General features: G+C 41.0%; 3 pseudogenes; 2 read left to right on the forward strand and 1 right to left on the reverse strand.

The window, feature by feature from the left end:
• The first annotated feature begins 17,000 nt into the window (after positions 1-17,000).
• Positions 17,001-31,651, forward strand: LOC148006718 (60S ribosome subunit biogenesis protein NIP7 homolog; annotated as a pseudogene).
• Positions 31,652-37,022: 5,371 nt separating this feature from the next.
• Positions 37,023-38,525, reverse strand: Nip7-ps4 (nucleolar pre-rRNA processing protein NIP7, pseudogene 4; annotated as a pseudogene).
• A 20,910-nt stretch (positions 38,526-59,435) lies between these two features.
• On the forward strand, positions 59,436-60,530 carry Tdpoz2l2 (TD and POZ domain containing 2 like 2; annotated as a pseudogene).
• Positions 60,531-72,089: the final 11,559 nt, after the last annotated feature.

Consider the following 72,089-nt stretch of genomic DNA (forward strand, 5'->3'; position numbering starts at 1 on the left):
TCTGATTTTTCACTTTCCTTTCACACTGTTGCTTCTTTCTACAAATTTATTTTATTTTCAGTGTGTGGAATTTATTGTGGATACTAAGGGTTTGTCTGTATTCCAGAGGGATTAAACTTATCTCCCAAGGCTAAGCCACTTCACAACTAAAAATTTTATTTATTTATTTATTTATTTATTTATTTTTTAATTTTTATTTTTTTTTTATTAACTTGAGTATTTCTTATATACATTTCGAGTGTTATTCCCTTTCCCGGTTTCCGGGCAAACATCCCCCTCCCCCCTCCCCTTCCTTATGGGTGTTCCCCTCCCAACCCTCCCACCATTGCCGCCCTCCCCCCATAGACTAGTTCACTGGGGGTTCAGTCTTAGCAGGACCCAGGGCTTCCCCTTCCACTGGTGCTCTTACTAGGATATTCATTGCTACCTATGGGGTCAGAGTCCAGGGTCAGTCCAGGTATAGTCTTTAGGTAGTGGCTTAGTCCCTGGAAGCTCTGGTTGCTTGGCATTGTTGTACTTTTGGGGTCTCGAGCCCCTTCAAGCTCTTCCAGTTCTTTCTCTGATTCCTTCAATAGGGGACCTATTCTCAGTTCAGTGGTTTGTTGCTGGCATTCGCCTCTGTATTTGCTGTATTCTGGCTGTGTCTCTCAGGAGCGATCTACATCTGGCTCCTGTCAGTCTGCACTTCTTTGCTTCATCCATCTAGTCCAATTGGGTGGCTGTATATGTATGGGCCAAATGTGGGGCAGGCTCTGAATGGGTGTTCCTTCAGTCTCTGTTTTAATCTTTGCCTCTCCCTTCCCTGCCAAGGGTATTCTTTTTCCTCATTTAAAGAAGGAGTGAAGCATTCACATTTTGATCATCAGTCTTGAGTTTCGTTTGTTCTAGGGATCTAGGGTAATTCAAGCATTTGGGCTAATAGCCACTTATCAATGAGTGCATACCATGTATGTCTTTCTGTGATTGGGTTAGTTCACTCAGGATGATATTTTCCAGTTCCAACCATTTGCCTACGAATTTCATAAACTTGTTGTTTTTGATAGCTGAGTAGTATTCCATTGTGTAGATGTATCACATTTTCTGTATCCATTCCTCTGTTGAAGGGCATCTGGGTTCTTTCCATTTTCTGGCTATTATAAATAAGGCTGCGATGAACATAGTGGAGCACGTGTCTCTTTTATATGTTGAGGCATCTTTTGGGTATATGCCCAAGAGAGGTATAGCTGGATCCTCAGGCAGTTCAATGTCCAATTTTCTGAGGAACCTCCAGACTGATTTCCAGAATGGTTTTACCAGTCTGCAATCCCACCAACAATGGAGGAGTGTTCCTCTTTCTCCACAACCTCGCCAGCATCTGCTGTCACCTGAGTTTTTGATCTTAGCCAATCGCACTGGTGTGAGGTGAAATCTCAGGGTTGTTTTGATTTGCATTTCCCTTATGACTAAAGATGTTGAACATTTCTTTAGGTGTTTCTCAGCCATTCGGTATTCCTCAGCTGTGAATTCTTTGTTTAGCTCTGAACCCCATTTTTTAATAGGGTTATTTGTTTCCCTGCGGTCTAACTTCTTGAGTTCTTTGTATATTTTGGATATAAGGCCTCTATCTGTTGTAGGGTTGGTAAAGATCTTTTCCCAATCTGTTGGTTGCCGTTTTGTCCTAACCACAGTGTCCTTTGCCTTACAGAAGCTTTGCAGTTTTATGAGATCCCATTTGTCAATTCTTGATCTTAGAGCATAAGCCATTGGTGTTTTTTTCAGGAAATTTTTTCCAGTGCCCATGTGTTCCAGATGCTTCCCTAGTTTTTCTTCTTCTAGTTTGAGTGTATCTGGTTTGATGTGGAGGTCCTTGGTCCACTTGGACTTAAGCTTTGTACAGGGTGATAAGCATGGATCGATATGCATTCTTCTACATGTTGACCTCCAGTTGAACCAGCACCATTTGCTGAAAATGCTATCTTTTTTCCATTGGATGGTTTTGGCTCCTTTGTCAAAAATGAAGTGCCCGTAGGTGTGTTTGTTCATTTCTGGGTCTTCAATTCTGTTCCATTGGTCTATCTGTCTGTCTCTGTACCAATACCATGCAGTTTGTGTCACTATTGCTCTGTAATACTGCTTGAGTTCAGGGATAGTGATTCCCCCTGAAGTCCTTTTATCGTTGAGGGTAGTTTTAGCTATCCTGGGTTTTTTGTTATTCCAGATGAATTTGCAAATTGTTCTGTCTAACTCATTGAAGAATTGGATTGGTATTTTGATGGGGATTGCATTGAATCTGTAGATTGCTTTTGGTAAAATGGCCATTTTTACTATATTAATCCTGCCAATCCATGAGCATGGGAGATCTTTCCATCTTCTGAGGTCTTCTTCAATTTCTTTCTTCAGTGTCTTGAAGTTCTTATTGTACAGATCTTTTACTTGCTTGGTTAAAGTCACACCGAGGTACTTTATATTATTTGGGTCTATTATGAAGGGTGTCGTTTCCCTAATTTCTTTCTCGGCTTGTTTCTCTTTTGTATAGAGGAAGGCAACTGATTTATTTGAGTTAATTTTATACCCAGCCACTTTGCTGAAGTTGTTTATCAGCTTTAGTAGTTCTCTGGTGGAACTTTTGGGATCACTTAAATATACTATCATATCATCTGCAAATAGTGATATTTTGACCTCTTCTTTTCCGATCTGTATCCCTTTGATCTCCTTTTGTTGTCTGATTGCTCTGGCTAGAACTTCAAGAACTATATTGAATAAGTAGGGAGAGAGTGGGCAGCCTTGTCTAGTCCCTGATTTTAGTGGGATTGCTTCAAGTTTCTCTCCATTTATTTTAATGTTAGCAACTGGTTTGCTGTATATGGCTTTTACTATGTTTAGGTATGGGCCTTGAATTCCTATTCTTTCCAGGACTTTTATCATGAAGGGGTGTTGAATTTTGTCAAATGCTTTCTCAGCATCTAATGAAATGATCATGTGGTTCTGTTCTTTCAGTTTGTTTATATAATGGATCACGTTGATGGTTTTCCGTATATTAAACCATCCCTGCATGCCTGGGATGAAGCCTACTTGATCATGGTGGATGATTGTTTTGATGTGCTCTTGAATTCGGTTTGCCAGAATTTTATTGAGTATTTTTGCGTCGATATTCATAAGGGAAATTGGTCTGAAGTTCTCTTTCTTTGTTGTGTCTTTGTGTGGTTTAGGTATAAGAGTAATTGTAGATTCGTAGAAGGAATTCGGTAGGGCTCCATCTGTTTCAATTTTGTGGAATAGTTTGGATAATATTGGTATGAGGTCTTCTATGAAGGTTTGATAGAATTCTGCACTAAACCCATCTGGACCTGGGCTCTTTTTGGTTGGGAGACCTTTAATGACTGCTTCTATTTCCGTAGGAGTTATGGGGTTGTTTAACTGGTTTATCTGTTCCTGATTTAACTTTGATACCTGGTATCTGTCTAGGAAATTGTCCATTTCCTGAAGATTTTCAAATTTTGTTGAATATAGGTTTTTATAGTAAGATATGATGATTTTTTTAATTTCCTCTGAATCTGTAGTTATGTCTCCCTTTTCATTTCTGATTTTGTTAATTTGGACGCACTCTCTGTGTCCTCTCGTTAGTCTGGCTAAGGGTTTATCTATCTTGTTGATTTTCTCAAAGAACCAACTTTTGGTCCTGTTGATTCTTTCTATGGTCCTTTTTGTTTCTACTTGGTTGATTTCAGCTCTGAGTTTGATTATTTCCTGCCTTCTACTCCTCCTGGGTGTATTTGCTTCTTTTTGTTCTAGAGCTTTTAGGTGTGCTGTCAAGCTGCTGACATATGCTCTTTCCTGTTTCTTTCTGCAGGCACTCAGCGCTATGAGTTTTCCTCTTAGCACAGCTTTCATTGTGTCCCATAAGTTTGAGTATGTTGTATCTTCATTTTCATTAAATTCTAAAAAGTTTTTAATTTCTTTCTTTATTTCTTCCTTGACCAGGTTATCATTGAGTAGAGCATTGTTCAATTTCCACGTATATGTGGGCATTCTTCCCTTATTGTTATTGAAGACCAGTTTTAGGCCGTGGTGGTCCGATAGCACGCATGGGATTATTTCTATCTTTCTGTACCTGTTGAGGCCCGTTTTTTGACCGATTATATGGTCAATTTTGGAGAAAGTACCATGAGGAGCTGAGAAGAAGGTACATCCTTTTGCTTTAGGATAGAATGTTCTATAAATATCCGTTAAGTCCATTTGGCTCATGACTTCTCTTAGTCTGTCGACATCACTGTTTAATTTCTGTTTCCATGATCTGTCCATTGATGAGAGTGGGGTGTTGAAATCTCCCACTATTATTGTGTGAGGTGCAATGTGTGTTTTGAGCTTTAGTAAGGTTTCTTTTACGTATGTAGGTGCCCTTGTATTTGGGGCATAGATATTTAGGATTGAGAGTTCATCTTGGTGGATTTTTCCTTTGATGAATATGAAGTGTCCTTCCTTATCTTTTTTGATGACTTTTAGTTGGAAATTGATTTTATTTGATATTAGAATGGCTACTCCAGCTTGCTTCTTCTGACCATTTGCTTGGAAAGTTGTTTTCCAGTCTTTCACTCTGAGGTAGTGTCTGTCTTTGTCTCTGAGGTGTGTTTCCTGTAGGCAGCAGAATGCAGGGTCCTCGTTGCGTATCCAGTTTGTTAATCTATGTCTTTTTATTGGGGAGTTGAGGCCATTGATATTGAGAGATATTAAGGAATAGTGATTATTGTTTCCCTTTATATTCATATTTGGATGTGAGGTTATGTTTGTGTGCTTTCATTCTCTTTGTTTTGTTGCCAAGACGATTAGTTTCTTGCTTCTTCTAGGGTATAGCTTGCCTCCTTATGTTGGGCTTTACCATTTATTATCCTTTGTAGTGCTGGATTTGTAGAAAGATATTGTGTAAATTTGGTTTTGTCATGGAATATCTTGGTTTCTCCATCAATGTTAATTGAGAGTTTTGCTGGATACAGTAACCTGGGCTGGCATTTGTGTTCTCTTAGGGTCTGTATGACATCAGTCCAGGATCTTCTGGCCTTCATAGTTTCTGGCGAGAAGTCTGGTGTGATTCTGATAGGTCTCCCTTTATATGTTACTTGACCTTTTTCCCTTACTGCTTTTAATATTCTTTCTTTATTTTGTGCGTTTGGTGTTTTGACAATTATGTGACGGGAGGTGTTTCTTTTCTGGTCCAATCTATTTGGAGTTCTGTAGGCTTCTTGTATGCCTATGGGTATCTCTTTTTTTAGGTTAGGGAAGTTTTCTTCTATGATTTTGTTGAAGATATTTACTGGTCCTTTGAGCTGGGAGTCTTCACTCTCTTCTATACCTATTATCCTTAGGTTTGATCTTCTCATTGAGTCCTGGATTTCCTGTATGTTTTGGACCAGTAGCTTTTTCCGCTTTACATTATCTTTGACAGTTGAGTCAATGATTTCTATGGAATCTTCTGCTCCTGAGATTCTCTCTTCCATCTCTTGTATTCTGTTGGTGAAGCTTGTATCTACAGCTCCTTGTCTCTTCTTTTGGTTTTCTATATCCAGGGTTGTTTCCATGTGTTCTTTCTTGATTGCTTCTATTTCCATTTTTAATTCCTTCATCTGTTTGATTGTGTTTTCCTGGAATTCTTTCAGGGATTTTTGCCATTCCTCTCTGTAGGCTTCTACTTGTTTATTAATGATTTCCTGTGTTTCCCTTAGTGTGTTCATGTCTTTCTTGAAGTCCCCCAGCATCATGATCAAATATGATTTTGAAACTAGATCTTGCTTTTCTGGTGTGTTTGGATATTCCATGTTTGTTTTGGTGGGAGAATTGGGCTCCGAGGATGGCATGCAGTCTTGGTTTCTGTTGCTTGGGTTCCTGCGCTTGCCTCTCACCATCAGATTATCTCTAGTGTTACTTTGTTCTGCTATTTCTGACAGTGGCTAGACTGACCTATAAGCCTGTGTGTCAGGAGTGCTGTAGACCTGTTTTCCTCTCTTTCAGTCAGTTATGGGGACAGTGTGTTCTGCTTTCGGGCGTGTAGTTTTTCCTCTCTACAGGTCTTCAGCTGTTCCTGTGGGCCTGTGTCTTGAGTTCACCGGGCAGCTTTCTTGCAGCAGAAAATTTGGTCTTACCTGTGGTCCCGAGGCTCAGGTTCGCTCGTGGGGTGCTGCCCAGGGGCTCTCTGCAGCGGCAGCAACCAGGAAGACCTGTGCCGCCCCTTCCGGGAGCTTCAGTGCACCAGGGTTCCAGATGGTCTTTGGCTTTTTCCTCTGGCGTCCGAGATGTGTGTGCAGGGAGCAGTCTCTTCTGGTTTCCCAGGCTTGTCTGCCTCTCTGAAGGTTTAGCTCTTCCTCCCACGGGATTTGGGTGCAGAGAACTGTTTATCCGGTCTGTTTCTTTCAGGTTCCGGCGGTGTCTCAGGCGCAGAAGTCCTGCCGCTCCTGGGCCTAAAAATTTTATTTATATCAATTGAGTTTTGAGTTCTTTGTGTAGGCATTTTGGGGTTGAGGATTTACTGTTATAAATCTGGCTATTACAAACTGATGAGGATTTGATTTTATGTGGTTACAGGTACTTGTTCAGACTTGTAGCCAGCTTTCTGGAGACTAGACAAGCTTTTGTTTGTTTGCTTGTTTTTTTTTTTCAGGAGGTAACACAATTATTATCAAGTATGGTGAAACAGTTTCCTTTTTTTGTTGAAGTGTCAAGCTCCTTGTAAGTGTTTTAGGAAAAAATAATCAAACAAAATCGTCCCAATCTGGAACTCAGGTTGAGCACACTCTGGAGTCCCTTGACCACTGCCCTCTCTTCCTTGCTCTGAAGGGGTTAGACCCTAGCATCTCAAAGTATAGTTTCTAGAATTACTGGGGAGCCTCCAGCATTCTTGTTTTGCAGTCTCCTGAGAAGTCTTGAACATGAATTCATGTTCCATGGCATTTTCATATTTATTGATTTTTCTCTTACATATTACACCTTAGGAAGAGTTTCTCCTCCCTCATTTCCTCCATGTAGGCCCAGCAACCCCAATACATCCTCTTACACATCAACTACTTTGGTTCCTTCCAAAGGAGAGCAGGCCTCCCAAAGATGTCAACCAAGCAGGACAGGTTACATTAAGTCTGGCACAGGCCATCATACTGAGGTGGGACACTGCAAACCAGTAGGATGAAAGAGGTCCCAAAAGCAGGCAAAACAGTGAGAGACAGGTACCTGGTGATTTTAAAAAGCAGTCCATGCTATATCCTGCTGCCAACAACAGTTGTCTTTTCTGTCCCCTTGGTTCCCATGGATAGCAGGGTTCAGAAATACCCAGATCTTCCCAGGCCACCCTGGAGAACGAGGAATGCTGCTGGAATAAATCCTCATCTCCTCATAGAACCAAATGTACAGTCTCGTAATTTATCAGCTAGATTTATATCAGTAAATCATCAACTCTGAAAAAGCCCAAACAAAGAACTGAAAACTCAATTGATATAAATACAAGCTGTACCCAGATGGGGCAAATGTACCCTATATTAATCTACTGCCCTTTGATAGCAACTTGGGTCTCAATCAGGCCATTTGGTTCTGTTTAAACATTTCTCTCAATGTCCTGTCTCATCTCCCCTTCTATCGAACTCTGTCTCTCCCCTCTCTAAACCTACAGCTCTGCCCCTTCCTCCCACTCCCCTATCACACCCTGTAGACTTATCTGACTAATTAAGATTTTGCTGACAGCATGTGAATAGAGGCACTCTTGAAAAGCAGAACACAGCAATCCGCAACAGGGACAGGCTGTCTTCGAATTGTTACGAATCCCACCAGAACACCAAGCTACTCAACTATAAAATATACACACAGGGCATGTCTGAACCCATTGAGGCTCCCTGATTTTAAGAGAAGTCTCTGTGAGCTCCATGGGACTAGGTTAGGTCAGTTGATATTTTGAGTCCTGAGCTTGTGGTGTCCTTGACACCTCTGCCTTCTACAATCCTTCTTCCCCTCTTTTGCAGGATTCTCTGACTTCTGCATAATGTTTGGTTTTAGGTTTCTTCCTCTACTCCAATCTATTGCTGGATGAAAACTCTCTCATGACAGTTATGATAGACTCCTTTCTACAAGTATAGCAGAGGATCATTAGGAACAACTCCATTGACTTTTTTCCCCAGTTGTATTTGATTCTACATAACATCTCTGGACTATTCATCCTCTGAGTCTTGGCCCTCCAGACACTGCCAGGTAGGTGTGGGCTCCTGCTTGAGGCATGGGCTCAGGTTGTACCAGTCACTGAGTATCCACACTCACAATTTCTGTGTGATTATTACCATAGGACACTTTCCATATGGAATAAATTATAGGTTGAAGTTTGAGTGGCTACGTTGGTGTTCCAATTCCTTCCACTGGATGCCAGACCTTACAGAAGCTGGCCAGTTCAGGCTTCAAATCCCAACTAAGAGTCTTTGCTAGGATTGTTCTTGTAGATTCCAGGGAGTTTCTATTGCACTGGATTTCTTTCCTCACCCCTGAAATCATTCTAAATTCTACCGATGTCTCCCAGTACTCTCTGCTTCCATAATGTTCCCTCATCTTTGCTTTATCCATCCCCACATGACCACTGTCACCAGGGAATCTATTCTGTTGTCCCTCCCTGGAGAGGTCCCTGCATTCCACACTTGAGCTCTCTTGGTACTGATCTCATGGGTCTGTTGTATGATTATTCTTTGCATTACAGCTAATAACCAATTTTAAGTGAATTCATTACTGTGTGAATTTCTGAGACTGGATTACCTCACTAAGGCTTTTGCCTGCAAAATTCATGATGTTATTTTTTAATATCAACCTTGTAATGCTCTATTGAGTAAATGTGCAATTTTCCCTATCCATCCTTCTTTTGAGTGTCATCTAGGTTTCCAGTTTCTGGGTATGATGATTAAAACTGCTCTGAACATATTTAGGAAATGAACTTGTGGTAGGATGGAATGTCCTGGAGATTGAGTCCCAGTTATCTGAGAAACAGTCATAGTGATTGTCATAGCATCTGTACATGTTACCATTTCTACCAGCACTTACTTCATAGCCTTAACTGCATGGGCTCTCACTTGTGTTTTTTAACTTAGCCATTCTGAGAAGTATCATATGGATATTTACAGTCATTTCGATTTGCATTTTTCTGAGAACCAAGGATGTTAAACATTTCCTTAAATGCTTCTTAGATATTTCAGATTCCTCTGTTCAGAATTTCCTCTTCAGATGTCTAGCCCATTTTTAGTTAGTTTACTTGGTTTGATAGTGTCTAGATACTTGAGATGTTTATATATTTTGTAAATTAGTCTCCTGTCAGACGTTGGCTTGGTGAAATTTTTGCATTTCAACAAACTGCCATCTTGTCCTATTAATACTGTCAAAATCTCTCATCGAAGCATTTCAGTTCCTTGACGTCCCACTTATTAATTCTTAACCTTGGTGCCTTGGTTCTTGTTTTTTGTCAAACAAGCTATCTAAGCAAGTTCCAATGTTCTCATGGTTATTCCTGTAAACATTTCAATAGAGGAAATGATAACATACTTCTCTTGACACCCAAACAGTTCAATATTCCTAATAGTTACAGAACTGCATTGATACAACTGAATGTGGGTAAACAGAGAAAAGATGGGGCAGGAGAAGAGACTTCTGTATCAGTAACACCAAGCGTTTAGATATGCACCTAAAAGAGGAAATTGTGCTCCCTCTTTGGGGTGCTTCACAACTCTGAATTCATTTGTCATGTTTCCATACCACATGAGCTTCTGTGGAGAGTAACAGAAGATGTGGAATCCAAGCTGAGCCCATATGTTGCTGTAGTTAGGAATATTTGATGCTATTCAGGAGAACACAGGTTTTCTTCCTAGTAAAATGTAAAAAAAAAAAAAAAAAGCTCTGAATTCCATCTGGATGCCAGCTCATGGAATCTATCACTCCCTTCTTATTTCTATACGTAGCACACATGCAAGTATTGCGCACATACATATGCAGAACAAACACCCTAAATATGAAATGAACTAATTTTCCAAAACAGTGACTGAGACAATGAATATTGAAAGGAGGGAGATGAGGTTTTCATCACAGTTGGAAGAAACAGCCAAGAAAATCAGGAGCCAGCTTCTGTACTTTAATTTTTCTCAGGTATTTTAAAATGTTTCCTTATACATAGTTACTGCTAATATTAATGAATATAAGTGTCCCTTGTCACATTACACTAAAACTAAACCATAAGGTGCTACTTAGAAACATTTTTGTCTCATTATGAAAGTTCTCAAAACCTCATTGACCCATACCCCTTTTTTCATTTTAATTAGACATATATTATCTATATAATAAGAATACAGTTCCACTTTCTTTTTTCTACTTCCTTCCTAATTTCCCTCTCGTATGGATCCTCCCTTTCTGTCTCTCAGAAGAGGAAAGGCTACTATGAAATAACAAGAAACAACTTTGCCATGATGTTTCTATTACTATAGCTCTGTACCTCAAAATATGTAAGGTGAGAGCTCCTGTAGTTCTTTTTTTGTTCACATTTGTTTTATCTTCCCCGGGTTTTCTCATGTCTTCTTATGAAGGTGATAACTGTGCTTTCAACTTATTTAAACTATTACATTGGCTTAAGCAGGAAATGGCATGGAATCTGTAGATTGTTGTGGTAAGGTGGCCAGTTTTAGTGTGTTAATCCTACTGATTCATGAATATTGGAGATCTTTTCATCTGAGATGTTCTTCAATTTGTCTCTTCAAAGACTTGAAGCTTTTATCATGTAAGACCTTCATTTGTTTTGTCACAGTTAGTTAAAGATATTCTATTTTGTCGGAGGTTATTTCTTTCTCAGTCTGTTTGTCCTTTCTATAAAAGGGGACTGCTGAGTTTCTTTATTTGTAGTTAATGTTGTTTCCAGTTTCTTTGCTGAAAGTGTTTTTCAGCTGTAGGAATTCTCCAGTAGTTTTAGGGTCAGCGTTGTTTTGCATATTGTCTGCAAATACCATTTTAATTTCTTCCTTTCTGAATTGTGTCCCCTTAATCTCCTTCACTTTTCTTAGTGCTCTACATAAGACATCAAGTATTATATTAAGTAAGTATGGAGAAAGTCGAAAATCTTGCCTTCATTTTGATTTTGCTGGAATTATTTTGTACTTCTCATCATTTAAACTGATGCTGTTTATTGTTATGGTGTAAACTGTGCTCTTATTTGTAGCTATGTCCCTTGTATCCCTAATCTCTCCAGGACTTGTGCTAGTTATCACGGGGTGCTGATTTTTGTCAAAGGCTTTTCTACATGTAACGAGATCTTCATGTGGCTATTTCTTTCGATCTTTTATATGGTAGATTGCATGTATTGAATTTTGTATGCAGAACCATCCCTGCATCTCTGAGGTGGAATTTTCTTTATCCTAGTAAATGATTCTCTCGATGTGGTCTTGGATTTGGTTTGCAAATACTCTACTGCTTGTTTTTGCATCTGTGTTCATAGAGGAAATAGGTTAGTAACCTTGCTTTTCTGGGTCATTGTGTGATTTGAGTATCTAGGTAACTGTGGCCCTCTAGAATGCATTGTCAACTGTTTCCTCTACTTCCATTTTGTGAACTCATTTGAGGAGTACTGATGTTAGCTCCTCTTTGACATTCTGGTAGAATTCTGTCCTAATGTCACCTTAACTTGAGATTATTTTTTTCCTGTGGAGAAGTGATTTATAATGACAGGTTATATTTCACTAGGGGATATAAGTCTCTTTTTTCCTTTCTTAAAATCTTTTATTAGTTACATTTCTTTACTTTCATTTCAAATGTTATTCCCCTTATGGTTTCCTGTCCATAAGCCCCCATCCCTTCCCCTCCATCTCCCCCATGATCCTGATTTTACTGTGGTAAGTGGGAGCTATTTAGGAATTTAACCCTATCTTTTAGAGATTTCATTTTAGTGGAGTAGAGGCTTCTAAATATGTCCATAGGATGCTCTGGATTTCTCCAATATTTAGTTAATTTGAATAAGGGTTTGCTGATCTTACTGATTTCCTCAAAGAACCAACTCTCTTTTTATTTTACTTTTTTTATATGTCTGTGATGTGTTTTGACAATATTTAGCCTCTGTACCCATCTCTTATTTCCCTCCATTCTCCCTGGAATGCTTCCCTTCCTAATGTCTCCCTGATTGTTCAATACGTATGTGTGTGTGTGGGGTGTGTGTATGTGTGCAGAGTGCATAATGTGTAATGACCAAATTATGGTAACTTGGACTCCTATATTTTTAATTGCTAAGATTTGTAATCTGAGCCTCTCTACTTGTTTTTTTTTAAATTACAATTATTTTTTATTGAATATTTTATTTACATTTCAAATGTTATTACCTTTCCCAGTTTCCCAGCCATAGGCCACCCTCTCCAATCCCTCTTCTCTTTCTTCTATGAGGATATTCCCACAGCACAACCATCTCCCTCTCCGACCCCCTCCTTACATTCCCCTGTCCTGTTGGGGTCCAGCCTTGTCAGAACCAAGGACTTCTTCTCCCACTGGTGACCAACAAGACCATCCTCTGCTACACATGTAGCTGAAGCAATGCATCTGTCCATTGTAATCTTTGGGTAGTGGATTTCTTCCTGAGACACATTTGTTTAATTGATACTTTGTATTGTTTCAACTTTATTGACTTCAACGTTGAGTTTGACTATTTCTTTCTGCCTACTTCTTTGGGTGTGTTTTGGTTTTTGTTTTGTTTGTTTGTTTGTTTGTTTTTTCACATTTCTATCTAGAGCTCTAAAGAGTGCTCTCATGTTTCAAATAGGATATTTCCCCACGTTTTTTTTTTTTTTCTGTTTTAAATTATCTTTGACAGTGGGGTTGATGATTTCTATGGAATCGTCTGCTGCTCAGATTCTCTCTTCTTTCTCTTGTATTCTGTTGGTGATGCTTGTATCTACGGCTCCTTGTCTCTTCCTTTGGTTTTCTATATCCAGCGTTGTCTCCCTTTGTGCTTTCTTTATTGCTTCTATTTCCATTTTTTAATTCCTTCACCTGTTTGATTGTGTTTTCCTGGAATTAATTCAGGGACTTTTGTGATTCCTATCTGTAGGTTTCTACATGTTTATTTATATTTTCCTGCGATTCCCTAAGGGATTTCTTAATGTCTTTCTTAAAGTCCTCCATCATCATGATCAAATGTGATTTTAAATCAACATCTTGCTCTTCTTGTGTTTGGACATTCAGTGTTTGCTTTGGTGGAAGAATTGGGCTCCGATGATGCTATGTAGACTTGGTTTCTGTTGCTTGGATTCCTGCGCTTGCCTCTTGCCATCAGGATGTCTCTGGTTTTACCTTGTTCTGCTATTTCTGACAGTGGCTAGACTGTCCTATAGGCCTGTGTATCAGGAGTGTTGTGGACCCGTTTTCTTGTTTTCTTTCAGCCAGTTATGGGAACCGAGTGTTCTGCTTTCAGAAGTGTTGTCTTTCTTGTCTACTGTTCTTCAGTTGTTCCTGTGGGCCTGTGTCCTGAGTCCACCAGGCAGGTCACTTGGATCAGAAAAGTTTGTCTTACATGTGGTCCTGGGGGGTTGCTTTTGAGCTCTTCTTGATGGCTGCAACCAGGAGGGCCTGCGCCAACTTTTCCCAGGTCCCTGTGCACCAGGGTCCTAGATGGTATTAGATGGTTTCCTCTGGAGTCAGAAATGTGGGCAGAGTGTACTCTTTTCTGGCTTCACAGGCATGTCTGCCCCTCTGAAGTTTCCCTACCCCTTCCATGGGATTTGGGTGCAGGGAGCTCTTAATCGGGTTCCTTCAGGTCCTAGCATTGTCTGGACCTAAGGTTACCTACAGCTTGAGTGCCCCTATCTTCTGCTTCCCAGAGGCTCTATACAGTTTCCTCTTGGGCCTGGGATGTGGGCAGTATTGGTGGCTTCTCTTGCTCTGCAATCTCAGGAGTTCCCACCTGCCTAGGTGGGGAGGTCTCTCTCTCACAGGGTTTGGGAGCAGGGAGCTGTGGGCCAGGGTAAGCGAGGTTCCAGCTCCAGCTAAAAACCAGAAGTGTCCGATCACAGAGGACTTTTACCCCTGCGTGTCCTGAGTCCACTAGGCAGATCGCTGGTAGCAGAATAGTTGGTCTTAACCCTGGTCCTGTGGCTGAAGTTGCTCCTGGGAGGCTGCTTTTGAGCTCTCCAAGTGTGCAGCAACCAGGAGGGCCTGAACTGACTTTTCCCGGGGCCCCCGTGCACCAGGGTCCCAGATGGCGTTAGGTGTTTTCCTCTGGAGTCAGAAATGTGGGAAGAGTGTTGTCTCTTCTGGCTTCCCAGGCATGTCTGTCCCTCTGAAGGTTTAGCTCTCCCTCCCACAGGTTTTGGGTGCAGGGAGCTGTAGATCGGGTTACTTCAGGTCCAGGCGGTATCCCTGGTGCTCCAGGCTTGAGTGTCCCTGTCTTTTAGTTCCAGAAGCCCTATACAGTTTCCCCTAGGCCAGGGATGTGAGCAGGGGTGGGCAGTATTGACGGTCTCTCCAGCTCTGCAGTCTCAGGAGTGCCCACCTGTCTGGGTGGTGAGCTCTCTCTCCCACGGTATTTCGGAGCAGGAAGCTGTTCTCTCCACTTTTTAATTAGTCACTTATTGCTATGAACTTTCCACATATATCTACATTCACTGTGTCACATAAATTTGGGAATGATGTATATCCATTTACACTTAATTCTAGAAAGTCTTTGATTATTCTTTAAGGGCCTCTATCATTTTCATAAGGCTTGTCTAAGGTCCCATTCTTTAGCTATGTTGGAATATTCCATGTCAGCTATGGTAGGGTTGCTGGGTTCAAATAGGTACATGCTGTCCCGGATGTTATTGATTGTGCTCTTGACGTTGACATCGATGCACCTGACGCTGTGAAGACTTTTATAGGTCTGGGTGATGAGATCTGTTTTTGTCTCTCCAGGATAAGTATTTTGTTATTTCTCTCTGCTTCCTGGAGTTTAGGAGGGTGTGGTGGCTTTCTGGTGCACTGTAGAAAACTTGGTAAGCACCTGTTCTCATGGCCTGTTCTGCTTGCATGTTTCCAGCCTATGCCCGCTGGGATTGGAGGCTGTGATCATGGGGTCAGTAGGAGGAGGTAGGCTTGGAGATCTTTGTGATCCTTTTAATCTCCTGCAATATAGCAGGGAAATGGAGACTGCAGCATGTTTTATGCTACAAAGCTGGGGATGGGACTCAGGGTTTGTGTTTGGAGATGTTGGATTTCTGTGGATCCAACATCACCCTACATGTGGCCTTGGCAGTAATGATCTTTGAAATTAGCAGGAATGGGAGCTGTGGTTGTGTGGTGGGACAAAGCAACAAATGGGGAGAGGGAGAACACAAAGGGAAGCTCTTTAGGATCCACTGATTAGAGGAAAGGATGGCGCAGGTAGAAAGCTATAGGAGTTAGATGCGTACTAGGAGGTGAGCCTGTGTTATAGCATCTATGGGAACTGAGGGAGAAATGAAGATTGGGAGGCAGACTGCCAGGTTTGAAAACGCTCAAGTTAAACTATGTTTAACAAAATAGAATTAAAATTTTATCTAGCTAACATTGATATAATTTTTAAAATAATAAATATCGGACCACTTTCGAATGTTGTAGCTTTTCACCTAGAAGATTTAATTGTAGGCTATAATGTATGAATAGGTAAACAAAATGAGGAATTAAGTGTCTTCCTAAGGGCAGAGGTCTATGACTTTATGAAACATTCCTGACCTGTCAACAGTTTGCATTTGAAAGAAAATAAGCTTGTGTTCTATAGGATTCTGTGGTCTTCCTCCTGGACACACACAACTGTAGTAAACACTTTTTCATTGCCATCACTTTAAATGTTTTTTCTGGTGTTTGAATTATGTATAAATGAATGTTGCGATTCTTCTCTACACTGGGGTGTGAGATTCACACAGGCTGAGTTGTCAGGAGGGCCTTTTTCCATCCTTGAAGTAAGGAACCTATTCATTAAGTTGGCAGCAAATCGAGGTTTCTCACAGATACCTGGCTTGATTCTACTTCAGTGTTGTGGTAACTTTGAGGGAGACACAGGGGAGGGTCCCCCTTGCCTTTTTATTAACTCATTTATGTTGAAGATATCCTAGGAGTGGAAACATTAGGGCCAGAACATCCTGAAAATTTTCAGGTTGGAGGGACTGCCAAAAAAGTAATTTTGTCAACTCAGACTTTTTCCAGACCAGACAATGGAAAACTTCATTTCTCCACAGGGTCACCAGTGCCTGGTTCTGAGAGATTTTAAGGATAATTGTGATAGATGATTAACTTGTGATTTTCATTTCACTGTTGTTTTGTGTCATTGTAAGCATTAGTATTGCTGTGAGAAACACTATGACCTGAAAGACTTTAATCAGCCTACACGTTCACATTGCTGTTAATCCCTGAAGGAAATTAGGACTAGAATTCACACAGGAAGCAGGAGCTGATGCAGAAGACATGGAGAAATGTTACTTATTGCCTTGCTGGTCCTCACATGTTCAGCTTTCTCTCTTATGGAACCCAAGACTACCAGAACAGCAAACACACCATGCAAAATGATCTGGCCCTCCCCCATCAGTCATTATACAAAATGCCTTGCAGCTGGATTTCCTGTAGGCATTTTCTCAATTAAGTTTCCCTTCAATCAGATACCTCTAGTTTGTGTTATTAGTTAATATAAGACAGGCCAACATGTGTAGTAAAGCTGGAGATCTCTTGACTTTACTATGAATCATGTGCACATTCTCCTTGATGATGATGTGCCTACTCAACTGCTGTAATAATTGCTCAACCTGTTTTTGTTGTTTCTTTTATTTAATATTTGGTTGGCTGTTTTTGTTTGGTTTTTTAGATATTAATTTGTTTAAGAAGAATGACATCAATTCAAATAAACTAATTTCCCATGGCAGCCTTACTCACTGTGTTTTCCATGACACCACTTCAGTTTAGGTCTTTCTGCTTCTACCTCTTGACTATAATTTTCAGAAGGACACCTCTGACTTTAGTTTCAGAGTTGATTTTTTGGGGAGTTATACATAATGGTGTGGATATTCATGTGGAATTTGTGAGTTTGTTTTCATTTTGGAGAGAGAGAACCAACATATATGTGAAAGACACACCTATCAAACACCCAGGAGTCTGACTTTATGAATTTTCCAATGCAGACCATTTAAAATATACACCTTTTCTGCATATAGAGAAAACAGAGATTTTCATCTCTCCAGGGAGAATTTTGAATCATTGTTCAAAATGTTCTTCTTGTATATAATTTCCTCTGACAATCACAACAAACTTGTGAACTAAAACATTAATCACTCCATACATAACCACAGACCAATTTCAGATCTATTTGTGCTTGCTCTCTCTCTCTCTCTCTCTCTCTCTCTCTCTCTCTCTCTCTCTTTCTCTCTTTCTCTCTCTCTCTCTCTCTCTCTCTCTCTCATTTGCAACAGAGTATCTTTATATAACCTTGGCTGTTTTGAACTTACTCTATAGAACAAGCTGGTCTAAAAATAAGACAGACATGTTCCTACCTCTCCCACTTATGACTAGAATGTAAATGCTTAACTTCTTAATTTGTAAGGCACAATACTAAAAGTGGGAAAGGTTATTAAAAATGAAAAATATATAATGTAAAAGTATTTTGGAATGTATGGATGTTCATTGTTGACGTGCTGTCAGTGGGCCCTATTAATGCAGAGACAGAGGTAGAAGAATAGGTGTCCTTTAGTCTGGTCTGTACATGGAGCTCCACCACAGCAGAAAGAGATGGAAGAAAATATTAGTTGATATCTTTGTTTAATATGATCATTTCGCCTGGCAAATGCAGAAGGAGATCTTTCTCATGCTCTCCTCTTCTCCTTATATGTATACATTCTCAGTTTGTTACTCTTGTAACATCTCTCTGCCTGCCAGGCTAGCCTTCATCCTCCTATCCAATCTGGGTCTCCCAGGCAAGATCAGTCATGAGTACCACACACCGTGACTCAGTGACCCTATTAAGGAATGCCCCAGAGATCAATCAATGCAAATATTCAGTGTGCATCTGGCCTCCTCTGATTGATCTCCAGGCAATTTTCTTTTTTCTGGAATCAATCCACATATACTGGTAGTCAACTGAGGAAAGTTGCATCTGTGTGTTTAGCAGAAGATAGAATTGGGGACCTCAACATGCTAGGCAAGTTCCCTACCACTGAACTAAATTTTCACACTGCATTTCTTTATTACTCCTATGAGTTCTTTTAAAAACAGTGTACAGCAAAATAGTAGTCAACATTAAATAAAATGGAGAGAAATTTAAAGCAATCCCACTAAAATCAGGGACTATGGAAGGTTACCCACTTTCTCCCTATCTATTCAATATAACACTCAAACTCCTATCCAGAACAATTAGACAACAAAAAGGGGTCAAATCAATACAAATTCAAAAGGAAGTATTCAAAATACTACTATTTGCAGATGATTTTGTAAACTTATGGAATATAAAATATTCCACCAGAGAAGTCCTAAACATGATAAACAACTTCAGCAAAGTGTATGTATACAAAATTAACTTAAACAAATCAGTAGCCTTTTTCTACTCAAAGGATAAACATGCTGTGAAAGAAAGTAGGCAAATGACACCATTCACAATAGTCACAAATAATAAAAAGAAATACCTTGGTGTAACTCTAATCAAGAAAGTGAAAGATCTGTATGACAAGAACATCAATTGTCTAAAAAAAGAATTGAAGAAGATCTCATAATTTGTAAAGAACTCACATGCTCATGAATTGGCAGGATTAATATAGTAAAAATGGATATTTTGCTGAAAGCATCATGCTGATTCAAGGCAATCCCCATTAAAAATTTCAACTCAAATCTTCATAAAGTTAGAAAGGGCAGTTTGCGAATTCATTTCAAATAACAAAATGCACTGGATAGCAAAAACTATTCTTAACAATGAAAGAACTTCTGGGGCAATTACCATCCCTGACTTCAAACTGTTTTACAGAGCAATAGTGGTAAAAACTGCATGGCATTCGTACAGAGACAGGCAGGTAGATCAGTGGAATAAAATTGAAGACCCAGAAATGAACCCATATACCTATGGTCGCTTGATCTTTGACAAAATAGCTAAAAGAATCCAGGGGAAAAATGACAGTATTTTCAATAAATGGTAATGGTTCAACTGTCGGTCAGCATGTAAAAGAATGCAAATTGATCCATTTTTATTGCCAGGTACAAAACTCTAGTCCTAGAGGATCAATAACTTCCAAACAAAACCAAATATACTGAAACTAACAGAAGAGATAGTGGAGAAGAACAGCAAATACATGGGCGGGCACAAGGGAAAATTTCCTCAACAGAACACCAATGGCATATCCTCTAAGGTCAAAAGTAGACAAATGAGACCTCTCAAAATTGCTAAGCTTCTGTAAGGTAAAGGATACTGTCAATAGGAAAATATAGCAACCAACAGATTGGAAAAGATCATTACAGATCTCACATGCAATAGAGGGCTAATATAAAATATACACAAAGAACTCAAGAAGTCAGACTCCAGAGAATCAAATAACCCTATTAAAAATGGGGTACAGAGCTGAACAAAGAATTCTCAACTTTGGAATATTTAATGGCCCGGAAGCTCTTAAAAGAAATATTCAACATCCTTAGTCATCAGGAAAATACAAGTGAAAACAACCTTGAGTTTACAGCTCACAACAGTCAGAATGGCTAAGATTGAAAACTCAGGTGACTATATGCTGGCAAGGATGTGAAGAAAGAGGAATACTTCTCCATTATTGGGGGATTACTAAATGATATAATCACTGTGGATATCAATCTGGCAGTTCATCTAAATTGGACATAGTACGTTTCCCCAATATAACAAAGATACATGCACCACTATATTCCCAGCAGCCTTACTTATAAAAGCCAGAAGCTAGAAAGCACCCAAATGTTCTTCAACAGATGAATGGATTCAGAAACTGTGGTACATTTCCATAACCAAGTACTATTGCAGAGGCCAAGAAGTGCTTGCTGACAGGAGCCTGATATTGATGTCTCCTGAAGATGCTATTCCAGAGATTTAAAGATACAAGGGGAAGGCTTGCAGCTAATCACGAGGCCCCAGTAGAGTTAGAGAAAGGACTGAAGGATCTGAAGGGGTTTGGAAAACCACAAGTAGAAAAACAATATCATCTAACCAGAGAACTCAGAGCTCCTAGGGATGAAACCACCAACCAAAGAGTACACGAAGGGACCCATGGCTCCAGCAGCATATGTAGCAGAGGATGGCCTTATCTGCCAACAGTGGGAGGAGAAGCCCTTGGTCCTGTGCATGCTGGATTCCCTAGTGTAGAGGAATGCCAGGGCATGAAGGCAATAGAGAAATGTTGGTGTTAGGGGGCACATCCTTATATAAGCAGGAGGATGGGGATGGGAGTGGGTGTAACCAAAAAGGAGATAAAATTCGAAAAGTAAATACATAAAAATATCCAATAATAAAATCAAAACTCTTAAACAGTTTTTCTAAAGAAAACTTGGTTCAAGAAGTACACAGAGCAGATAATACTGTGTTTCTGAGACTGGTGTTACTAATAATGTGTTGTATCAGTGCATGGGGAGCTCAGGTCTCTATTTCCAGCACTGCAGATTATAAGGCAGAACAATCTTTATTACTTAGATGTTAAAATCATCTACATCAAGAATTATAATATAACAAAAAATATAGGTTTCTATAAATCCAATAGAGGGTATTCAAAAAGTTCATTTACTGGGTTTTCTACTCTCCCATGGTCATTGGTTTCTCCTAAGACCAGTCCAGGCTCTGCTGCAAGGTGAGCATAGTACAAGGGTCCTTTAGCATTTCTGGACAAACCAGTAAGTTTTTATTCAACATTCCAAGAAATGTGAAGCCCCACCTGGCTTGTTATGTCTTCACAAAGATGGGTAAAAAAAAAAAACCCTTTTATTTGGAAGGATAGGAGAATTCAGCCAGGATCAGCTGATTCAGTGTCCAGAACATGTATGAGATGCTACCAGATTTTTAGTGTAAGTCATTCTGTCTGCAACCTCCACGCACACAATGCACTACCTGTCAAATCAAAAACCAAGGAGTATTTGATCATACTCCATAGTGTTGGACTGTAGTGCCAGGGAACTCTTCGTAATCTCTTAAAACACAGACAGAAGCTCATCTGAAACAAGTTAATCATGGTCTTTATTCTATTCTAGCTATCTCAGGACCCTCCAATACACCACGTTTACAAGCACAGAATGATTAAATCAAATTTGATATCAGGGCCTACAGGAGGACTCCTTTTCTGAGGTTAAAGTGTAACCTTGCCTATCCCTGGTTGATCTGCATTCATCAGGCCAGTGTCAGACTTTGACAAACTTTTTGCATTTTCCAGAAGGCTGAAGTTTTCTCTTTTTATTATTTCTAGGTTAAAAAAACTGTTTCTAGTCATGTCTTGCCTATAATTCGTTTTCAAATGTCCTTCCTCACCACAATTAGAACATCTCCCATTAGGCATGAAGATCCCAGGAGCCAAGCTAGGGAAAAAAAGAGGCCTTTGACTGAAAAAGAGGCCCGGGTTCTGTTTGAGAAGATTGCAAAATACATTGGAGAGAATCTAAAACTCCTCCTGGACAGACTGGACGGCACCTACTGTTTCCAGCTCCAGAAAGACCAAGTGTGAGTGAGATGAACCCTAAACTGGATGCCAACATATCCAGAATAAGCTAGTGTCCCTGGGGACATGTTTTGGAAAGTTTACTAATACCCACACATTCTGGTTGCACATTACAACATTGGATTACCTTGCACCCTATGCTAAGTATGGATAAAGCCTGGAGCAAAGCACTCCTTCTTGAATGGAAACCCTGTGTGAAATCCTGTCTGAGTCAAATCACTGAATACACATCTTGGTACCAGGGAGTAGTGATTTATTCTATGGCAGACATGACTTTGGGTTTTAGGATAGCAGTGAAGTCTACCCAAGAGTGCAGAAAACTAGACCCCATTGTAGTGGTCATGTTCCATCAAGCAGATATTGGAGAGTACGTATGCCAAGAATAGACATTGATTTACAATACCAGGGAATAGTGTTTATATTGAATAAGTAGGGAGAGTGTGGGCAACATTGTCTAGTCTCTGATTTTAGTGGGATTTCTTCAAGATTGTCTCCAGTTAGGCTAATGTTAGCTATTGTTTTACTGTATATGGTTTTACCAAGTTTAGGTATGGACCCTGAATTCCTTTTTATTTTAATGGGACTCTTATCATGAAGGGGTGTTGAATTTTGTCATATTCTTTCACTGCATCTAATGAAATGATTGTGTGGTTTTTTTCTTGGGGTTTGTTTTTATAGGGGATTACATTGATGCTTTTCTGGATATTGAACCATCCCTGCATACCTGGAATGAAGCCTAATTGACCATGATGAAGGATCGTTTTGATTTGTTCTTGGATTCTGTTTGCAATAATTTTATTGAGTATTTTTGTGTACATATTCCTAAGGGAAATCAGTCTGAAGTCCTGTTTCTTTGTTGGGTCTTTCTGTGGTTCGGTATAAGAGTTATTGTGGCTTCATAGAAGGAATTTGGTAGTGCTCCATCCATTTCATCCCTATGGAGTAGATGGACAGTATTGGACTGAGGTCTTCTATGAAGTTCTGATAGAATTCTGCCCTAAATCCATCTGATCCAGGGCATTTTTTTATTGGGAGACTTTAAATGACTGCTACAATTTCCTTAGGAGCTATGGGGTTGTTTAAATGGTTTGTCTGTTCCTGATTTAACTTTGGTACCTGGTATTTGTCTACAAAATTGACCATTTCCTTCAGATTTTCAAGTTTTGTTGAATACAGGCATTTGTAGTAGGATCTGATGGTTTTTTTTGATTTTCCTCTGATTCTTTTGTTATGTCTCCCTTTTCATTTCTGATTTTGTTAATTTGGACATCCTCTCTGTTTCCTCTGGTTAGTCTGGCTAAGGGTTTATCTATCTTGTTGATTTTCTCCATGAACCAGCTTTTGGTTCTGTTGATTCTTTTTATAGTTCTTATATTTCTACTTGGTTGATCTCAGCACTGAGTTTGTTTATTTCCTGCCTTCTGCTCCTCCTGTGTGTATTTCCTTCTTTTTGTTCTAGAGCTTTTAGGTGTGCCATCAAGCTGCTGATGTATGCCCTCTCCTATTTCTTTCTGCAGGCACTCAGAGCTATGAGTTTTCCTCTTAGCACAGCTTTCATTGTGTCGTATCAGTTTCAGTATGTTGTACCTCATTTTCATTAAATTCTAAGAAGTCTTTCATTTCTTTCTTTATTTCTTCCTTGACCAAGTTATCAGTGAGTAGAACATTGTTCAACCCCCATGTATAAGTGAGCCTTCTTTCCTTATTTTTGTTATTGAAGAACTTTCTTAGTCCCTGGTTGTCTGATAGTATGCATGTGACTATTTCCGTCTTTCTGTATCTGTTCCATCCTGTTTTGTGAATGATTTTATGGTCAGTTTTGGAGAAGGCACCATGAGGTGGTGAGAAGAAGGTATATCCTTTTGTTTTAGGATGGAATGTCCTATAAACATCAGTTAAGAGCATTTGGTTCATAACTTCTGTTAGTCTATGTCTCTTCTAAAACTCTGAAAGATATTTTAGGAGCTTGACAGCTATGACCTACACCTTGATGCTAATAGCTACAACCAGTATTTTTAACAATGACTTCTGTTTAGATTATGGTTTTGCTGGAACATTTACAGTTAATCTGGGGCAAGGCAGCATTGTGAATATGCATTTCATACAGCTGTAATATTTCAAAATGGTGTGTAGGGAAAGGGCAGCATTAGGGTCTTGGACACTCTACCTGACATCTATCCTCTGGATGTTTTATTCTTGTCTGATGTCTTGGAACTAGGATTCAACTGGCCTGAAGCAGAGCCTAACTGACTTTCTTTGGAGAAACCTGTTTGCATTGCACTGAGCAGAATAGTTGACCTAACTTATATGCATTAACTGACATGTCAAGTTCTCCACCTAATTCATGTGTATTATCTATCTGCAAATAAACATTCTTTCAACTTTACTGAATTTACCCTCTTAATTGCCAGTAGCCTTATTGTTCTAATTAAGACTTCAATTCTTTTATTGAGTTTATTTAAGAGAATGAGAAACCTTGACTTACCTTTGCATTTGTATACTGGCTTTGAGTTTCTCCCCATTTAAGTTGATGTTAATATGGGCTTCTTCTATATTACCATTATTATATTTTGCCATATCACCTGTGTGTCAATCTCTGGAGAACTTTTATCATTAAGGGGTTGCTTCCCAAAGACCATGTCCTGATCCAGTTTAATGATTATGTTTTTTGCTTTTTGTTTGCTCCCCTTTGTTTTGCTTTATTTCAGTTAGTTTATGTGGTCAATTAAATTTTATTGATTTTTTCTATATTGAACTACCCTTATTCACCTTGAGACAAAGCCTACTTTGTTTTTGAAAATGATATTTTTAATGTGTTTTTGCAGTTATTTAATGATTATGTTTGCATGAGTCCATAAGGGAAATTGATGTGTGTTTTAGATATCAGTGTAACTGTAATCTGTCATAAAATAGAGTGTGAAATATTCCTTCTCTTTTTATTTTGTGACATGATTTGAGTGTATATGCCATAACGCCTCTTAGAATAGCAGGTGAAAATCATGGGCATTTTTGATGGGGAGACTTTTAATGGCTGCTGCTATACTTTGATGCCTTTTATTTGGTGTACACATAATGAGAAATGAACTGGCAGCTTAGGCGTTTTTACTTTGATGAGTATTAGTGCTCTTACCTAATATGAGTTCAACACACATTCATGCCATTCTGCCCAGGGGATTGACTCTACTATGACCATACTCCTCTAGACTTCTGAACACCCAGATGTACAGGGAAGACAGTTTGTGTCCTAAGTACCATTGACCAGTAATGACCTTTATAATTGGAAGTCGTAGACCCCCTCCCTCCATTTTCAAAAAGACCCTCATATCCCCTAGATCTTTTGGATTCAATCATGTTGACTCAGAAACCCACCTGGGATGACTGTCAACAGCAGTTCCAGGTTCTTTTCACAACTGAAGAAAGTGGGAGAATTGTTGGAGAAGCTTGAAAATTGGTTCCAGAGGCAAATAATATGCCCACACAAGTCCAGGCAAATATTGATGCAGCCTTTACTTTGACCATACCCAACTGGGATTTAAAGGCTGTTGAAGGTAGGGAGAGTATATGTGTCTAACACCAGATTCCATTTGCTGAGCCTCAGAGAAGTTTTAATCAAGTTGGCCTATAAATTTACCTACAGTAACCAGGTGAAATAATGAGAGCTCTACAGAATATTTAAAAAGAATTGTTTGAAGCCCATAAGATTTACATTCTCTCAGACACAGAAATGAGAGAAAATTATCAGTGGGGAGCTTGGCTTTTTTTTTTTCAACAAACAGACGCTGATATCTGTCAGGAACTTCAGTGCCTGGATTGTTTGGAGGCAAGCAATGTCCTATAACTTTATGTAGGAAGAACTATATGACTGACAGCCTTGTGGTTGAGCTCCATTCCATGCCCTGGGTAAACTTAAAGGAGTAGGGGAAAGCCTAATAGTTTTCTTTGGGCACAGGGCACAAAATTATGTCTTGAAACAAGCACTGGCACCAATTTCAAATGAAAAAATGGGTACAGGGGCAACAGCCACCAAGACTTATCCGTGTCTAGCCAAAGAAAGATTGATTTTGTAATAAGTCAGATTCATTCATGGTTATTTCTGAATGCCAGTACTCCTAGATGGAAAACATTTCTTCACTAAATAGGAGCACAGATACACTTTGACCCAGAGGGAATGAACATGCTGGATATAATATTTCCCTTTTTGATGGTTTGCATATGCTTGGCCCAGGGAGTGTCACTATTAGAAGGCATGGCCTTGTTGGAGTAAGTGTGTCATTGTGGGTTTGGGCTTGGAGGACCTCCTGCCAGGTGCCTGAGGTTGCTGAGTTTGTTCCAGGCTTCGTTTGGTAAAGATGTCCTCCTACACTATGCCTGCACGGATATTGTGACACTGCCATGCTCCCTCATTGATGATAATGGCCTGAACCTTGGAAACTGTAAGCCAGCTCCAAATAATTGTTGTCCTTTATAAAGCTTACATTGGTCATGGTGTCTGTTTACAGCAATATGACCCTAACTAGGACAGAAGTTGGTACCAGGAGCCGGGTATTTTTGTGATAGGCCTGAAACATGCTTTTGTTTGGGGGAATGTAGATTTGGAGACTTTGGATTAGGAAAGCCTTATAATGTTTTAAAATGGGACTTAATGGACCATCTTTGTAGAAATGGGGAAGACTTTGTTACTGAGAGTAATTTGAATTGTTCAGGCCTGGTCCAAGAGGTTTCAGAGGAGAAGAATTTCTGTACCTGCTATGAAGGCTGCTTTTCTGGTATTTTGGTGAAGAATGTGGCCACTTTTTGCTTTTGTCTAAAGTGTTAAGGTGAAGAGATTTAGACTCATTTTCTGGAAAAAGAAAGACTCAAAACAGCCTAGTGCAAGGTCTCTTGTATAGTTGCTAAAATTCACTGCTACGAAGAGCATTTTAATAAAAAAAGGAAGTAGAAAAAGGAGAAAACAAAATATGTGATTTGAGTATTAAAGGGACAACAGGAAGCGAATTGGAGCTGAATTCTGTGTTCAAGGATAGTAAATTAAATAAGGAAGTAATGACCTTAGGGCAAGATCCCACCCAGGTAAGTCCACACTACAGGCAACTTACTACAAACCTTTAATCCTAGGAGGCAAAGACAAGCAGAGCTCTGATTTCAAGGCCAGACTAGAGCAGAACAAATTCTAGGTGAGGCAATGCTTAAATACAAGTGTAGTGGTACTCACCTTTAATCCCAGGAGACCAGCATACAGATGTCTAAATTCATGGTCAATCTACAGAGCAATATCCAGGACACCCAAGTTTAGACAGTGAAGGGTTTAGAAAAGAGGAAGCTAGTGAGAGTATAATAGAACAAGGGGGCCATGTTCCAGTTCCTGCAAGCAGGAGAACTCAGTAGCTTTAGACATGTGTCTCTGGCTTTATATTTATGAGGAGAAGAGGACAATTGATGCTGAAGTAATAGTTTCATAGTTTCATAGATATGAGAAAAAAAGCTGTAAAAACAAGGTTTTGAGAAATATATCTGATGGTCCGGATGCCTATGACAAACTTGTGACCTTTCTGAGAGATACTTCTGACATCAGGATGCCAAGTGATATGATATAGTTTTGGTGATCAAGATAATGGGTCAAGAATGACCAGGCCTCACTGACGAGGACCAAACTAATTAGGACAAAATGAAAACACCTGTTCTTCGAAAGACTCCCTACCCCTCCCTATGGTAAATTCAGAGAGCAACCACAAGATGTCATCCTGACCCTGCCTGACTACGCAGCTCACCCCCCCCCCCCCCCCCCCCCCGCCAAGGGAAGTGCCAACCTAGCCCTTTCCCAGTGATTCACCAAGGCCAGATGTAGTACTGGATGATGAAAATATCTAACTGAGGCAAGAACTGCCCTTTGAGCAGGCCAGCCAATACCTGACAAGATCCTTTGTCCTGTGTACCAGCAATGAGAATAAGCAAGCTAACCCTGTTGGTGAAGTGTGTCCTGCGTAATGAATAAAAGTTGTGTACTTTTTGGGTCCAGGGTTGCCTTGCAAGAATAAAGAATTAAACTATCCCCCACTGACCCTGCTATGAGGACAAGTGCACCTCACAGCAAAGAATAACATAACATATTTTGGGAATGTAGCCTGGATATAGCCACCACAAACCATCTGATAAGGCCTGACTCAACAGTTCTGAGAAAAACAAGAACTAGGATCAGCTTGTCTCAGAAGCAGGGTGGCCTAGAGTTGAACTGAGCCCAAGTTAGATCATGTGTGCCAATGTAAACAAACCAGTGAAATTGCTTTGTGTGACTGTTGCCAACTGCCTCTGTAATTTTCCCTATAAATACCTTCCCCTAATTGGGCTCGGGGTTGACTCCTCTGTCTCCTGTGTAAGATACGTGTCATCCCCAGAGCTCTGGCTCCTCAAATACACCTCTTCTTTATTACATCAAGATTGGTTTCTTGTGAGTTCTTGGGGGGTTGTGTTATCTCGAGATTTGAGTGGGGGTCTTCACCACCCAGGTGGACTTTAATTTGGGGGCTCATCCAGGATCTCTCAACCACCCACGACTCTAAAGACCTTCTTGGAGGTAAGGGGGCTCTCCAATTGTGTCTGAGTGTGTGGCCACTGTCTGTGTCTTTCTCTGTTCTGGTTCTGGTTATTATCTGAAAAGTGGTTTGGTTTTGCAGATGCTTTCTGGAGTTGTAAAGCTCAGAAGCTATGGCCGGCCGACAGATGTGTCCAGAGGACCACAAGCTACAGCCCTGGGGACGCTTCAGCGCATTAGGAGAGTGAGGGATTCCTGGTGGTCTCCTATCCGGTAGAAGAGGATAGTGTGTTCCTCTTGGAAGAGAAACTTCAAAGACCTTTTCTATCTGAAACTGTCTTTGCTGGTGCCTGCAGACTAGGCATGGCAATTGTAGTCCGGATATTGTGGATATTGTGGTCTCTTTGTGTTGTCTGCTGTTTATCTGTTTAGTGTTTTTTGTGATGATGGGACAGATGGTAATGACCCCCTTAAGCCTGACATTAGATCAGTGGAGTGAAGTTAAGGACAGAACACATAATATGTCAGTTGAAGTTAAGAATGGAAAGTGGCAGACTTTTGGTGTTGGCTGGACCCCCAAGGGCTCCTTTGACCTGACTATGATTCTTGATGATAAAGCTATTGTTTTTTTCAGGAAAATCCAGGAGCTCACCGGGACCAGCAACCTTATATCTTGGTTTGGCAAAACCTGGTTCAAAATCCTCAGTACCCTCTGCTCCTCCTAAGACCTATCCTGAGATTGAGAAGACTCCTGAATGGCCAGCTCCTCCCTCATATCCCCCATTTTCTCCCCAGTGGCCTCTATTCTCTGCTCCACAGGTAAAAGAAGCATGGAGTAGATGTTCGGTTACAGGTACCTGAAGCCGAAGGGCTTGGAGACCCACAGAGCCTGACTCCACAATAACCATGCCTTTGCACACTTATGGTATACCCAACCTTTTGAATCCTCTGCCCCTCTGGAGGCAGACACTTCTGGTCCAGCCCAGGGGACATGAAGTCGGCTATCACTCACCCCTGACTCCTCTACTGGCCAGATTCTTGTTTTTCCCTTGCAGGATTATAGACCTCCCCCAGGTCCAGGGAAGGGGATGCAGCCCCTTCAGTATTGGCCTTTCTCCTCCTCTGATCTTTATAACTGGAAACGTAATCACAGAACTGTTTCTTTTGTTCATCAAAGAGTTTTACTTGGTCCTCTTGGTGCTTAACTTAGAAGTTAAAAATAATTTGCTTGAGAAAAATTGTTTTCTGCCAGGGATTTTTATCTTTCTCTCTTGAGCCTCCTCCCCATGGAGAGATGCCCCTCCCTTTGCTCCCCTTGACCAGTCAAGCTGCTGTTGACAGTTGTGTATGAAGGACTCCAGGTTAGCGAGTGACCCTGTCTGAAGCAGGTATTAACAAGAACCTGAAAGCTTTAACTTGGAACCTGAAGAGAAATTCTACCTGTTGCTTAAACATTCACAGCTTCTAAGGAAGGCACAGCACAGAGTAGGGAAGTGTGGGGCTGAGGGTGGCAAGTGCACAGGGAAGCAACCTGCAGGCTGTGCATGGGCAGCAGCCTGAGCCACTGGGAAAGAGTTTCAAGGTGAAGGGGCTGCCATCCAGGGCTGATGCTTTGACAGCAAAAAGAGAGTGCCTTAAGAGAACTTTCTTTGAGAAACCCTGCCTTCCTCCCCTTATCTGCTGGCCCTATTGCAAGAGAAGATTCTGTCTCCAACATTAAGTCACCTTCCATGTTAAGTCATCATTGACATGGAGAGTGCTGAGGGGATCCTATCCCCTCAGCAGCCAGTTCCTGCCCATGTGGTCAAAATGCCCCAGGTTGGGGGGCAAGGAGGCCCATAAAATAGTTTCAAAAAGAATCTACTAAAGCTGTGAAGAACTTTGTTTTGCCAGTCAAAATTTAGATTTCAGGCTTTGGTTATGGCCAAGGTCAGGATTAATGTTTTCTTTTCCAAGGGCCTTTAATCCAGTGAGACAGTTTGGTAAAGGTCTGCTACTGAGGTCCTGAATGGTTACAATTCTTATGTCAGTCACTTGGTATCTAACACCCAGGTCCTAATCATCTCTTCATCATTTTGTTATTAGTTCTTACTAGAAGCCTAGTGTCATTTGGAGGCTGGTTATCTTGAGAGGCAAAGCCACCAAGCTGACACTGAAGAGAGATACTCCTTGAGGGAAAATCTAATTCCTGAGAGACAGTCGGTAACAGATCAACTGCCTCTCTGCCTGCCTTTCTGTTTCACTGGCAAAAAGCTTCTGCTTATTTTTACAATGGCCTTTTTGTCCCAAAATGGCCTCCTGGTTTAGCTGTGTGACTAAATGCTATTTGTCCTCTTCAGTGGACCACTATTCTCTAGATTCTCTTCTTGTTTTGTCACCATCCCACTTGAGATGCCTGTTAGTAACTGTTCCGGGTCTTCTTTACCACCAAGGAAAGACAGAATCCTACTAGAGGCCAGAAAAAAATATTCCAGACATGGATGGAAAAACCTTCACTCCTGACTGTTGACTTCCTGAAGGTAGGGAGTGTTCCTGGTCTACTACCAGGCTCCAAGGATGGGTCTCTGAGGGGCTGGAAAATGTCCTACCAATCTGGCTAAGGTAAGAAAAAGATATAAAGAATAAGTTACAGAAACTTGAGGGGTTAAGATAAGTTGCTGAGAGAGTTAGTGTAAGTTGCAGAGAAAGTAAGGTTGAAGTATGGTTCAGGGTCTGTGCACCTAAGTGGACAGCATCTAGTAGCTGTAGAGGAAGATGCAGAAGATATCATAACAGAGAGACTGAGGAAGAGAAAGAGGAAAGAAGGTAAAAAGAGCAGGAAGCTAGGGAAGAAAAGAGACAAAGAGAAGAGGAAGTTAGAGAGCTAAAGAGAGATAAAAGACAGGAGAGGAACATATACTGGCAACAGTAGTTATGGATCCTAGGAAGACATTACCTGGCAACAGAAGAGAATTCCTGGCTAAAGATCAGTGTGCCTAATACAAAGAAAAAGGACACTGGGTCAAGGACTGCCCCAGGAAGAACAAGGGGCCTCTCCAGTGGCCAGAAGGCCTAGAGTGCTGTCTATGAGCAAAGATAGAAGGGAAGCCCATCCAATTGTTTTGTGAATATGGGGGCCCAACACTCTGTGCTCCTATGATGAAATAGGCTAGTATCCAGCAAAAGACCTTGAGTACAGGGTACTAGTGGCAACAAAAAATACTCATGGACTACCCGAAGAATGGTGGACCTTGGCATGGGCCAGATATCCCACTTGTTCCTTGTGATTCCAGACTGCCCCTATGAGTCTGAACCTGGCAACCCTGCTCCTGCACCCTGAACTAGACCCCCCTTTCATGACTATTAGCAGGTGCTCGCTAAAGCACAGGGGCGTTATCAAGATCTGACTGAAGAGCCACGAGAGCGGGTAGATGATATCTGGTCCATAGATGGGAGCATCTTCTTAGAGAAGGAAAAAGATGGGCTGAGGCAGCAGTGGTAGATAGAAACAGAGTCATATGGGCTCAGGCCCTACCAGCAGGCACCTCTACTCTGAGGGTAGAGCTCGCTCCGCTCACCAAAGCTCTTGAGCTGAGAAAGAGACTTAACATCTATGTGGACAGCAGATATGCCTTTGCTATAGCCCATCAGCAGAGGGGCCTACTGATATCTGTGGGCAAGAAAAAAAGAGCTTCTGGCTATGTTAAGGGTCCTCCATGACACAGGCAGGGTGAGGAAGAGACTCTATTATAACTCAATGGGAAAAAAGATCCTGCTACAAAAGCAGGCAGAGGCCATGATAAAACAAATGCATCAATGGACTCACTTAGGGGTAAGCAAACTCATCCAGATGTTTTCAAAAACTAAATATTATGTCACAGCTGTCAAGTATCTTGTGGAACAGATAGTGCACTGATGTATACCATGGCAAAAGGTAACTGTTTTCAGGAAAGTTGACTCTGGAAGGAGGCTCCATGGGGAACAACCTGGATCCTACTGAGAAGTGGACTTCACAGAGATAAAACCAGGAAAATATGGTTACAAATATCTCCTAGTGTTTATAGATACCTTTTCAGGAATAGGTAGAAGCTTTCCCCACCAAGCAAGAGATGGCCTCGGTAGTCATCAAGAAGATACTGGAAGAAATCTTCCCCCTGTTTGGAGTGCCCAAGGTAATTGGGTCAGACAGTGGCCCTGCCTTCATTCCCAAGGTAAGCCAGGGTTTGGCCAGGCGTTTAGAGGTCGATTAAAAAATTATATTACATCTTCAGACCTCAAAGTCCAGGACAGGTCGGGAGAATAAATAAAATTCTAAAAGAGGCCCCGACCAAATTGACCATGGAGACTGGCGCAGACTGGGTGACACTTCTTCCCTCTTGCTCTATTCAGAGCAAGAAATGCCCCTTCCAGATTCAGCCTTACCCATGCCCCCAAAGAGACTACAGAGCTCTGAGCAGGTAAAAAAGATAAATAGAACTCTAAAAGACACCTTGACAAAATTGGACTTAGAGACGGGTTGGGGGAAGACTGGACTGTCCTCCTTCCTATTGTTCTGTCCCATGTACTGAACACTTCTCACCCTTTTGGCCTAATATCTTATGAGATTATGTATGAGAACCCTCCCTCATTAAGTTGGGCAGGGTTCCTTACCCTGAGGTTTTACCTAAAATGTGTTTGCTCATTTAAAGTCTTTAGAAACAGTCCAAAGTGGAATTTGGAGCCAAGGGAAGGACACCTACAAGATGGGAAGTCCAGGGCACCTCACCAATTCCCAGCAGGAGACACAGTCCTGGTCCAGCAACACCAGATAACTTCACTGGAAAGGACCCTATCTAGTACTGTTAACCACTCCGACTGTTTTTAGGTAGATGGGAATGCTGCATGGGTCCACGCCTCCCATTTGAAGACAGCACCAGATATTCTCAGAAATGAATGGAAGTTAGAAAAGACTGCTAATCCTCTTAAGCTTTATCTCTGTTGTAAGAGCTTATAATCCCCATATCCCTCAGAAACTGATTTGGCAAATTTCCTCCCAGGCCTGGGAGGTAATATGGTCCATCTCCAAGGTGGCCCCACCATACACATGGTTGCCCACTCTCACCCCTGACTTTTGTAAGTTGGTAGCTGGGCTGGACACCTGGAAAACTCCTGACACAGATCCGCAGAGTATGCCCTTAAAAGTCCCAAAGAGATTTTCACCTGGGAGCAAGTTCAGATGCAGAAGTCCGGAAGCAAGTTGCCAATTGGGGAGACTGGGGTTTTAGGTTTGCCCCCGAGATGGCTGAGACTAGGCTACCATCCGACGTTGTGGGTGCTCAGAAAGTTTATACTGTTCTGCTTGGGGATGTCAGACTAATTTCCACACTCCCAGAACCCTTAGTTATTCTCTTGTTACTTTTGACATTTGGACCCTCTATTTTTAATAAGTTAATAGCCTTTATTAGAGAAAGAGTTAGTGCAGTGTAGATTTTAATGCTTTGCCAACAATATCATGCCTCAGAAGACCTTAGGGGAAAAATTGAAGAAGGTCCTGAGTTCTAAGATTAGAACTAGTCACAAGCAGAAGTGAGGAATGAAAGAATAAAAATTTTAAACTATCCCCCACTGACCATGCTGTGAGGACACGTGTACCTCACTGCAAAGAATAACATAACATGTTTTGGGGATGTAGCCTGGCTATAGCCACCACAAACCATCGATGAGGCCTGACTTGAGTCCTGAGAAAAACAAGAACTAGGGGCAGCTTGTCTCAGAAGCAAGAGTTGAACTGAGCCCAAGTTAGATCACGTGTGCCAACGTAAACCAACCAATGAAATTGCTTTGTGTGACTGTTGCCAACTGCCTCTGTAATTTTCCCTATAAATACCTTCCCTTACTTGGGCTCGGGGTCGACTCCTTTGTCTAATGTGTGAGATATGTCGTCCCCAGAGCTCTGGTTCCTTAATTACACCTCTTGTATATTACATCAACACAGGTTTCTCCTTAGTTTTGATGGGTTTGTGTCGTCTCGAGATTTGAGTGGGGTTCTTCCCCACCCTAGTGGTCATTTAACCTCTCCCTGTGTGGAAGAGCAACCCCACCAATGTGATTTAAAAACTTTATACCTTCAGGCTATTGCATCAGTCACTTTTTCAATCAGTGCTCTGTGGGTGGCGCTCCTGAGGTAAGGCCACTATGGGTTCTTACAACATTATGGTATGTTGACCAGGAATCATGCTCCCCCAGACCACAATTGGGGAAGAGACCAGAGGTAAGCTCAAGCAAATCTGTACTCTGTGGGTTGCACTCCTGTGTTAAGGCCACTTTGGTGTCTTACAAAAGAACAAGAGTACAAATTGTTCCCTTTCCAGTCATTTTTCTAAGCCTTTCTTTATCTTCAGATGATCCTTGAAAAATTCCTTGAGGTTTGGACAAAAAAAAAAGAACCCAATAGGACTTGCCCATCATAAGACCTCAGTTCTAGTCCAGTTGAAGGCTGAGGCTACCCCAGTCTGGATAAGGAAATACCCAATGTCCAGAGAAGATAGAACAGGAATTCACATGTCAATGCTGAACTGGAGATATGACCTGCTACTGGAGCTAAGCCAGCTGGGTAAACAAGCATCTGCTAAAAAAGCCTAGTCCTGTCAGCTTGAGGTCACTTTTTCCCCCCATGTTTATTAATTTGAGTATTTCTTATTTACATTTCGATTGTTATTCCCCTTTCTGGTTTCCAGGCCAACATCCCCCTAACTCCTACCCCTCCCCTTCTATGTGAGTGTTCCCCTCCCAATCCTCCCCCCATTACTGCCCTCCACCCAACAATAACATTCACTGGGGGTTCAGTCTTGGCAGGACCAAGGGCTTCCCCTTCCACAGGTGCTCTTACTAGGCTATTCATGGCTACCTATGAGGTTGGAGCCCAGGGTCAGTCCATGTACAGTCTTTGGGTAGTGGCTTAGTCCCTGGAAGCTGTGGTTGGTTGGCATTGCTTTTAATATGGAGTCTCAAGCTCCTTCAAGCTCTTCCAGTCCTTTCTCTGATTCCTTCAACGGGGGTCCCATTCTCAGTTCAGTGATTTAATGATGGCATTCGCCTATGTATTTGCTGTATTCTGGCTGTGTCTCTCAGGAGAGATCTACATCCAGTTCCTATCAGCCTGCACTTCTTTGCTTCATTCATTTTATCTAGTTTGGTGACTGGATATTTTATGTATTTACATTTCCAATGTTATCCCCTTTCCCCTCTGTACTATAATGCCTCCCCCTTCCCCCTTCTACAAGGATGTGCCCATTCCCACACACCTACACAAAATTCAACACCCTGGGGAATCAAGCCTTCACAGGACAAAGGGATTTTCCTCTCATTGAAGCTGGACAATGCCATACTCTTCCACTTATGTGGCTGGAGTCATGGGTTCCTCTATATGTATTCTTTGTTTGGTGATTTAGTCACTGGGACATCTGGTGACATTTGTTGGATTGATATTGTTGTTCTTCCTATGGTATTGCAAACCCCTTCAGCTCCTGCAGTCTTTTCTCTAACTTCTCCATTGATGTTCCTATGATGTGCAATGATTAGCTGCAAGCACCCTCATCTGTATCAGTAGGGCTCTGGTAGAGCCTCTCAGGAGACACCCATATGTGGCTCCTGTCAGAAAGCAGTTCTTGGCATCAGCAATAGTGACTAGGTTTGGCAGAAGCATATGGGATGAGTCATCAGGTGGTGCAGTCTCTGGATGACCTTTCCTTAAGTCTTTGTCTCTGTACTTCCTCCTATGAGTATTTTGTTCTCTTTTTTAGAAGAAATGAAGCATTCAAATTTTGGTTTTCCTTCTTCTTGGGCTTCATTCCTCTACATACAGCCATCCAGGAAATTTTGATAGACATTGCATTGAATCTCTTTATCACTTGTGGTAGGATATCTGTTATTTTATTATGTTAATTCAACTGATTCATAAACATAACAGAACTTTTTGTCATCTGACTCACTCAATTTGTTCAAAGACTTGAATTTTTTTATCATAGAATGCTGAATTACAAATCCAGCTTGAATTTCATGACCATAGTTTAATGCAATTTTGTCTAGCAGCTTTAAATGCTTGAGATAAAATTGAAGAGTCCAGAGAGAGGTCTGTGTCACATACTATAATTATACAGAGTCCAAAGGAAGTCTTCCCTGAATTTTTGCAAAGATTGACTTCAGCAACAATAGAATAATATCAGATTCAAAAGTCAGAAAAAGACTAATTAAATTTTTGAAAATTGAAATTCAGATTAAAGAGGGTGATTAGACATTTAAAGGCAAGATCAGCCCCAATAGATGAATAAATTAGAGATACAGCTACTATTGAATCTCACGTTTATAGTGATAATATGATAGAAGTAATTCCTAAAGGTATTAAGAAAAATCAAAATGGCAGATATTTTTAAACCATTAAAATTTATTAAACTTCATATATAAAACCACAGGCATGGCACACTATTCTTAAAGTCCACTGTGCTATTATCATCCTGGAAAAGTGGTATCACAGTTAACAGTAAGATTACCCCTGTTCTCACTGAAGTGTCTGGGAAGCTGTCACTCAGAACAAGTCTCCTGATTCAAACAAACATGATGCAGATACAAAATAGAAACACTCTATTTGTTCACACAAACAGTCACAGGTTCTGGTTTGCATGTTTTAGATTTTTGAGAAAAATCTCACTAGGTAGCCCAAGATAGCCTTGAACTTGCCAAATAGCCTGAGCTGGCCTTACCTTTGTTATCCACCTGGATTTGATTCTAGAGTTCCAGAAACCCTATTTTTGAGCCATTTCTGTTGATAAGAATCCAAGCTGCATATCTCAATGTTATCCTGATTTAACATGAAGGCTAGCACATAGGAAACAAAGCTAAGTCCTCTCACACAGCAAAATGTTCTTGGGATGACCATTGTAAATCAGTGTCTCTTCTTGGCATACGTACTTTCCAATATCTGCTTGATGGAACATGACCACTACAATGGGGTCCACTTTTCTGCACTCTCTGGTAGACTTGCTGCTATCCTAAAACCCAAAGGAATGTCTGCCATGGAATAAACCACTACTCCCTGGTACTGAGCCGTGTATTCAGTGATTCAACTCAGACAGGATTTCACACCAGGTTTCCATACAAGAAGGAGTGCTCTGCTCCAGTTTTGTCCATACTTGGCATAGGGTACAAGGTGTTTTAATGTGCAACCAGAAAGTGTGGGTCTTAGTAAACTTTCCAAAACATGTCCCAGGGACACTAGCTTATTCCAGATGTGTTGGCATCCAGTTTAGGGCTCATCTCACTCAGATAATACACTTGGTCTTTGTGGAGCTGGAAAAAGTAGGTGCCGTCCAGTCTGTCCAGTAGGAGTTGTAGATTCTCTCCAATGTATTTTGAAATCTTCTCAAACAGAACCCGGGCCTCTTTTTCAATCAAAGGCTTCTTTTTCCCCTAGCTTGTCTCCCGGGATCTTCATCCCTAATGGGAGATATTCTAATTGTGGTAAGGAAGGGAATTTGAAAACGGATTATAGGCAAGACATGACTAGAAACAATTTTTTAACCTAGAAACAATACAAAGAGAAAACTTCAGCCTTCTGGAAAATGCAAAAAGTGTGTCAAAGTCTGCCACTGGACTGATGAATGCAGATCAACAAGGGATAGGCAAGGTTACCTTTAACATCAGAAAAGGAGTCCTCCTGTAGGCCCTGATATCAAATTTGATATAATCATTCTGTGCCAGTAAATGTGATGTGTTAGAGGGGCCTGCGTTAGCTAGAATAGAATAAAGACCCTGATTTAACTTGTTTCAGATTAGCTTCTGTCCGTGTTTTAGGAGATTATTAACATTTCCCTGGCACTACACTCCAAGACTATGGATTATGATCAAATACTCCTTGGTTTCTGATTTGACAGGTAGTGCATTGTGTGTGCGGAGGGTGCAGACTGACTTACACTAAAAATCTGGTAGCATCTCATAAATGTTCTGGACACTGAATCAGCTGGTCCTGGCTGAATTCTCCTATTTTTCCAAATAGAAGGTTTTTTTACCCATCATTGTGAAGACATAACAAGCCAGGTGGGGCTTCACATTTCTTGGAATGTTGATTTAAAACTTACTGGTTTGTCCAGAAATGATAAAGGACCCTTGTACTATGCTCACCTTGCAGCAGAGCCTGCGCTGGTCTTAGGGAGAAACCAATGACCATGGGAGAATAGAAAACCCAATAAATGAATTTTTGAATCCCCTCTATTGGATTTACAGAAACCTACTTTTTTTGTTATATTACAATTCTTGATGTAGATGATTTTGACCTCTAAGTAATAAAGATTGCTCTGTCTTATACTCTGCAGTGCTGGGATGAGAGACCTCAGCTGCCCCATGTACTGATATAACAAATTATAAGTGACATCAGTCTCAGAAACACAGTAATATATGCTCTGTGTCCTTCTTGACCTAAGATTTCTTTAGAAAAACTGGTTAAGAATTTTTATTTTATTTCACGTATTTACTTTTCAAACTTTATCTCCTTTTTGGTTACACCCACTCCCATCCCCATCCTCCTGCTTATATAAGGATGTGCCCCCTAACACCAACATTTCTCTACTGGCTTCATGCCCTGGCATTCTTCTACACTAGGGAATCCAGTCTTCACAGGACCAAAGGCTTCTCCTCCCATTGTTGGCAGATAAGGCCATCCTCTGCTACATATGCTGCTGGAGTCCTGGGTCCCTCCTGTGTACTCTTTGGTTGGTGGTTTCGTCCCTAGGAGCTCTGAGTTCTCTGGTTAGATGATATTGTTTTTCTACCTATGGTTTTCCAAACCCCTTCAGCTCCTTCAGTCCTTTCTCTAACTCTACCATTGGGGCCCCATGCTTAGCTGCATGCATTCCCATTGTATCTGTAAAGTTCTGGAATAAAATCTTCAGGAGACATCAATATCAGGCTCCTGTCAGCAAGCACTTCTTGGCCTCTGCAATGTACTTGGTTATGGAAATGTACCACAGTTTCAGAATCCATTCCTCTGTTGAAGAATAATTGAGTGCTTTCTAGCTTCTGGCTATTAAAAGTAAGGCTGCTGGGAATATAATGGTGCATATATCCTTGTTATATTGGGGGAAAGTACTATGTCCAATTCAGATGAACTGCCAGATTGATATCTGCATGATTATATCAGTTTGTAATCCCCCAATAATGGAGAAGTAGTCCTCTTTCTTCACATCCTTGCCAGCATCTACTGTCACCTGAGTTTTAATCTCAGCCATTCTGACTTTTGTGACTCAAGGTTGTTTTAATTTGCATTTTCCTGATGACTAAGGATGTTGAATATCTCTTTTAAGAGCTTCCGGGCCATTAAATATTCCAAAGTTGAGAATTCTTTGTTCAGCTCTGTACCCCATTTTTAATAGGGTTATTTGATTCTCTGGAGTCTAACTTCTTGAGTTCTTTGTGTATATTGTATATTAGCCCTCTATTGCATGTCAGATCTGTAATGATCTTTTCCAATCTGTTGGTTGCCATATTTTCCTATTGACAGTATCCTTTACCTTACAGAAGCTTAGCAATTTTGAGAGGTCTCATTTGTCTACTTTTGACCTTAGAGCATATGCCATTGGTGTTCTGTTCAGGAAATTTTCCCCTGTGCCATGTGTTTGATGCTCTTCTCCACTATCTCTTCTGTTAGTTTCAGTATATCTGGTTTTATTTGGAAGTTATTGATCCTCTACGACTAGAGCTTTGTACCAGGCAATAAGAATGGATCAATTTGCATTCTTTTACATGCTGACTGACAGTTGAACCAGTACCATTTATTGAAAATACTGTCATTTTCCCCCTGGATTCTTTTAGCTATTTTGTCAAAGATCAAGCAACCATAGGTATATGGGTTCATTTCTGGGTCTTCAATTTTATTCCACTGATCTACCTGCCTGACTCTGTACAAATACCATACAGTTTTATCACTATTGCTCTGTAATATAGCTTGATACAGTCAGGGATGGTGATTGCACCAGAAGTTCTTTTATTGTTAAGAATAGTTTTTGCTATCCTGTGTATTTGTTATTCCAAATCAATTTGCAAATTGCCATTTCTAAGTTCATGAAGATATGAGTTGCAATTTTAATGGGGATTGCCGTGAATCAGCATGTTGCTTTCAGCAAGTTATCCATTTTTACTATATTAATCCTGCCAATCCATGAGCATGGGAGTTCTTTCCAAAATCTGAGATCTTCCTCAATTTTTTTAAGACAATTGATGTTTTTGTCATACAGATCTTTCACTTTCTTGGTGAGAGTTTCACCAAAGTATTATTTTTTTATTATTTGTGACTATTGTGAAGAGTGTCATTGGCCTAGTTTCTTTCACAGCATGTTTATCCTTTGAGTAGAAAAAGGCTACTGATTTGTTTAAGTTAATTTTATATACAGACACCTAGCTGAAGTTGTTTTTCAGGTTTAGGACTTTTCTGGTGGAATTTTTGGTATTCCTTAAGTTTACAATATCATCTGCAAATAGTAGTATTTTGAATACTTCTTTTATAATTTGTACTGTTTGACCCTTTTTTGTTCTCTAATTGTTTTGCATAGGACTTCAAGTGTTATATTTAATAGCTAGGGAGAAAGTAAGCAACCTGGTCTTGTCCCTGATTTTAGTGATATTGATTCTAATTCCTCTCCATTTTATTTAATGTTGGCTACTGATTTGCTGTACACTTCTTTTAAAAGAACTCATAGGAGTAATAAAGTTATGAAGTGTAAAAACTTAATTCAATGGTAGGGAACTTGCCTAGCATGTTGAGGTCCCCAATTCTCTCTTCTGCTAAACACACAGATGCAACTTTCCTACCTCTATTTGTAGATTGATTCCAGAAAAAATAAAATTGCCTGTAGACAAAGCAGAGGATGCCAGAGGCACACTGAACATTTACATTGATTGTTCTCTGGGGCATTCATTAATGGAGTAAGTGAGTCAGGGTGTGTGGTACTCATGACTAATCTTAACAGGGAGACAGAGATAGGATAGGAGGATGAAGGCTAGCCTGGAGTGCAGAAAGATGTTACAACAGTAACAAACTGAGAATGTATACATATAAGGAGAAGAAGAGAGCATGAGAAAGATCTCCTTTTGCATTTGCCAGAGGGAATAATCATATCAAGCAAATTTGGGGTGGAAAGATATACATTGATATTTCCATTCATCTCTTTCTACTGTGGTGAGCTCCGTGTGCAGCCCAAACTACCAGACACCTATTCCTCTTCCTCTGTCTCTGCACTGATAGGTCCCAATTCCTGCACGACAACCATGTACATTCCATGTATATAAAAATACATTTACATTATATATTTTTCATTTTCATATCCTTTCCCATTCTTAATATTGTGCCTTATGAATTAAGAAGTTAAGCATTTAAATTCCAGACTTCAGTGGGAGATGTAGGAACACCTCTGTGTTATTTTGAGACCAGCTTGCTCTATAGAGTGAATTTAAAACAGCCAAGGCTATATAAAGATATTCTATTTCAAATGAGAGAGAGAGAGAGAGAGAGAGAGAGAGAGAGAGAGAGAGAGAGAGAGAGTACGAATCAACCTGAAATTGGTCTGTGGTTATGTTTGGAGTAATTAATGTTTTAGTTCACAATTTTCTTGTGATTATCAGAGGAAATTGCTTATATACAAGAAGGTCATTGTGAAAAATGACTCAAAATTCTGCCTAGAAGAGATGAAAATTTCTGTTTTCTCTATATGCAGAAAAACTGTATATTCTAAGGGGCCTGTGTTGGAAAAAGTCGGTCTCCTGGATGTTTGATAGGTGTGTCTGTCACATATATGTTGATTCTCTCTCTCCAAAACGAAAACAAACTCACAGATTCCACATGAATATCCACACCATTATTTATAACTCCCCAAAAGATCAACTCTGAAAAGTCAGAGGTGTCCTTCTGAAAATTATATTCAAGAAGTAGAAGCAGAAGGACCTAAACTGAAGTGGTGGCATGGAATGCACAGTGAGTAAGGCTGCCATGGGAAATAAGTTTATTTGAATTGATGTCATACTTCTTCAACAAATTAATATCAAAAAACAAAACAAAAACAGCCAACCAAATATTAAATAAAAGAAACAACAAAAACAAGTTGTGCAATTATGACAACAGTTGAGCAGGCATATCATCATCAAGGAGAATGTGCACATGATTCATAATAAAGTCAAGGGATCTCCAGCTTTACTACAAATGCTGGCCTGTCTTATATTAACTAACAAGACAAAGTAGAGGGATCTGATGGAAGGGAATCTTAACTGAGAAAATGCCTCCAGGAAATCCAGCTACAAGGCATTTTCTATTTTGACTGATGGGAGAGGGCCAGACCATTGTTCATGGTGTGTTCCCTGTTCTGGTAGTCTTTGGGTTCCATAAGAGAGCAAGCTGACATTGCCAGGAGAAGCAAGGCAATAAGTCACATTTCTCCATGCCTTCTGCATCAGCTCCTGCTTCCTGTGTGAATTCTAGTCCTGATTTCCTTCAGGGATTAATAGCAATGTGAGCGTGTAGGTGTAGGCTGATTAAAGTATTTCAGGTCATAGTGTTTCTTACAGCAATACTAATCCTTTCAATGATACAAAACAACAGGGAAATGAAAATCACAAGTTAATCATCTATCACAATTATCCTTAAAATGTGTCAGAACCAGTCAGTAGTGAACCTGTGGAAAAGTGAAGTTTTCCACTGTCTAGTCTGGAAAACATCTGAGTTGACAAAATTACCTATTTGGCAGTCCCTCCAACCTGAAAAATTTCAGGATGCTCTGGCCCTAATATTTCCACTCCTAGGATATCTGCAACATAAATGAGTTAATAAAAAGGCAAGGAGGATCCTCCCCTGTGTCCCTCACAGTTACCACAACACTGAAGTAGAAACAAGCAAGGTGTCTGTGAGCAGAAGCCTCGATTTGCTGCAAACTTAAGGAATGGGTTCCTTATTTCAAGGATGGCAAAAGGCCCTCCCCCAACTCAGCCTGTGTGAATCTCACACCCCAGTGTAGAGAAGAATCCCAACATACAGGATTCCATTGATGTCTCATTTATACATAATTCAAACACCAGACAAAAACATTTAAAGTGATGTCAATGAAAACAGTGTTTGCTACAGTTGTGGGTGTCCACCAGGAAGACCCCAGAATCCTACAGGATACAAGCTTATTTTCCTTCAAATACAAACTGTTGATAGGTCAGGAATTTTTTTTTGTTCATCTTTATTAATTTGGGTATTTCTTTTTTACATTTTGATTGTTATTCTTTTTCCTGGTCTCTGGACCAACATAACCCTAACGCATGCTCTTCCCCTTCTCTATGGGTGTTCCCCTCCCCATACTCCCCCCATTGCCACCCTCTCCCCAACAATCACACTCACTGGGGGTTCAGTCTTGGCAGGACTAAGGACTTCCCCTTCCACTCATGCTCATACTAGGCTATTCATTACTACCTATGAGGTTGGAGCCCAGAGTCAGTCCATGTATAGTCTTTGGGTAGTGACTTACTCCTGGGAAGCTGTGATTAGTTGGCATTGTTGTTCATATGGGGTCTCAAGCCCCTTCAAGCACTTTCAGTCCTTTCTAAGATTTATTTTTTATAAAGTCATAGTACTGTGCCCTTAGGAAGACACTTAGTTCCTCATATTGTTTACCTATTCATAAATTACAGCCTATAATTACACCTTCTATGTGTGAAGCTAGAAGATTAGAATGTGGGCCTATGTTAACTATTTTAAAAAGTATATCAATGTTGGCTAGATCAAATGTTAATTCTATTTTGTTAAACTTAGTTTAACTTGAGAGTTTTTAAACCTGGCAGGCTGCCTATCAAACTTCATTTCTCCCTCAGTTCCCATAGATGCTCTACCACAGTTTCACCTCCTAGAATGCATCAAACCCCTGTGGCTTTCTACCTGCCCCATCCTTTCCTCTCATCAGTGGATCCTAAAGAGCTTCCCTTTCCGTTCTCCCTCTCCTCACTTGTTGCTTTGTCTGAACACACAACCACTGTTCCCATTCCTGCAAATTTCAAAGGTCACTACTGCCAGGGCTACATGTAGGATGATGTTGGATCCATAGAAATCCTTCTGCTTCTCCAAACACAGACTCTGAGTTCCATTCCCAGCCCTGTAGAATAAATCCTGCTGCAGTCTCCATTTCCCTGCTATATTAGTGGGGATCACAGGGATCACAAAGATCTCCAACCCTAACTCCTCCTAATGACCCCATGATCACATCCTCCAATCCCAGCAGGCACAGGCTGGAAACATACAAGCAGAGCAGGCCATAAGAACAGGTGCATACAAAGTTACTACAATGCACCAGAAAGCCACCATACTATCCTCCTAAAATCCAGGAATCAGAGAGAAAGAACAAAATACTCATCCTGGACAGACAAAAGCAGATCTCATCACCCAGACCTATAATCTTCAGAGCTTCAGGTGCCTAGATGTCAGCCTGAAGAGCACAACTAATAACATCCAGGACAGCATGTACCCATTGGAACCCAGCAACCCTACCATAGCAGAAATATTCCAACACAGCTAAAGAATGGGACAAGACCTTAGAGCAGCCTTATGAAAATGATAGAGGCCCTTAAAGAAAAATCAAAGACTTTCTAGAATTAAGTGAAAATGGATATACATCATTCCAAAATTTATGTGACACAGTGAATGTAGATATAAGTGGAAAGTTCATAGCAATATGTGACTAATTGAAAAGTGGAGAGACCTGCTTCCTGCTCCCAAACCCTGTGGGAGAGAGAGCTTACCCCCCGGACAGGTGGGCACTCCTGAGACTGCAGAGAGGGAGAGATCACCAATACTGCTCACCCCTGCCCATATCCCTGGCCCAAGAAAAACTGTATAGGGCCTCTGGGAACCAGAAGATAGGGGCATTCAAACCTGGAGCACCAGGAACACTGTCTCGACCAGAACAGACCCCATCTACAGCTCCCTGCACCCAAAAACCGAGGGAAGGAGAGCTAAACATTCAGAGAGGCAGATACGCCTGGAACGCCAGAAGAGACTACACTCTGCCCACATTTCTAACTCCAGAGAAAAATGCCTAATGCCATCTGGGACCCAGGTGCATGGGACCCAGGGAAAAGTCAGTTCAGGCCCTCCTGGTTGCCGCACTCACGGAGAGCTAAAAAGCAGCCCCCAAGGAACAACTTCAGCCGCAGGACCAGAGATAAGACCAACTTTTATGCTCAAAGCAACCTGCCTGGTGGACTCAGGTCTCACAGGGGCAAAATTCCTCTGGGATCGGACACTTCCAGTCTTTAGTTGGAGCTGGCACCTTGCTTATCTTGTCAAACAGCTCCCTGCTCCCAAACCCGTTGAGAGAGAGCTCACCACCCAGACAGGTGGGCACTCCTGAGACTTCAGGGCAGGAGAGAGCACAAGTACTGCCCACCCCTGCCCACATCTCTGGCCCAAGAGGAAATTGTATAGGGCCTCTGGAAACAGGATGATAGGGGCATTCAACACTGCAGTTCAGACACCACCCAGATCTGAAGGGACCAGGTCAAACAGCTCCCTGCACCCAAACCTGTGGGAGAGAGAGCTAAACCTTCAGAGGGGCAGACATGCCTGGGAAGCCAGAAGAGACTACACTCTTCCCACATTTCTGACTCCAGTGGAATCCACCTAAAGTCACCTGGGACCCCAGTGCACTGAGATTCCCGGGAAAACCAGTTCAGGCCCTCCTGGTTGCAGCCCTCATGGAGAGTTCAAAAGCAGCCCCTCCATGTGCAACTTCAGCCCTGGGACCACAGGCAAGACAAACTTTTCTGATCCAAGTGACCTGCCTGGTGGACTCAGGACACAGGCCCACAGGAACAGCTAAAGACAAGTAGACAGGAAAGACTACTCTCTGAAAGCAGAATACTCTGTTCCCATAACTGGCTGAAAGAAAACAGGAAAACAGGTCTACACCACTCCCTACACACAGGCCTATAGGACGGTCTAGCCACTGTCAGAAATAGCAGAATAAGGTAAAACCAGAGACATCCTGATGGCAAGAGGCAAGCACAGGAACCCAAGCAACAGAAACCAAGACTACATAGTATCATCGGAGCCCAATTCTTACACCAAAGCAAACACTGAATATCCAAACACACCAAAAAAGCAAAATATAGACTTAAAATCACATTAGATCATGATGACGGAGGACTTTAAAAAGACATAAAGAACTCCCTTAGAGAAATGCAGGAAAACATAAATAAACAGGTAGAAGCCTACAGAGAGGAACCACAAAAATTCCTGAAAGATATCCAGGAAAATACAATCAAACAGGTGAAGGAATTAAAAATGGAAATAGAAGCAATAAAGAAAGCACAAAGGGAAACAATCCTTGATATAGAAAACCAAAGGAGAGACAATGAGCCATAGATACAAGCATCACCAACAGAATAAAAAAATATAAGAGAGAATCTGAGGAGCAGAAGATTCCATAGAAACCATCAACCCAACTGTCAAAGATAATTTAGAACAGAAAACACGTGGAGAGATATCATACTGGAGACATAGGAGCACTCCTGTAAGCTCTAGATAGCTTAAAACAAAACAAAAACAAAACAAAAACCAAAACACATACAAAGGAGTAGTCAGAAAGAAATAGTCAAACTCAACGTTGATGTCAATAAAGTTGAAACAATACAAAGTATCAATAAAACAAATGTCTCTCAGGCAGAAATCCACTACCCAAAGACTACAATGGACAGACCCACGGCTCCAGCTGCATATGTAGCAGAGGATGGTTTTTTTGGTCACCAATGGGAGAAGAAGCCCTTGATTCTGCCAAGGCTGGACCCCAAAAGGACAGATGAATATAAGGAGGGTATCAGACAGTGGGATAGTTGGGGAGGGGCAACACACTCACAGAAGAAAGAGAAGGGGATTGGAGAGGGGAGCCTGTGGCTGGGAAACCGGGAAAAGGAATAACATTTGAAATGTAAATAAAAATATTCAATAAAAAATAAGTGTAATTAAAAAAAAACAAGTTGAGATGCTCAGATTACAAATGATAGCAATTAAAAATATTGCAATCATCCTTACCATGATTTGATCATTACACATTATGCACTCTGCATACCCCACATACACACATACATATTGAAGAATCAGGGAGATATTTGGAAGGGAAGCATTCCAGGGTGAATGGAGGGGGACAAGAGAGGGATACGGAGGCTGAATATTGTCAAAACAAATCACAGACATATAAAAAAAAGGTAAACTAAAACAAAGAGTTTGTTCTTTGAGAAAATCATAAGATCAGCAATCCCTTACCGAAATTAACTAAATGTTGGAGAAAGCCAGAGAATCCTCTGGACATATTTAAAAGCCTTTACTCCATTACAGTGAAATCTCTAAGAGATAGGGTCAAAATCCTCAATAGGTCCCACTTACAACAGTAAAATCAGGATCATGGGGGAGAGAAAGGGGAAGTGATGGCAGCTTATGGACAGGAAACCAGGAAGGGGAATAACATTTGGAATGTAAGTAAAGATATATAACTAACAAATTTTTTGAAAAAAAGAATAAAAAGAGACTTATATGCCCTAGTGAAATAGAACCTGTCATTATAAATCACTTCTCCACAAGAAAAAAAAATCTCAGGTTAAGATGAGTTTAGGACAGAATTCTACCAGAATATCAAAGAGGAGCTAACATCAGTACTCCTCAAATGAGTTCACAAAATGGAAGTAGAGGAAACAATTGACAATGCATTCTAGAGGGCCACAGTTACCTAGATACTCAAATCACACAATGACCCAGAAAAGCAAGGAGATTACAAACCTATTTCCTCTATGAACACAGATGCAAAAACAAGAAATAGAGTATTTGCAAACCAAATCCAAGACCACATCAAGAGAATCACTTACTAGGACAAAGAAAATTTCATCCCAGAGAGGCAGGGACGTTTCTGCAGACAAAATTCAATACATGCAATCTACCATATAAAAGAACTGAAAGAAATAGCCACATGAAGATCTCATTACATGTAGAAAAGCCTTTGACAAAAATCAGGACCCCGTGGTACCTAACACAAGTCTTGGAGAGATTAGGGATACAAGGGACATGGCTAAACATAAGAGCACAGTTTAGACCATAACCATAAACAGCATCAGGTTAAATGGTGAGAAATTCAAAACAATTCCAGCAAAATCAAAATGAAGGTAAGATTTTCTACTTTCTCCATACTCATTTAATATATTACTTGGTGTCTTATGTAGAGCGCTAAGAAAAGTGAAGGAGACTAAGGGGACACAATTCGGAAAGGAAGAAATTAAAATGTTGTTTGCAGATGATATGAGAAACATTGCTGACCCTAAAACTCTACTGGAGAAATCATACAGCTGAAAAACACTTTCAGCAAAGGAACTGGATACAACATTAACTACAAATAAAGAAACTCAGCAGTCCCCCTTTATACAAAGGACAAACAGCCTGAGAATGAAATAGCCTCAGACAAAATAGAATACTCTAACTAACTGTGACCAAACAAATGAAGGTCTTACATAATAAAAGCTTCAAGTCTTTAAGAGACAAATTGAAGAACATTTGAGGTGAAAAGATCTCCCATATTCATAAATCAGTAGGATTATCATTTCCTCTATTGAAAAGTTTACATGAATAACCATGAGAGCCCTGAAACTTGCTTAGATAGCTTGTTTAACACAACAACAAGAGCCCAGGCACCAAGATCAAGAATTAATAAGTGGGACATCACGGAACTGAAATGCTTCTATGAGAGATTTTTAGAGTGTTAATAGGACAAGATGGCAGCTTATTGAAATGCAAATATTTCACCAAACCAACATCTGATGGCAGACTAATTTACAAAATATACAAACATCTCAAGAATCTAAACACTATGAAACCAAATAAACCAACTAAAAATGGGGTACAGATCTGAATAGAAAATTCTGAATGGAGGAATCTCAAACATCTAAGAAGCATTTAAGCAAATGTTTAACATCCTAGGTTCTCAGAAAAGTGCAAATCAAAATGACTCTAAAAATCTATCTGATACTTCTCAGAATGGCTAAGTTCAAAAACACAAGTGAGAGCCCATGCAGTTAAGGCTATGAAATAAGTGCTGGTAGAAATGGTAACATGTACAGACACTATGACAATCACTATGACTGTTTCTCAGATAACTGGGAATCCATCTCCAGGACATATACCCAAAGGACACTCAATCCTACCACAAGGTCATTTCCTAAATATGTTCAGAGCAGTTTTAATCATAATACCCAGAAACTGGAAACCTAGATGACACTCAAAGGAAGGATGGATAGGGAAAATTGCATATTTACTCAATAGAGCATTACAAGGTTGAAAAAAAAAATCATGAATTTTGCAGGCAAAAGCTGTAGTGAGGTAATCCAGTCTCAGAAATTCACACAAAATGAATTCACTTGAAATTGGTTATTAGCTGTAATGCAAAGAACAATCATACAACAGACCCATGGGATCAATACCAAGAGAGCTTAAGTGTGGAATACAGTGTCCTCTCCATGGAGGGACAATAGTATAGATTCCCTGGTGACAGTGGGCAGGTGGGGATGGATAAAGCAAAGATGAGGGAACATTATGGAAGCAGAGAGTACTGGGAGAGATCAGTGGAAGTTAGACTCATTTCAGGGGTGAGGAAAGAAATCCAGTGCAATAGAAACTCCCTGGAATCTACAAGAGCAATTCTAGCAAAGACCCTTAGTAGGGATTTGAAGCCTGAACTGGCCATCTTCTGTAAACAGGTATGGCATCCAGTGAAAGGAATTGGAACACCTACACAGCCACTCAATCTTCAACCTATAATCTATTCCATATGGAAGGTGTCCTACGGTAATAATCAAACAGAAATTGTGAGTGTGGATACCAAGTGACTGGTACAACCTGAGCCCATGCCTCAAGCAGGAGCCCACACCTACCTGGCAGTGTCTGGAAGGCCAGGACCCAGAGGATGAATAGTCCAGAGATGTTAGGTAGAATCAAATACAACTGGGGAAAACGTCAATGGAGTTGTTCCTAATGATCCTCTGCTATACTTGTAGAAAGGAGTCTATCATAACTGTCACCAGAGAGTTTTCATTCAACAATAGATTGGAGTAAAGGAAGAAACCTAAAACCAACTATTATGCAGAAGTCAGCGAATCCTGCAAAAGAGGGGAAGAAGGATTGTAGAAGGCAGAAGTGTCAAGGACACCACAAGCTCAGGACTCAAAATATCAACTGACCTAACCTAGTCCCATGGAGCTTGCAGAGCCTTCACATAAAATTAGGGAGCCAGAATCGGTTCACACATGCCCTGTTTATATATTTTATAGTTGAGTAGATTGGTGTTCTGGTGGTATTCGTAACAACGGGAAGTCAGCCTGTCTCTATTGTGGATTGCTGTGTGTATGTTCTGCTTTCTCAAAAGTGCCTCTATTCAGGTGAAGTCAGGTAAAATCTTAATTAGTCAGATAAGGCTACAGCGTGTGATAGGGGAGTGGGAGGAAGGGGCAGATCTGAAGGTTTACAAAGGGGAGAAACAGAGTTAGATAGAGGGGGAGATGAGACAGGATATTGAGAGAAATGTTTAACCAGAACCACATGGCCTGAAAGAGCCCCAAGTTGCTATCGAGGGCAGTAGAGTAATGTAGGCTACATTTGCCCCATCTGGGTATGCAGCTTGTATTTATATCAATTGAGTTTTCAGTTTTTAGTTTCGGCTTTTTCAGAGTTGAGGATTTACTGATATAAATCTGGCTGATAAATTACAAGACTCTGTACATTTGATTCTATGGGGTTATGAGGACTTATTCCAGCAGGATCCCTCTTTCTCCAGGCTGGCCTGGGAAGATCTGGGCATTTCTGAATCCTGCTATCCATGGGAACCAAGGGGGCAGAAAAGATCACTGTTGTTGGCAGCAGGATACAGCATGGACCGTTTTTTATAATCACCAGGTATGTGTCTCTCACTGTTTTGCCTGCTCTTGAAAACTCTTTCATCCTACTGGTTTGCAGTGTCCCACCTCAGTATGATGGCATGTCCCAGACTTAAGGTAACCTGTCCTGTTTGGTTGACATCCTTGGGAGGCCTGCTCTCTTTTGAAAGGAACGAAAGGAGTTGATGTGAAAGAGGGAATATTGGAGTTGGGGTCGTATATGGAGGAAATGAGGGAGGAGAAACTCTTGCTAAGGTATAATATATATAAGAGAAAAAAATCAATAAATATGAAAATACCATAGAAAAGGATTCATGTTCAAGACTTCTCAGGAGACTCCCAAACAAGATTCCTGGAGGCTCCACAGTAATTCTAGAAACTACACTTTGTGATGCTAGTGTCTAACCCCTTCAGAGCAAGGAAGAGAGGGCAGTGAACAAGGGATTCCAGAGTGTGCTCAACCTGAGTTCCAGATTGGGAAGATTTTGTTAGATCCATTTTTTCCTAAAACACTTACAAGGAGCCTGACACCTCTACCACAAAAAGGAAACTGTTACAGCATACCTGATCATAATTGTCTTACTTCCTGAAAAAAAAAAAAACAACAAGCAAACAGACAAACAAAAGCTTTGACTAGGCACCAGAAAGCCGGCTGCCAGTCTGTACAAGTACCTGTGACCCCATAAAATCAAATCTTCACCAGCTTGTAATTTATTAGCCAGATTTATAACAGTAAATCCTCAACCCCAAAATGTCTATACAAAGAACTCAAAACTCCATTGATATAAATAAAATTTTTAGTTGTGAAGTGGCTCAGCTTTGGGAGACAACTTTCATCCCTCTGGTTGTAATACAAAACCCTTAGTATCCACCATTAGTTCCAAACACGGAAGGTAGAGTTAGTTTGTAGAAAGAAGCACCAGTGTGAATGGAAAGTGAAAAATCAGAGAGGTATTAGACAGAAAAGGATGTGCCCAACTTTGACAAGAAGATATAGGAAGGGAAGCTATTCAAGAAGTCAGTGCTATGAGTAAAGGATAGAGAGTCCAGTTTTAATGGGACAATGATACAGAGAGAGGTTCAAGAGAGTACAAGAGAGACACAGGTAAAGACAGAACAAATCAGAGAGTGAGGTGGAGACAGAAGATTAGAACTGATTTCCAAAGTTAGTATGAGACCAAATGAGCAATTCACAGGAGGCTGAGAAAAGCCAAAATGAATCAGTTACAGTGGAGGGAAGTTTGAAGCCAGAACAAATGAAATCAGTCAGCCAGAGATCAGAAATCACTAGAAAGTGGTGAGCTTATTTAGCCATAAATATCAGAAGCTGAGAACATTCTAAGCCTAGTTTGATTGGACAGAGGCTAGAACCTTCCAGGACTAGTCCTATGTCAGCAGACCAAGGCAAAAAGTCTCAAAGATGACAATTAATATGTGTAAATAAAAGTGACTTTTACAGGAAAGTATTTGACTGCTGCCTAGACTGAAACCTCTAGAGGTAAGTATGGTTAAAGCATATTCAGTTTAGATACCAGTTTCTAGAGACTGTGAAAGATATCACCAGATTCTCCTCTTTCTAGGAGTGTGGACGTGTGCCACCCACAACTCATTGTCTGTGTAGTGTCACTGTGTCTCTTTATCTCTCTGTGCATCTTTGTTTCTCTCTACCTCATTCTCTCTCTCTCTCCCGCTCTCTCTCTCTCTCCTCTCTCCTGCTCTGTCCACCTCTCTCTTGAGCTTTCTATGTACATTTGACTGTTTTTTAAATATCTCTCAATATTCTTATTTAGTTATTTATTTTTACATTCCAGATTTTATTCCAGTCCTGATCCACCCTCCCATCCAGGGTTCCACATCATATAACTCCCAGTCCCCAATGATTCCACACCCTCCAATCTCCACAAAGTTTTCCCCATCTCATCCACTCCACCAGAACTCTAACCTTCCTGGGACCTCCAGTCTCTTGAGTGTTATGTTTGTTTTCTGTGACTGAACCCACACTCAGGGGTCCCCTGCTGTACATGTGTTGGAGGCCTCATCTCAGCTAGTGTTTACTGCCTGGTTGTTGATCCAGTGTCTACTAGATCTCAGGGGTAGAAGCTAATTGAGTGTGCTGGTCCTCATACAATCAGTTTGGATTTTTATATTAACTAGTTGCATTCTTTGGTATGAGGATAATTACTACCATTATCACCTGTCTTTCTACTGTGTGGTACAAAAGCCTTTTGTTTCTGGCCTATCTCTAGTAAATCACTCCTCCCATTCACTGCCCTACAAATACTTTACCCCTATCTTACCCTGTGACAGAGATTTCATTAGCAAAGCCCATGATTCATGCCCAGGGGATCACACTTCCACCCTACAGGAGCCTACTCCAAGAGCTAAGAAAGGAACAATTTAGAGCATCTTTCCTGCAAAGGGGTGGTTGCACAGTGATCATCTACAATCATCTCCAATGTTAGATATCTATCTGGGGATCCTCTTATTGAGGCCCCCAAAACACCAGATACAGATTCGCTGATGTTCATAGTTTTCAATAAGTCTAATGTAGGAATAAAAACTGAAAATCAATTGATTGATTTATCTAGTATTGAGAGATAAAGAAACTTGGAGCAAGATATACAGGAGAGCTAGGAGCTGCAGAAGTGATTGAATCACTGAATATTTTTCTGTGTCTTCTGTGCCATGGATTCCTCCTAAGACATGACAAAGTAGAGAGATGAGTGACCTGGATAGAATTTTACAAGTCACTTTACATCAATGCAAACATCACAAACTTCAATCTTTGATATCTGTTCAATATATGCTGCAGCCCTTGGCAAACAGAATACTCTCTCCCTTGTCAGGACCAACAGAGGAAGCACTGCAGTACCAATTCTGAAGAGGTGAGAACTCAATTGTAGAGGATGTAGATTATGAAGTACGGAGGAGCTGAACCCTGCCAGTTAAAATGATTGAGTTAAAAAGCACTTAGGATATTCTTAAACCACACCCTCAAGTAATTCTGGGAAAGGATTTTTAAGGAGGAATTCTTAAGAGGAAATTACAAGACCCCACCCAACCAAATTTGGGGGGTCACCACAAGGTCTGTGGGTCTGATTGGACAAATATACATGATAGAAGAAAGCCACCATCGGAGGTTTGGGGCTCTGCTTTATGCTCATTGTATTATAGTTCTTCCACCTGCCCTCCATTTTGTGAACACTCAGACTTCTGACAAGTTCATATCCCATATCTGATGATGTTTGTGGAAGGAATTAGTGTAAGACCAGCACAAGTATAAATAGTAGCTTTGTAGAAAATTCCCTTCCTTTATCGAAGATTGACCACAGTTCATAAAGTACACTGGTCATGGCTTCTCATATTCCAATCTGGACTAACTCTGGAATTAATTCAAGTCCAAAACTAGTTGGCATACATACCCTTTAATTTTTTTCATAAGTTGAAGTACATACAGCTGGTTCAAATAGAGACTGGCTAGAAAAACACGCCTTTAATCTGAGTGCTGAATCAGAAACTTACCCACCTTTAATCCAGATTTTGGGACCTGAAGACTGGGCCACACCTTCTGCTGGAGGCCTATATAAGCCCTTGGAAGAAGGAAGCCTTGTGTCTTTGCCTGAGTGCTTTCATCTTACTAGCAGCCCATTTCCTCACAAGCATTAGAGCCTACTTCTTCAGAATTCTATTATATATTGAAGAAGAACACCTGGCACTTAAAACCTTGTTGACTAGGTAAGTACTGGCTTTAGCCCTTGTTGGGTAGCTGGAACTCACCCTTAAATTTTGCTCATATATATCCAGTTTCTATTCATACATATAAACTTATTCTGTACATTCTCTAGAGGCCTCTGACTAACATAACAAATTTGAAATCAGAATGTAGAACATTTTTGGAACTCACTGATAGGTTGACATTACAACTGTTTTGTTTTATGAAAAGAGAGCCAGGATGTGTTTTTTAGAACTAGGTGTGGTGTGGGTTGGAGGGTTGTACTTTCAGGCCCATCCCAAGTATCCTTTCCCCAGGAGTACTATCCATTGTATAGAATATACTTTATTATACGGTTTAGATGTAGTTTAATTTTAGTATAGATAGTATAGACAGTTGATAGATCCGTAGATAGATGGATATAGAAATACACACACACACACACACACATACATATATATATATATATGTATATATATATATATGTATATATATATATATATATATATATATATATATATATACCCTTAGTATAGCTATAGTATAGAATCAAGGTTATTTAGAGCACAGGAAGGGGAGTCGTGTAGGGAAGAGAAGAGAGTAGAGACTGAGAAAGCAGACATACATATAGAGAGACTGTGTAAGTCAGAGAGGGAGGAAGACAAAAAGAGATAGAGTTGCTGGCCAGGAACACATGGAGAAAGAGGGGAATGGGGGAAGGGGGAGAGAGATAGAGAAAGGGGTTAAAGTATCAGGGAGAGTAGGAGTAGGAGAATAAGTGAGTAGGAAGGGGACAAGCAGCCTTTTTCATAGTGAGTTATGCCTATCTGTCTTTTGCCAGATAACTGTTGGATGAAGCCTAGGAGGAATGCTAAAATTCCTTCATTATGGATTAATTTAAAATTAAAGGAAAATTTTGAGAGAGACTATGGTGGAATAGGAATAGGGCCATTATGATCGTTCACTAACAATTGCTGACTTGGGGACAATGTGTATTTGGTAACCCAAAGGAAATGTGGTATTGATATTGATCCAGTCTTAAGAGAGTCGACAGTTTCCTTGCTATCAAGGGTCTGTGGAACCATTTGTAGGTACTAGGAGCAAGTCCATTTGAAGAGTCTGTATCTTTGAGAGTAGATTGGAGCATATATGTTGCTCCTCTGGAACTGTCCTGAATATTGATTATGAGTAAATTCCTGAAACTGACAAGATTTTGAAATATTATGTGTGGGTGGGTGGGGTGTGGAGGTGGATTGAATAGTAATAGTAGTAGATTATATATAGTAGAGAATAAAGTAAAGTGTATTTGGGAGAAAAGAATTTTTCTTAGGTATACATTTGAAAGCCTTAGGTCTTGGTGGTTTGGATGAGGAGCACTCCAATGCCAGGGAACAGGAGAGGAATCCCACTCTCTGGAATAGGTCACAAGTGGGAATTTGGCTGTTGATTGACAGGTTACTTATGCAGATGGAGTCTAAATGGTTCGTGGGATGTAGGTCTAATTGTGTTTCTTGGAGCGTATATGCTTACAGAAGAGATAGATTCACTTGTTAACAGAGTGAGCAGTCTTTAAGATAAGCTTAGGGATGACAAAACCTTTCCAGGAACAGAAAGAAGCAAGAAGGGATTTTACTTCCGTTTAGGAGACTGAATGTATATAAATTTAGTATAATGGGAAACATTTTAAGTATGTATTGAAAAGAAAATTAAAGGACCTTGAAAATTTGACAAACTTTTGAAGATAATTGATCATACAATTTAGCATTAGTATATATGAATATGTGTATCTGTTGTCATGAAACCTGTGACTCATACAAGCTTTTCTGTTTTTGCTAAGAATCTGGTAGTCTTAACTAGTTAATGAATTGAATACTGAAGTAATAGGGTGGTAGATTACCTTGGCTAAGGGAGTAGAGTTATATTTTCTGGTTGTAGTTACCTTAGCTACAAATGTAGTCAGAAAGTTGAAAAACATAAATGATAATGTAGATGTCATTAATTAAAATGTCAGAGCTTGGTCAATTGTCTACTACCATGACAGATTTCCCAGGTTACTGTGTTCTCCATCACAATTCAGGCAGAGTCAGTGTGGTCATTAGGCCCAGAAGAGGAGGAGATTTTTCCTGTGCAGTAGGAACTTTGGAAAAAATGGCTCACCATGTCCTAGGCAATGTGAGACATTTAACTCTCTTGTATCCTCAGTTTGACAGCAGTGTAGGCTGATACCTGGCAGCAGCAAGGCAATGGGGCACTGTTTCTCAGGGGTTATCATACCACAATCTAGGCAGTCTTGTCACTGTGTCTATTTCTTTTCAGGGATCTTGGTGTGTAGGGGTGGGCCATTTGTAACTGCTATGCATGGGATTCTCTGTCCTAATAACTTTAAACATGTAAGATTACACTCAACAGAGTTATGAAAAGATTGATAGTAAATATCTATTAAACATATGAGTTATGCAATCATTAAGGCTGTGCTCTTTAAATTTTTAATCCTGCAAATCTTTAAATTAATATTAAATAAAGATTTACCAAGTCAGGATAGAAATTAGCAATACTAAGGCTGTTCTAATGTAAGGAGGCAACATTTAAGTAAGTGCCTATAGCGAATAAGGTAGATGGCCATGAGCCTGTCATTAACTAAGATGGCACTGAAGCTACAACCAGTCATATGATCTGCCTTACCTAAAATGGTGCTGAAACAATAGCAGAGGAAAACCTTACCTGCCCACAACAAAGATGGCAGTCACTCAGCAGACTGCCCTCAATGAAGATGGTGCTGAAGCTACACCTCTGTCTGAAGGAAAGTCACAGCTTTGTTATATCTTGAAATTGGCAGAAATGGCTGTGTATCAGCAAAAAAAAAATACCCATAAAAATAGAAACAGAAAGAGATAAATGGGCATGTTTTCTTTGAGGGACAAGTGGTCTTTCCTTTCCCTGTGGTCATTCATTCTCTATTGCTGAATGCAGAGAGTTTGACCTGATCATGGAGCAGCTAAGCTGTCACATCTGGTTTAGAGCTGCTGAAGAATTTCTAGTGTGTTTGTAGTAAAAATAACTACTATTATCTGTATTTATTGCCATCTCTGGAAGCTTCTAGACTCTAAGTCTATTCCAGGCCTAGAAAAAAATTTAGCCTCTGAAATTTATAGGTGAATAAGGCACTCCCAATTAGTTTTTTCTAAACTCTGGATGAATAGTTTAAAACTCTTCTCCATTGTACCTGATTCAATCTGAATTATTTCAGTTTTTCCTGAGCTGCTCTTCTTTGCCTCATACTAACTTTCACCAACTATTGTACTCTTCTGGCTCCTTTCTTGTTCTCTTAATCATTCTGTCTTTCCCTGTGTCTCCATTTCTCTCTCTTCAACCTGTCTCTGAAAAACTCTCCTGGAAAAACTGCCTCCCCTCTTACATTTCTCTCTGTACTGGTTTCTTTTTCTTCATTATTTATTTTATTTATTTATATTCCAAATGTTACCCCATTCCAGTTTATCCTTGCAGAGGTCCTCACCACCCCCCTCACCCAAATAACAGATAGGAGCCTATCTGACAAAACTTATAGCAGGGTTTTTATTTTCTTTTCTAGCTCAGGCACCCCCACCCCTCACACCACCCCAATGCACCACAGTCATAAAACATCATTTTGGTGGTAAAGGAGTACCAAATGTTTTCCTGTTTAGATTTCCTGTAGACTTAAGTAATCTAAACAACTGGAGGGGATGCTTTTTAACAGTTTTTGGCTTAAGTTGAAGTAGATAGATCCAGTTCAACTACAGACCCTTTTGGTAGAAAAACACACCTTTAATCTGCGTCTAGAAGACATACCATTAACTGGGCCCCACTTCTGTTGCAGGCCTATAAATGTACATAGAAGAAGGAAGCTGTGAGTCTGCCTGCTTGCTCTCATTTTACTAGCAAGCTCATTTCTTCACTGGCATCTGAACCTACTTCTGCAGGATTCTTTTAATTCTGAAAAGGACCTGAGACTTCAAACCTTGTGGAATAAGTAAGTATTGACATTATCCAACTTTATATTAGTTTGACTTCTGCCTACAGATTTTCTCATACAACCACTTTCTATTTATATAGAGAAATTTATCCCTTATGTCTAGTAGAGGACCCTGAGCAGTAGAACACAGTTTAAATGACAGTGTTTACACATTTCCAAACAGTTCCAAAGTTGGATACAATAGTAAAAACCAGCTACCATTGAACTAAGATTCAATAAACATACACCGAGATATACCGATCCATGGTAGGTTGGGGTGGGGGTAATGGAGACTGAGAGAGACATAAAAAAACAAAGACAGAGACTTACAGACACAAACAAATGAGGAGAGAGAGAGAGAGAGAGAGAGAGAGAGAGAGAGAGAGAGAGAGAGAGAGAGAGATTGATTTAACAGTCATAGTGGGTCTGTTTTATCTTTGTAGAACAAATATAGAAACCTACAGAACCAGCATACAAATAGACATTTCCAAGAATATGAAAGGGGCAATTTAACAGGAATTGAAATTAAAATCTAAACGATATCTATAATTGTATCTTACAGAGGAAAGAGTAAATTCTATCACTTCTTTCTGATCAACTTTAACCTCCAACCTACCTCCAGAAGACATGTCAGGGGACCTGGAAGTCAAGATCTGCGGCAACAAACATATCAGTGTTCAGAAATTCTCCTACAAGTGGACCATTACCAACTTTTCATTTTGCATGGATGGAATTTGGGAAATTATTACAAGCCCAGTGTTCTCATTAGAGGCCAATGAAGAAGTGCAATGTTGTTTGAGAATATACCCAAACGGTGTTGATGAAGAAAGCAAAGATTACCTGTCAGTTTGCCTGTGTTTGCTCAGTTGTCCAAAGAGCTCAGTTTTGGCAAAGGTGCAGTTCTGGATCATAAATGCCCAAGGAGAGAAACATCAAGTTGCAAAGATCCTGAATGTTTTAAGATTTCTTCCAAACCAACAATGGGGATTGAGGAAGTTCATCCTTTGAGATTTCCTGCTCTCCCATAGGCATTGGCTTCTCCCTGAAGACCAGCTCATCCTGTGTTGCAAGGTGTCCATAGTAGGACCCTCCTTTAGCAGGCCTGAACAAAACATGAGACCTGCAATCAAGGATCCAACACAGATGTTGGCCAATGATATAGGAGAGCTGTGGGAAAATTTCCTCTTCACAGACTGCAGTCTGGTTGTAGGTGGTCAGGAATTCAGAGCTCACAAGGCCATTCTAGCAGCTTGCTCTCCAGTTTTCAGAGCCATGTTTGAACATGAAATGCTGGAGAGCCTAACAAACTGCTTTGAGATCCATGACATTCACCTGCAAGTCTTTAAGGAAATGCTGGCCTTCATTTACACAGGGAAGGCACCACACCTCCACATCCACTCAGTGGCCACTGGTTTGTTGGCAGCTGCTGATAAATACGACCTGCAGGACTTGAAGGACATGTGTGAGGATTCCCTGTGCAGAAACCTCTCTGTGAAGAATGCTGTACCAACTCTCATCCTGGCTGACCTCCACAGCACAGAGCACCTGAAGACTAAGGCCATGGATTTCATTATACTTCATACTTCTGAAGTCTCTGAGACCTTGGAGTGGAAGTCAATGGTGGGGTCACATCCCCACCTGGTGGAGGAAGCATTTCGCACCCTGGCTTCTATACGTTGTTTTTTCCTTGGAGCCCTCACCCAAACACCAAAAGATATTTGAGGAGCTTAAGACCTATGCCCTACACCTGGCTGCTAATAGCTATAACCAGTGTTTTTAACAATGACTTCTGTTTATATTATGGTTTTGCTGGATCATTTACAGTTAATCTGCGGCAAGGCAGCATGGTGACTATGGATTTCATAGAGGTGTAATATTTCAAAATGATGTGTAGGGAAAGGGCAGCACCAGGGTCTTAGACACTCTACCTGACACCTATCCTGTTGATGTCGTTTTATTCTTGTCTGATGTCTTGGAACTGGGATTCAACTGGCCTGAAGCGGATCCTAACTGACTTTCTTTGGAGAAAAGTCTTTGCAGTGGACTGAACAGAATTTGTGACCTAACTTATATGAATTAACTGACACATAAAGTTTTCCACCTAATGCATGTGTACTATCTATCTGCAAATAAAAATTCTTTAAAATTCACTGTATTTATCCTTTTAATTGCCAGTTGCCTTATTGTTCTAATTAAGACTTGAATTCTTGTATTGAGTCTACTTAAGAGAATGAGAAACCTTGACTTCCCTATGCTTTTGTATACTGGCTTTGAGTTTCTCCCCATTTAAGTTGATGTTGATTTGGGATTCTTCTATATTACCATTATTATATTTAGCCATATTATCTGCGTGCCAATCTCTGGAGAACATTTATCATTAAGAGATCACTTCTGACAGACCATGTCCTGATCCAGTTTAATGATCAAGTTTTTTACTTTTTGTTTGTTTCCTTTTGTTTTGCTTTTTTTACCTTTCAGTTAGGTTATGTGGTCAATTGAATTTTATTGATTTTTGTATATTGAACCACCCTTACTCAGCCTACTTTATTTTTGTAAATGATATTTTAATGTGCTCTTGCAATTATTTAATGATTATGTTTGCATGAGTCCATAAGGGAAATTGATGTGTTTTAGATATCAGTGTAACTGTAGTCTGTCATAAAATAGAGTGTGAAATATTACTTGTCTTTTTATTTTGTGAAATGACTTGAGGAATATATGCCATAACACCTCTTAGAATAGCAGGTGAAAAGTACAGACCTGGGCATTTTTTGATGGGGAGAATTTTAATGTCTGCTGCTATACTTTGATGACTTTGATTTGGTGCACACATAGTGAGAATTTAAATGGCAGCTTAGGCGATTTTCCTTTGATGAGTATTAGTGTCCTTACAATACACATTCATGTGATACTGCCCAGAGGGATTGACTCTACTATGACCTTTACTCCTCTAGTCTTCTGAACACCCAGATGTACAGGGGAGACAGTTTGTGTCCTATGTACCATTGACCAGTACTGACCAGTAATTGGAATTCATAGATCCCTTCCTTCCATTTTCAAAAAGACCCTCAGATCCCCTAGGTCTTTTAGATTCAATCATGTTGATTCATAATCCCACCTGGGCTGACTGTCAACAACAGTTCCAGGTTCTTTTCACAACTGAAGAAAGTGAGAGAATTGTCAAAAGCTTGGAAATTGGTTCCAGAGGTAAATGGTCTGCCCACACAAGTCCAGGCAAATCTTGATACAGCCTTAACTTTGACCATACCCTACTGGGATTTTAAGGCTGTTGAAGGTAGGGAGAGTATATGTGTCTACCACCAGATTCTGTTTGGTGAACCTCAGGGAAGCTTCAATCAAGTTGGCCTATAAAGTTACCTACAGTAACCAGGTGAAATAATGAGAGCTCTACAGAATACTTAAAAAGACTTGTTTGAAGCACATAAGATTTACATTCTCTAGGACCCAGAAATGAGAGAAAATTGTCAGTGGGAAGCTTGGCTTTTGTTCAACCAACAGACCCTGATATCTGTCAGGAACTTCAGGACCTGGGTTGTTTTGCTGGTAAGCAATGTCCTATAACTTCTTGTAGGAAGAACTATATGACTGAGAGCCTTATGGCTCAGCTCCATTCCATTCCCTGGGTAAACTTAAAGGACGAGGGGAAAACCAGACAATTTTTGGTGGGCACTGGACACAAATTTCTTTCCTGAAACAAGCACTAGCGCCCATTTCAAATGAAAAAATGGGTACAGGGGCAACAGCCACCAAGACTTATCCAGGTATAGCCAAAGAAAGATTGATTTTTGTAATAAGTTGGATTTATTCATGGTTATTTCTGAGTGCCCATATTCCCAGATAGAAAATATTTCTTCACTAAATAGGAGCACAGATCCATTTTGACTCAGAGGGAGTGAAAGTGCTGGATAAAATGTTTCCCTTTGTGATGGTTTTCATATGCTTGACCCAGGGATTGTCACTATTAGAAGGCATGGCCTTGTTGGAGGAAGTTTGTCATTGTGGGGATTGGCTTGGAGGTCCTCCTCCTAGTTGCCTGAGGATGCTGAGTGTGTTCCTGGCTTTCTTTGGGTAAATATGTTGAACTCAGCTCCTCTTGCACCATGCCTGCTTGGATATTGTCATGCTGCCATGCTCCCTCTTTGATGATAATGGACTGAACCTTGGAACCTGTAAGCCAGCTCCTAAAAATTGTTGTCCTTTATAAAGCTTACATTGGTCATGATGTCTGTTTACAGTGAAAAGCTCTCAGGGAGAACTTTCCCTCGGGATGGAGACCCTCTAACTCCAAAGACCAGACCGAGACACCACAGGATGCAATCAGCAAGAGGATTTGGTTTATTGTCGGGATACACAGGCACAGGCACCTGCGGGCGCTACAGTCACTCGGGGGACTGGCGCGCCCCACGGAACCAAGGATGGGCTTTTTTATAGGATTTTGGGGAGCAGAAGCAAGCATACAGAAGCAGATGCATGGTTACAGGGATATCATTGGTGGATTCTAATGTTTCCTAGCTACCTTCCTGAAACATAACGGCTGACTCGGCCCCCAAAGGGTTCAGCCCGGGGGCAAGTTTCCTAGCTACCTTCCTGAAACACAACGGCTGACTCAGCCCCCCAAGAGTTTAGCCCATGGGCAAGTTTCCTAGCTACCTTCTTGAAACATAACAACTGACTCGGCCCCCCACCAGGGTGTGGGACCTCTCCCGGGGCTTTTCTTATTGTCAGGTGCTCAACCGCAGTCGTCCTGTTGCCAGGCCTTCAACCAAACATCTCTTGCTTGGCAGCCGCTGTGTACTCAGTGTTCTAACCAGTTATCTTAAGTACAGCCTTGCAAAATGGCGTTACTGCTGCTAAGCTGGGGTCTTTCAACAGCAATATGACCTTTACTAGGACAGAAGTTGGTAACAGGAGCTGGGTATTGGTGTGATTGGCCTGATCAAGCTTTTGTTTGGGTGAATGTAGATTTGGAGACTTTGGATTTTGAAAGACATATAATGTTTTAAAATGGGGCTTAATGGACCATCTTTGTAGAGATGGGAAAGACTTTCTTACTGGGAGTAATTTGAATTGTGCAGGCCTGGTCCAAGAGGTTTCAGAGGAGAAGAATTTCTGTATCTGCTCTAAAGGCTTCTTTTGTGGTATTTTGGTGAAGAATTTGGCCACTTTTTGCCCTTGTCTGAAGTGTCTGCCTTCAGACACTGTCTGTTAATGTGAAGAGACTTACATTAATTTCCTTGAGAAAGAAAGACTCAAAACAGCCTAGTGTAAGTTCTCTTGTATAGCTTCTAAAATTCACACTTATGAAGAGCATTTTAATGAAAAAAGGAAGTTGAAAAAGGAGGAAACAAAATTTGTAATTTGAGTATTAAAGGGACAGCAGGAAGTGAAATGGACCTGAATCCTGTGTTCAAGGATATTAAATTAAATTAAGGAAGTAATGACCTTGGGGCAAGTTCCCACCCAGCTAAGTGAGCTCCAGGCAACTTAATACAAACCTTTCATCCTAGGAGGCAAAGACAAGCAGAGCTCTGATTTTAAGGCCAGACTAGTGCAGAGCAAATTCTAGGAGAGGCAAAGCTTAAATACAGGTGTGGTGGTACACACTTTTAATCCCAGGAGACCGGCTTACAGATGTCTAAATTCATGGTCAATCTACAGATCAATATCCAAGATAGCCAAGTTTAGACAGTGAAGGATTTAGAAAAGAGGAAGCTAGTGATAGCACAATAGAACAAGGGGGCCATGTTCCAGTTCCTGCAAGCAGGAGAACTCAGCAGCTTTAGCCATTTTTCTCTGGCTTTATATTTAAGAGGAGAAGAAGACAATTGATCCTGAAGAAATAAAGTTTCATAGTTTCATAGATATGAGAAACAAAGCTGTAAAAACAAGGTTTTGAGAAATATATCTGGTGGTCAGGATGCCTATGACAAACTTGTGACCTTTCTGAGAGATACATCTGATGTCAGAATGCCAAGTGATATGATATAGTTTTGGTGATCTAGATATTGAGTCAAGAATAACTAGACCTCACTGACCAAGGCCAAGCTAATTAGGACAAAACAAAAACAATTGTTCTTGGAACGACTCCCTACCCCTCCCTGTGGTAAATTCTGAGAACAACCCCAAGATGTCATCATGAACCTTCCCGAACACCCAGTTCACCTCCCCACTAAGGGATGGGCCAACTTAGCCCTTTTCCAGTGATTCACCAAGGCCAGTTGTAGCACTGGATGAGGAAAATATCTAACTGAGGCAAGAACTGCCACCTGAGCAGGACAAACAATACCTGACAAGATCCTTTGTCCTGTGTACCACCATTGAGAATAAGCCAGCTAACACTGTTGCTGAAGTCTGCCCTCTGTAATGAATAAAAACTGTGTGCTTTTTGGGTTTGGAATTGCCTCTCCCTGTATGGATGAGCAACTCCACATATGTGGATTAAAAACCCTGTACTCTCAGGCTATTGCATTGGTCACTTTGCCAATCTGTGCTCTGTGGGTGGCACTTCTGTGGTAAGGCCACTATGGGGTCGTACAACATTTTGGTGCGTTGGCTGGAAATCACACTCCCCCAGACCACAATTGGTGAAGAGATCAGAGGTAAGCTCCAGCAAATCTATGTTCTGTGGGTTGCCCTCCTGTGGTAAGTCCACTTTGGGGTCTTACAAAAGAACAAGAGTACAAATTATTCCGTTTCCAGTCACATCTCGAAATCTTTCTTTTTTTTTTTTTTTTTGGTTGTTTTTGTTTTTATTTCAGAATAACATACTGAATCCAAGCAATAGAGCCTTTATATTTGAACAAGAAGAATAATATACTTTCACTTGACCAAATTAGTTTCTTAATTGCCCTTGCTTTTCTAGTTCAATGTATCATCTTGATCTTGAACATTTTTTTTTAACTTGAGTATTTCTTATATACATTTCGAATGTTATTCCCTTTCCCGGTTTCCGGGCAAACATCCCCCTCCCCCCTCCCCTTCCTTATGGGTGTTCCCCTCCCAACCCTCCCCCCATTGCCGCCCTCCCCCCATAGACTAGTTCACTGGGGGTTCAGTCTTAGCAGGACCCAGGGCTTCCCCTTCCACTGGTGCTCTTACTAGGATATTCATTGCTACATATGGGGTCAGAGTCCAGGGTCAGTCCATGTATAGTCTTTAGGTAGTGGCTTAGTCCCTGGAAGCTCTGGTTGCTTGGCATTGTTGTACTTTTGGGGTCTCGAGCCCCTTCAAGCTCTTCCAGTTCTTTCTCTGATTCCTTCAACAGGGGACCTATTCTCAGTTCAGTGGTTTGCTGCTGGCATTCGCCTCTGTATTTGCTGTATTCTGGCTGTGTCTCTCAGGAGCGATCTACATCCGGCTCCTGTCGGTCTGCACTTCTTTGCTTCATCCATCTTGTCTAATTGGGTGGCTGTATATGTATGGGCCACATGTGGGGCAGGGTCTGAATGGGTGTTCCTTCAGTCTCTGTTTTAATCTTTGCCTCTCCCTTCCCTGCCAAGGGTATTCTTTTTCCTCATTTAAAGAAGGAGTGAAGCATTCACATTTTGATCATCCGTCTTGAGTTTCGTTTGTTCTAGGGATCTAGGGTAATTCAAGCATTTGGGCTAATAGCCACTTATCAATGAGTGAATACCATGTATGTCTTTCTGTGATTGGGTTAGCTCACTCAGGATAATATTTTCCAGTTCCAACCATTTGCCTACGAATTTCATAAAACCTTTGTTTTTGATAGCTGAGTAATATTCCATTGTGTAGATGTACCACATTTTCTGTTTCCATTCCTCTGTTGAAGGGCATCTGGGTTCTTTCCAGCTTCTGGCTATTATAAATAAGGCTGCAATGAACATAGTGGAACACGTGTCTCTTTTATATGTTGAGGCATCTTTTGGGTATATGCCCAAGAGAGGTATAGCTGGATCCTCAGGCAGTTCAATGTCCAATTTTCTGAGGAACCTCCAGACTGATTTCCAGAATGGCTTTACCAGTCTGCAATCCCACCAACAATGGAGGAGTGTTTCTCTTTCCCCACATCCTCGCCAGCATCTGCTGTCACCTGAGTTTTTGATCTTAGCCATTCTCACTGGTGTGAGGTGAAATCTCAGGGTTGTTTTGATTTGCATTTCCCTTATGACTAAAGATGTTGAACATTTCTTTAGGTGTTTCTCAGCCATTCGGCATTCCTCAGCTGTGAATTCTTTGTTTAGCTCTGAACCCCTTTTTTTAATAGGGTTATTTGTTTCCCTGCGGTCTAACTTCTTGAGTTCTTTGTATATTTTGGATATAAGGCCTCTATCTGTTGTAGGATTGGAAAAGAGCTTTTCCCAATCTGTTGGTTGCCGTTTTGTCCTAACCACAGTGTCCTTTGCCTTACAGAAGCTTTGCAGTTTTATGATATCCCATTTGTCGATTCTTGATCTTAGAGCATAAGCCATTGGTGTTTTGTTCAGGAAATTTTTTCCAGTGCCTATGTGTTCCAGATGCTTCCCTAGTTTTTCTTCTATTAGTTTGAGTGTGTCTGGTTTGATGTGGAGGTCCTTGATCCACTTGGACTTAAGCATTGTACAGGGTGATAAGCATGGATCGATCTGCATTCTTCTACATGTTGCCCTCCAGTTGAACCAGCACCATTTGCTGAAAATGCTATCTTTTTTCCATTGGATGGTTTTGGCTCCTTTGTCAAAAATCAAGTGACCATAGGTGTGTGGGTTCATTTCTGGGTCTTCAATTCTATTCCATTGGTCTATCTGTCTGTCTCTGTACCAATACCATGCAGTTTTTATCACTATTGCTCTGTAATACTGCTTGAGTTCAGGGATAGTGATTCCCCCTGAAGTCCTTTTATTGTTGAGGATAGCTTTAGCTATCCTGGGTTTTTTGTTATTCCAGATGAATTTGCAAATTGTTCTGTCTAACACTTTGAAGACTTGGATTGGTATTTTGATGGGGATTGCATTGAATCTGTAGATTGCTTTTGGTAAAATGGCCATTTTTACTATATTAATCCTGCCAATCCATGAGCATGGGAGATCTTTCCATCTTCTGAGGTCTTCTTCAATTTCTTTCCTCAGTGTCTTGAAGTTCTTATTGTACAGATCTTTTACTTGCTTGGTTAAAGTCACACCTAGGTACTTTATATTATTTGGGTCTATTATGAAGGGTGTCGTTTCCCTAATTTCTTTCTTGGCTTGTTTCTCTTTTGTATAGAGGAAGGCAACTGATTTATTTGAGTTAATTTTATACCCAGCCACTTTGCTGAAGTTGTTTATCAGCTTTAGTAGTTCTCTGGTGGAACTTTTGGGATCACTTAAATATACTATCATGTCATCTGCAAATAGTGATATTTTGACCTCTTCTTTTCCAATCTGTATCCCCTTGATCTCCTTTTGTTGTCTGATTGCTCTGGCTAGAACTTCAAGAACTATATTGAATAAGTAGGGAGAGAGTGGGCAGCCTTGTCTAGTCCCTGATTTTAGGGGGATTGCTTCAAGTTTCTCTCCATTTAGTTTAATGTTAGCACCTGGTTTGCTGTATATGGCTTTTACTATGTTTAGGTATGGGCCTTGAATTCCTATTCTTTCCACGACTTTTATCATGAAGGGGTGTTGAATTTGTCAAATGCTTTCTCAGCATCTAATGAAATGATCATGTGGTTCTGTTCTTTCAGTTTGTTTATATAATGGATCATGTTGATGGTTTTCCGTATATTAAACCATCTCTGCATGCCTGGGATGAAGCCTACTTGATCATGGTGGATGATTGTTTTGATGTGCTCTTGAATTCGGTTTGCCAGAATTTTATTGAGTATTTTTGCGTCGACATTCATAAGGGAAATGTTTTGGACCAGTAGCTTTTTCTGCTTTACATTATCTTTGACAGTTGAGTCAATGATTTCTATGGAATCTTCTGCTCCTGAGATTCTCTCTTCCATCTCTTGTATTCTGTTGGTGAAGCTTGTATCTACAGCTCCTTGTCTCTTCTTTTGGTTTTCTATATCCAGGGTTGTTTCCATGTGTTCTTTCTTGATTGCTTCTATTTCCATTTTTAATTCCTTCAATTGTTTGATTGTGTTTTCATGGAATTCTTTCACGGATTTTTGTGTCTCCTCTCTGTGGGCTTCTACTTGTTTATTTATGTTTTCCTGGAATTCTTTCAGGGATTTTTGTGTCTCCCCCCCATGGGCTTCTACTTGTTTATTTATGTTTTCCTGGAATTCTTTCAGGCATTTTTGTGATTCCTCTCTGTAGGCTTTTACTTGTTCTCTAAGGGAATTCTTCACGTTTTTCTTGAAGTCCTCCAGCATCATGATCAAATATGATTTTGAAACTAGATCTTGCGTTTCTGGTGTGTTTGGACATTCCATGTTTGTTTTGATGGGAGAATTGGGCTCCGATGATGCCAAGTAGTCTTGGTTTCTGTTGCTTGGCTTCGTGTGCTTGCCTCTCGCCATCAGATTATCTCTAGTGTTACTTTGTTCTGCTATTTCTGACAGTGGCTAGACTGTCCCTATAAGCCTGTGTGTCAGGAGTGCTGTAGACCTGTTTTACTGTTTTCTTTCAGCCAGTTATGGGGACAGAGTGTTCTGCTTTCGGGCGTGTAGTTTTTCCTCTGTACAGGTCTTCAGCTGTTCCTGTGGGACTGTGTCTTGAGTTCACCAGGCAGGTCACTTGCAGCAGAAAAGTTGGTCTTACCTGTGGTCCGGAGGCTCAAATTCCCTCGTGGGGTGCTGCCCACGGGCTCTCTGCAGTGGCAGGAACCAGGAAGAACTGTGCCGCCCCTTCCGGGAGCTTCAGTGCACCAGCGTTCCAGATGGCCTTTGGTGTTTTCCTCTGGCATCCAAGATGTATGTACAGAGAGCAGTCTCTTCTGGTTTCCCAGGTTTGTCTGCCTCTCTGAAGGTTTAGCTCTCCCTCCCACGGTATTTGGGTGCAGAGAACTGTTTATCCGGTCTGTTTCCTTCAGGTTCCGGCGGTGTCTCAGGCAGGGGTCCTGCCGCTCCTGGGCCCTCCCCTACGGGAGCCCAGAGGCCTTATACAGTTTCCTTTTGGGCCAGGGATGTGGGCAGTGGTGGGCAGTGTTGGTGGTCTCTTCCGCTCTGCAGCCTCAGGAGTGCCCACCTGACCAGGCGGTGAGGTCTCTTTCCCACGGGGTCTGGGAGCAGAGAGCTGCTGTGGACCGGGATCCGCGGGTGTGGGACTTCCGGTAAACACAGGACGTGCCCGGTCCTAGAGGAATTCTGCCTCTGTGTGTCCCGATTTCACCAGGCAGCTTTCTTGCAGCAGACAAGTTGGTCTTACCTGTGGTCCCGAGGCTCAAGTTTGCTCGCGGGGTGCTGCCCACGGGCTCTCTGCGGCGGCAGCAACCAGGAAGACCTGTGCCGCCCCTTCCGGGAGCTTCAGTGCACCAGGGTTCCAGATGGCCTTTGGTGTTTTCCTCTGGCGTCTGAGATGTATGTACAGAAAGCAGTCTCTTCTGGTTTCCCAGGTTTGTCTGCCTCTCTGAAGGTTTAGCTCTCCCTCCCACGGGATTTGGGTGCAGAGAACTGTTTATCTGGTCTGTTTCCTTCAGGTTCCGGTGGTGTCTCAGTCAGGGGTCCTGCTGCTCCTGGGCCCTCCCCTACGGGAGCCCAGAGGCCTTATACAGTTTCCTCTTGGGCCAGGGATGTCGGCAGGGGTGAGCAGTGTTGGTGGTCTCTTCCGCTCTGCAGCCTCAGGAGTGCCCACCTGACCAGGCGGTGAGGTCCCTTTCCCACGGGGTCTGGGAGCAGAGAGCTGCTGTGCGCTAAATTCTCTATATTCATAGATGATGTTTGTCCTTTGTTTCCCCAAGGTGGAACTACAGGTGAAAAGATGTGGGCCAGAGCGGGTGAATGTCTAAAAGATTTTTATAGAACTTTTGGCCCAGAGAAGTTCCCTGTTCAAGCCTTCTCCTACTGGTACTTAATTAATGAATTACTCAGAGGTTACAAGACATTGCCAGATATTCAAGAGAAACTTAATGAGGTTTTTAAAAAAGGTCCTACAGTGCCATTGTGGAGCTCCTTCAATCTCTGAGTCTGTCTCCATTGTCATGCCAGACCAGGGCCCTCCTGGTCTGTCTCCTGAGTCCCAGCAGGCATCTGCAAAGGTCCCTACCCTTAAAATTTAGCTTTCCTTGACTGAGTTAAAAGCTCCGGTCCACAGCAAGCCTGAAGAGGCCCCTCCCCCAAAGGATTTGTTATTCCTAGAAGAAAAGGCCACTCCTCCCTTGCATGCTGCCTGCCCTAGTCTACCCCCCATGTCACTACTTCCCCATTTTGTGCTTCCGTTTTTCATTTTGACTCAGATATTGCCAATGCCACTGAAAACACTAAAACCAAACTTTACAGGGAGGTATCCTCCTTTAAAGATTTCTAATTAAAAAAGGGGAAACATTTTACTCTATTGAAGAAATTGCAGGCTTCTGACCTTGAGTTAACGTGGTTGCTTCTGAAAGATCCCTGAAGGGAGAACCCTTACTCAAGTCTTGGGAAATCATGGACCCCAGACACAGAGAGACCATCTTGATGTAATATGCAAAGGCGAGGTGTATTTCGGAGATCTCCTGGCCAACACACATCCCATGCAAGAGACAGAGGTGTCGACCATGAGTGGCTGGGAGAAGGGCTTTTTAAAGGAAGAAGTCACAAGCTCCAGGAGATGAAGGGATGTCAGAAGGAAATACCAAAAATGTCACAAGGGGAAACTCTCAAATTCACAGGATTGTTCTTAAGACTCTAGGGTTTAAATCAGGGGAAAGGTCAAGCATTCTCCTGAGAACAGATCTTGATTGTTGTCCTTTAGGGTAAACGTTTGTCAGAGTTGATGAGGCATCTGCATCTGAAACACATCTGGTTAGGCTTCGGCCGGTTTCCTGTGAAAGATAAAAGTTTTAAAGTTGCCCACCTAGACACAAAGTTTAGAGCAGAAAACAAAACAAAACAAAACAAAACAGGTTAGACCCCAGAATTGTATGTTCCAAGAAGCCTCTCCTAGGGCTATAGCATAGATAATTACATTGGACACCTCAACAGCTTTCTCCCAGAAACTAGCTGACCATAAATCTTAGAGAACAATCTTGAGAAGCAGGAAACAACTTCTCCTAGGAACTAGCGGACCATGAAGTTAAACAATCTGAGAAGTAGGAGACAGCTTCTCCTAGGAAACAATCTTGGGGGACAGAGTTCTTCCTTGTGACTTTTCACTGTTATTCTATGACGCCATCCCTGCCTCCTCGGGTTGCGGT

This window comes from Rattus norvegicus, chromosome 2 (assembly GCF_021556685.1).
Source record: "Rattus norvegicus strain SHRSP/BbbUtx chromosome 2, alternate assembly SHRSP_T2T, whole genome shotgun sequence".
Taxonomy (NCBI): Eukaryota; Metazoa; Chordata; class Mammalia; order Rodentia; family Muridae; genus Rattus; species Rattus norvegicus.